This window comes from Columba livia, chromosome 21 (assembly GCF_036013475.1).
Source record: "Columba livia isolate bColLiv1 breed racing homer chromosome 21, bColLiv1.pat.W.v2, whole genome shotgun sequence".
NCBI classification, from domain to species: Eukaryota; Metazoa; Chordata; class Aves; order Columbiformes; family Columbidae; genus Columba; species Columba livia.
Genome location: NC_088622.1, coordinates 8,916,047 through 8,984,042, shown reverse-complemented (window position 1 = coordinate 8,984,042; position 67,996 = coordinate 8,916,047). Strand labels below are relative to the sequence as shown.

At 48.7% G+C, this 67,996-nt stretch overlaps 6 protein-coding genes across 13 annotated transcripts; 3 read left to right on the top strand and 3 right to left on the bottom strand.

Annotated features, from left to right (window-relative positions):
- Positions 1-21,009: 21,009 nt before the first annotated feature.
- On the bottom strand, positions 21,010-30,327 carry LOC135575982 (uncharacterized). 4 transcript variants are annotated; one of them, XM_065038207.1, is made up of 12 exons: positions 29,948-30,327; positions 28,995-29,096; positions 27,474-27,599; positions 27,258-27,337; positions 27,046-27,161; positions 26,633-26,722; positions 26,154-26,258; positions 25,524-25,673; positions 25,172-25,326; positions 23,109-23,250; positions 22,489-22,662; positions 21,010-22,219 (listed from the first exon to the last, which is right to left on the bottom strand). In XM_065038207.1, the coding sequence occupies exons 5-12, from the start codon at positions 27,076-27,078 to the stop codon at positions 21,794-21,796; spliced, it is 1,275 nt and encodes a 424-aa protein (XP_064894279.1). In that variant the 5' UTR covers positions 27,079-27,161; positions 27,258-27,337; positions 27,474-27,599; positions 28,995-29,096; positions 29,948-30,327; the 3' UTR covers positions 21,010-21,793. The 4 variants fall into 4 exon arrangements, with proteins under 4 accessions (XP_064894279.1, XP_064894280.1, XP_064894281.1 ...); XM_065038210.1 differs by having other exon boundaries at positions 21,022-21,597; positions 22,064-22,219; positions 28,995-30,325; XM_065038208.1 differs by lacking the exon at positions 26,633-26,722 and having other exon boundaries at positions 21,012-22,219; positions 28,995-30,327.
- Positions 30,328-31,479: 1,152 nt separating this feature from the next.
- On the bottom strand, positions 31,480-32,842 carry ZNHIT2 (zinc finger HIT-type containing 2). The gene has a single exon (XM_021300939.2). It carries the CDS (start codon positions 32,840-32,842, stop codon positions 31,733-31,735), a length of 1,110 nt encoding a protein of 369 aa, XP_021156614.2. The 3' UTR covers positions 31,480-31,732.
- Positions 32,843-33,750: 908 nt separating this feature from the next.
- On the top strand, positions 33,751-36,880 carry LOC102084803 (TAF6-like RNA polymerase II p300/CBP-associated factor-associated factor 65 kDa subunit 6L). Its single transcript, XM_065038228.1, is given in 11 exon segments — positions 33,751-33,793; positions 33,796-33,890; positions 33,974-34,133; positions 34,726-34,820; positions 34,904-34,978; positions 35,042-35,262; positions 35,337-35,435; positions 35,437-35,449; positions 35,907-36,035; positions 36,157-36,353; positions 36,355-36,880. Coding segments are annotated over 11 exon segments (1,614 nt in total). The 3' UTR covers positions 36,842-36,880.
- A 229-nt stretch (positions 36,881-37,109) lies between these two features.
- TMEM223 (transmembrane protein 223) lies at positions 37,110-37,875 on the bottom strand. Its single transcript, XM_065038216.1, has 2 exons — positions 37,569-37,875; positions 37,110-37,489 (listed from the first exon to the last, which is right to left on the bottom strand). The coding sequence occupies exons 1-2, from the start codon at positions 37,873-37,875 to the stop codon at positions 37,188-37,190; spliced, it is 609 nt and encodes a 202-aa protein (XP_064894288.1). The 3' UTR covers positions 37,110-37,187.
- Positions 37,876-38,065: 190 nt separating this feature from the next.
- LOC135575983 (uncharacterized) lies at positions 38,066-44,543 on the top strand. 5 transcript variants are annotated; one of them, XM_065038215.1, is made up of 8 exons: positions 38,066-38,277; positions 41,708-41,849; positions 42,296-42,472; positions 42,742-42,897; positions 43,364-43,465; positions 43,831-43,933; positions 44,191-44,253; positions 44,341-44,543. In XM_065038215.1, the coding sequence occupies exons 1-8, from the start codon at positions 38,150-38,152 to the stop codon at positions 44,475-44,477; spliced, it is 1,008 nt and encodes a 335-aa protein (XP_064894287.1). In that variant the 5' UTR covers positions 38,066-38,149; the 3' UTR covers positions 44,478-44,543. The 5 variants fall into 5 exon arrangements, 4 of the variants coding, with proteins under 4 accessions (XP_064894287.1, XP_064894286.1, XP_064894284.1 ...); XR_010467512.1 differs by having other exon boundaries at positions 43,831-44,253; XM_065038214.1 differs by having other exon boundaries at positions 43,831-44,543.
- A 13,744-nt stretch (positions 44,544-58,287) lies between these two features.
- On the top strand, positions 58,288-60,122 carry LOC135575959 (olfactory receptor 14A16-like). Its single transcript, XM_065037700.1, has one exon. The coding sequence runs from the start codon at positions 58,969-58,971 to the stop codon at positions 59,992-59,994; it is 1,026 nt and encodes a 341-aa protein (XP_064893772.1). The 5' UTR covers positions 58,288-58,968; the 3' UTR covers positions 59,995-60,122.
- Positions 60,123-67,996: the final 7,874 nt, after the last annotated feature.

The following is a 67,996-nucleotide window of genomic DNA, read 5'->3' as shown; positions in this document are numbered from 1 at the left end:
GAAGTTTAAAGGCATCCTGAGCAGACCCGTAGTTCTAATGAAACTGGACAATTAAACCAAAAATTTGTTGATAGACTTATCCTATGGTAATTAATTGTACGAGACTTCTTAGTAAATTCACCATGCTAGAGACAACGAAAGAAAGGCCGTTTTTTGAGACAAACGGAATGCCAGATTTGGAACAAAGTTTTAATACATGAATTCTTGTATTTGCCCAAAAGTCCTATACCTCTCTTGGGTCAGGATTTGTTAAGTAAATTGTAAGCTCAAATAACGTTTTCTGAGAATTCTGTTTAGTTGCATATCCTACAAGAAGGTGCTTGGATGGTGCAGATCTGCTTGTGCAAGTGAGAAATCTTCAAGGAACTTAGCAGCCAATGTTTTTGATAAAGCAAATACTACACTGAGAAATCTGAAACAGGACTTCAATCCGGTAAGGGAAAACAATATCCAATAAATATGACAGCCAAAATGGAGTTAGAAACTTTGAGGGATGAATTTATGACAACTTTACAGGATGACTGCATTTGATTGGACTTACAGATTTGTCTATGAAACACTTTGTAACTATGACCCAAAACCATGCTAAATCAGAAAGAACCTGCATTAGTTATGGTCAAATCACTAGTTAACGTTCAATGGAAAAGGTCACACCAATTGATAACCTGGGGGAGAGGTTATGCTTATGTTTTTACAGATCAAGAGCTGCAATGGTTGCCAGCACGAAACGTGAAACCTGTGTTATCTTCCTGACAATGATTGTTGCAGCTGCTGTGTTTTGGATGCCTGCACAGACAAAGACTAACATGTGGATTACTTTAGCCAACATGACTGACCATCTATATGCCTAACTACGATGTCTCTGGAAAAAACGTTCCACACATGCTTGGTTGGTGTCTTCCTTGATGACAACAGCAGCATCACACGACTGTTTCAAATAGTGGTTGATGCAGAGGCATTGCAACAAACTGTAATAATACTAACACGGCACTTTGGATTAATTGCCACCTGGAAGCAGACATCAAACCACAGGAACTGGAATTGCTGGCATCTATGCCCATGGATGCTTGTATTCAGCCGGTTTGTGAAAAGTGTCAGAACAGTATACAAGAACATGAATGGACAAAACTACAAAATGTTAATGCTACCCTTGGTGACTACAGAAATGAAACTCGACGGTGTAATGCTTCACAGAAGAATGCAAGGGATGTCATTGATAATGTGGGACAGCGACCCTAAAACCTCCTGTATGGTGTATTCTTGATCTGTGAAGATAGAGCCTGACCAGGAATTCCTTCTAACGCTGTTGGAGGACTGTGTATTTTGGGACTATTAACTCTCTTAACTCCCAACGTATCTATGATAATAGATCACAAAAGAGCAAGACGAGAAAAACACTTTTATGGATTTACAGAATAAGTCGAGATCCATCCACGAGGAGATTAAACAACTTACGGACCATTCACAGAAGATCAGAGAGGATGTGGGCCTCTTTGGCGTAGATGGCCTCATGAACTGGTTTGGACTAGGAGGATGGGTAAAAGGGCTTTTGCAGAGTGCTCTGGCTATCTTAATCATAGTAGTAGTTGCATTAATATGCTTGAGTTGTGCTATATCATGTATTAAGAAGATTTTAGAGCAGACACTTGGGCAGGCTCTGCTCATTAAAAAAAAAAGAAAAAGGGGGAGATGTCGGGGATTGGCTCAAGGAGCACGGACATGAGTCCACCAAGCAACTGTACGAGCAGAGCCCATTTTAGTTGACATAAGTAGGCCTTAGTTAGCTTGTCTATTAGGCCATGGGAAAGGGGGGAACGAAAAAGTACTAACTAAGGCAGGGTCAGGATATTTTTGAAGAGATAAGAGTCAGAAGAATGTGGGATGCGCATAGCTAGCTAAACCCAAGTAGGTGGAGTAAGTAAATGTGCTTAGCCTATGAGATAGAGACAAGTATGCATAATTATGGTATTTGGTATAAATGCACGCTATCTCGGGCAATAAAGTTGAAGTATGCTTTATCACTCATATTGAGTCGGCTGCATTTCTTCCTCCGTCCGCTCGGGTCTGGAACTCTGATAGAATTTCTCTCTGCAGAAGAAAGATGAAGAAAGAAAGAAAGAAGAAAGAAAGAAGAAAGAAGGAAGAAAGAAGAAAGAAAGAAAGAAGAAAGAAATAAGAAGAAAGAAAGAAAGAAAGAAGAAAGAAAAAAGAAACAAGAAAGAAAGAAGAAAGAAGAAAGAAAGAAGTAAGAAAGTAGCAAGAAAGAAGAAAGAAGGAAGACAGAAAGAAGAAAGAACGATAGAAGAAAGAAAGAAGAAAGAAAGAAGGAAGAAAGAAAGAAGAAAGAAAGAAAGAAGAAAGAAAGAAGAAAGAAAGAAAGAAAGAAAGAAAGAAGAAAGAAAGAAGAAAGAGAGAAGAAAGAAAGAAAGAAAGAAGAAAGAAAGAAGAAAGAAAGAAAGAAGAAAGAAATAAGAAAGAAAGAAGAACGAAAGAAGAAAGAAGAAAGAAAGAGAGAAGAAAGGGAGAAGAAAGAAAGAAAGAAGAAAGAAAGAAGTAAGAAAGAAAGAAGAAAGAAAGAAGTAAGAAAGAAGTAAGAAAGAAGTAAGAAAGAAGAAATAATAAAGAATGAAAGAAGAAAGAAAAAAGAAAGCAAAAAGAAAGAAAGAAGAAAGATGAAGAAAGAAAGAAAGAAGAAAGAAAGAAGTAAGAAAGAATAAAGATAGAAGAAAGAAAGAAAGAAGAAAGAAAGATGAAAGAAAGAAAGAAAAATAAAGAAAGAAGAAAGAAAGAAGGAAGAAAGAAAGAAGAAAGAAAAAAGAAAGAAGAAAGAAAGAAGAAAGAAAGAAAGAAGAAAGAAAGATAGAGGAAAGAAAGAAAGAAGTAAGAAAGAAGTAAGAAAGAAAGAAAGAAGGAAGTAAGAAGAAAGAAAGAAAGAAAGAAAGAAAGAAAGAAAGAAAGAAAGAAGAAAGAAAGAAGAAAGAGAGAAGAAAGAAAGAAAGAAAGAAAGAAAGAAGAAAGAAAGAAGAAAGAAAGAAGAAAGAAAGAAGAATGATAGAAGAAAGAAGAAAGAACGAAAGAAGTAAGATGAAAGAAAGAAAGAAAAATAAAGAAAGAAGAAAGAAAGATAGAAGAAAGAAAGAAAGAAGTAAGAAAGAAAGAAGAAAGAAAGAAGAAAGAAAGAAGAAAGAAAGAAGAAAGAAAGTAGAAAGAAAGAAGAAAGAAAGAAAGAAGAGAGAAAGATGGAAGAAAGAAGAAAGAAGAAAGAAAGAAAGAAGAAAGAAGAAAGAAAGAAGAAAGAAGAAAGAAAGAAAGAAGAAAGAAGAAAGAAAGAAGAAAGAAAAAAGAAAGAATAAAGAAAGAAGAAAGAAAGAAAGAAGAAAGAAAGATAGAAGAAAGAAAGAAAGAAGTAAGAAAGAAAGAAGAAAGAAAGAAGAAAGAAAGAAGAAAGAAAGTAGAAAGAAAGAAAGAAAGAAAGAAGAAAGAAAGAGGAAAGAAAGAAAGAAGAAAGAAAGAAGAATGAAAGAAGAAAGAAGAAAGAAAGAGAGAAGAAAGAAAGGGAGAAGAAAGAAAGAAAGAAGAAAGAAAGAAGTAAGAAAGAAGTAAGAAAGAAAGAAGAAAGAAAGAATAAAGAAAGAAAGAAGAAAGAAAGAAAGAAGAAAGAAAGAAGATAGAAAGAAGAAAGAAAGAAAGAAGAAAGAAAGAGGTAAGAAAGAAGTAAGAAAGAAAGAAGAAAGAAAGAAGAAAGAAAGAAAGAAGAAAGGAGAAAGAAAGAAAGAAGTAAGCAAGAAAGAAGAACGAAAGAAGTAAGAAAGAAGAAAGATAGAAGAAAGAAAGAAAGAAGAAAGAAAGAAGTAAGAAAGAAGAAAGAAAGAAGTAAGAAAGAAGTAAGACAGAAAGAAGAAAGAAAGGTGAAAGAAAGAAAGAAGAAATAAAGCAAGAAGAAAGAAAGAAAGAGGAAAGAAATAAAGAAAGAACAAGAAAGAAGGAAAAAAAGAAAGAAAGAAGAAAGAAAGAAGAAATAAAGAAAGAAGAAAGAAGGAAAGAAGAAAGAAAGAAAGAAGAGAGAGAGAAATGAAGAAGAAAGAAAGAAGAAAGAAAGAAGAAAGAAAAAAGAAAGAAAGAAGAAAGAAAGAAGAAAGTAAGAAAAAAGAAAAAAGAAAGAAATAAGTAAGAGAGAAAGAAGTAAGCAAGAAAGAAGAAAGAAAGAAGTAAGGAAGAATAAAGATAGCAGAAAGAAAGAAAGAAGAAAGAAAGATGAAAGAAAGAAAGAAAAATTAAGAAAGAAGAAAGAAAGAAGGAAGAAAGAAGAAAGAAATAAGAAAGAAAAAAGAAGGAAGAAAGAAAGAAAGTAGAAAAAAAGAAAGAAGAAAGAAAGAAAGAAGAATGAAAGAAAGAAGAAGAAAGAAAGAGCAGAAAGAAGAAGGAAAGGAGAAAGAAAGAGGAAAGAAAGAAGAAAGAAAGAAGTAAGAATGAAAGAAGAAAGAAAGAAGTAATAAAGAAGTAAGAAAGAAAGAAGAAAGAAAGAAGAAATAAAGAAGAAAGAAAGAAGAAAGAAAGAAAGAAGAGAGAAAGATGGGAGAAAGAATTAAGAAGAAAGAAAGAAAGAAGAAAGAAGAAAGAAAGAAGAAAGATAGAAGAAAGAACGATAGAAGAAAGAAAGAAGAAAGAAAGAAGGAAGAAAGAAAGAAGAAAGAAAGAAAGAAGAAAGAAAGAAGAAAGAAAGAAAGAAAGAAAGAAGAAAGAAAGAAGAAAGAGAGAAGAAAGAAATAAAGACAGAAGAAAGATAGAAGAAAGAAAGAAAGAAGAAAGAATGAAGAATGATAGAAGAAAAAAGAAAGAAAGAGAGAAGAAAGAAAGGGAGAAGAAAGAAAGAAAGAAGAAAGAAAGAAGTAAGAAAGAAAGAAGAAAGAAGGAAGTAAGAAAGAAGTAAGAAAGAAGTAAGAAAGAAGAAAGAATAAATAAAGAAAGAAGAATGAAATAAGAAAGAAAAAAGAAAGTAAGAAGAAAGATGAATAAAGAAAGAAAGAAGAAAGAAAGAACAAAGAAAGAAGAAAGAAAGAAGAATGAAAGAAGAAAGAAGAAAGAAAGAGAGAAGAAAGAAAGGGAGAAGAAAGAAATAAAGAAGTAAGAAAGAAGTAAGAAAGAAGAAAGAACAAAGAAAGGAAGAAGAATGAAAGAAGAAAGAAAAAATAAAGAAAGAAAAAAGATGAAGAAAGAAAGAAAGAAGAAAGAAAGAAGAAAGAAAGAAGAAAGAAAGAAGAAAGGAAGAAAGAAGAAAGAAAGAAAGAATAAAGAAATAAGAAGAAAGAAAGAGAGAAAGAAGAAAGAAAGAAAGAAGAAAGAAGAAAGAAACAAGAAAGAAAGAAGAAAGAAAGAAGAAAGAAAGAGGAAAAAAAGAAGAGAGAAAGAAGAAAGAAAGAAAGAAGAAAGAAAGGGAGAAGAAAAAAAGAAAGAAGAAAGAAAAATAAAGAAAGAAGAAAGAAAGAAAGAAGAAAGAAAGAAGAAGGAAAGAAGAAAAAAAGAAGAAAGAATGAAGTTATAAAGAATTAAGAAAGAAAGAAGAAAGAAAGAAGGAAGAAAGAAGGAAGAAAGAAAGAAGAAAGAAAGAAGAAAGAAAGAAGAAAGGAAGAAGTAAGAAAGAAAGAAGAAAGAAAGAAGAAAGAAGAAAGAAGGGAGAAAGAAAGAAGAAAGAAAGAAAGAAGAGAGAAAGATGGAAGAAAGAAGAAAGAAGAAAGAAAGAAAGAAGAAAGAAGAAAGAAAAAGAGAGAAAGAAGAAAGAATGATAGAAGAAAGAAAGAAGAAAGAAAGAAAGAAAGAAAGAAAGAAGAAAGAAGAAAGAAAGAGAGAAGAAAGAAAGGGAGAAGAAAGAAAGAAGAACGAAAGAATTAAGAAAGAAAGAAGGAAGAAAGAAATAAGAAAGAAGTAAGAAAGAAGTAAGAAAGAAGAAAGAATAAAGAAAGAAAGAAGAATGAAAGAAGAAAGAAACAAGAAAGAAAGAAGAAAGTAAGAAGAACGAAAGAAGTAAGAAAGAAGAGAGAAAGAAAGAAGAATGAAAGAAGAAAGAAACAAGAAAGAAAGAAGAAAGTAAGAAGAACGAAAGAAGTAAGAAAGAAGAGAGAAAGAAAGAAGAAAGAAAGAAGAAAGAAAGAAAGAAGACAGAAAGAGGAAAGAAAGAAGAAAGAAAGGATAAAGAAGAAAGAAAGGAGAAAGAAAGAAAGAAGAAAGAAGAAAGAAGAAAGAAGAAAGAAAGAAGAAAGAAAGAAGATAGAAATAAGAAAGATAGAAGAAAGAAAGCAGAAAGAAAGAAAGAAGAAAGAAAGAAGTTATAAAGATGTAAGAAAGAAAGAACAAAGAAAGAAAGAAGACAGAAAGAAGAAAGAAAGAAAGAAGTAAGACAGAAGAAAGAAAGAAGAAAGAATGAAGAAAGAAAGAAAGAAAGAATAAAGAAAGAAAGAAGAAAGAAAGAAAGAAGCAAGAAAGAAAGAAGTAAGCAAGAAAAAAGAAAGAATGAAGTAAGAAAGAAGAAAGATAGAAGAAAGAATGAAAGAAGAAAAAAGAAAGAAGAAAGAGGAAAGAAAGAAGAAAGACAGAAGTAAGAAAGAAGTAAGAAAGAAGGAAGAAAGAAAGAAGAAAGAAAGAAGAAAGAAAGAAAGAAAGAAAGAAGAAAGAAAGAAAGAATAAAGAAAGAAAGAAGAAAGAAAGAAGAAAGAAAGAAGTACGAAAGAAGAAAGAAAGAAAGAAGAAAGAAAGAAGTACGAAAGAAGAAAGAAAGAAAGAAGAAAGAAAGGAGAAAGAAAGAAGCAAGAAAGAAAGAAGAAAGAAGAAAGAAAGAACAAAGCAAGAAGAAAGAAAGAAGTTAGAAAGAAAGAAGTAAGCAAGAAAGAAGAACGAAAGAAGTAAGAAAGAAGAAAGATAGAAGAAAGAAAGAAAGAAGAAAGAAAGAAGTAAGAAAGAAGAAAGAAAGAAGTAAGAAAGAAGTAAGAAAGAAAGAACAAAGGTGAAAGAAGAAAGAAGAAAGAAAGAAAGAAGAAAGAAAGATAGAAGAAAGAAATAAGAAATAAAGCAAGAGGAAAGAAAGAAAGAGGAAAGAAAGAAAGAAAGAACAAGAAAGAAGGAAGAAAAAGAAAGAAAGAAGAAAGAATGAAGAAAGAAAGAAAGAAGAAAGAAGGAAAGAAGAAATAAAGAAGAAATAAAGAAATAAAGAAGAAAGAAAGAAGAAAGAAAGAAGAAAGTAAAAGAAAGTAAGAAGAAAGAAAGAAGAAGAATGAAGAAGAAAGAAGAAAGAAGAAAGAAGAAAGAAGAAAGAAGAAAGAAGAAAGAAGAAAGAAGAAAGAAGAAAGAAGGAAAGGAGAAAGAAAGAAAGAAAGAAAGAAGAAATAAAGAAGAAAGAAAGAAGAAAGAAAGGAGAAAGAAAGAAAGAAAGAAGAGAGAAAGAAGAAAGAAAGAAAGAAGAAAGAAAGAAGAAAGAAAGAGGAAAGAAAGAAGAGAGAAAGAAGAAAGAAAGAAAGAAGAAAGAAAGGGAGAAGAAAAAAAGAAAGAAGAAAGAAAGAAGAAAGAAAGAAGAAAGAAAGAAGAAAGAAAGAGGAAAGAAAGAAGAAAGAAAGAAGTTATAAAGAAGTAAGAAAGAAAGAACAAAGAAAGAAAGAAGAAAGAAAGAAGAAAGAAAGAAGAAAGAATGAAGAAAGAAAGAAGAAAGAATGAAGAAAGAAAGAAGTAAGAAAGAAAGAAGAAAGAAAGAAGTAAGAAAGAAGTAAGAAAGAAATAAGAAAGAAAGAAGAAAGAAAGAAGAAAAAAGAAGAAAGAAAGAAGAGAGAAAGAAGAAAGAAAGAAAGAAGAAAGAAAGGGAGAAGAAAAAAAGAAAGAAGAAAGAAAGAAGAAAGAAAGAAGAAAGAAAGAAGAAAGAAAGAAGAAAGAAAGAAGAAAGAAAGAAGTTATAAAGAAGTAAGAAAGAAAGAAGAAAGAAAGACGAAAGAAAGAAGAAAGAATGAAAGAAGAAAGAATGAAGAAAGAAAGAAGAAAGAATGAAGAAAGAAAGAAGTAAGAAAGAAAGAAGAAAGAAAGAAGTAAGAAAGACGTAAGAAAGAAATAAGAAAGAAAGAAGAAAGAAAGAAAGAAGAAAGAAAGAAGCAAGAAAGAAATAAGAAAGAAAGAAAGAAGAAAGAAAGAATAAAGGAAGAAGAAAGAAAGAAGAAAGAAAGAAGAAAGAAAAAAGAGGAAAGAAAGAAGAAAGAAAGAAGAAAGAAAGAAAGAAGAAAGAAAGAAGTAAGAAAGAATAAATAAAGAAAGAAGTAAGAAAGAAAGAAGAAAGAAAGAAGTAAGAATGAAAGAAGAAAGAAAGAAGTAAGAAAGAAGTAAGAAAGAAAGAAGAAAGAAAGAATAAATGAAGAAGAAAGAAAGAAGAAAGAAAGAAAGAAGAAAGAAAGAAAGAAATATGAAAGAAGTAAGAAAGAATAAAGAAAGAAGAAAGAAAGAAGAAGGAACAAATTAAGAAGAAAGAAAGAAGAAAGGAAGAAAGAAGAAAGAAAGAAAGAAAAAAAGAAGAAAGAAAGAAGAAAGAAAGAAGAAAGAAAGAAGAAAGAAAGAAGAATGAAAGAAGAAATAAAGAAAGAAGAAAGAATGATAGATAGAAGAAAGGAAGAAAGAAGAAAGAAAGAAAGAAGCAAGAAAGAAAGAAGTAAGCAAGAAAGAAGAAAGAATGAAGTAAGAAAGAAGAAAGATAGAAGAAAGAAAGAAAGAAGAATGAAAGAAAGAATAAAGAGGTAAGAAAGAAGAAAGACAGAAGTAAGAAAGAAGTAAGAAAGAAAGAAGAAAGAAGAAAGAAGAAAGAAGAAAGAAATAACAAAGAAAAAAGAAAGAAAAAGAAAGAAAGAAGAAAGAAAGAAATAAGAAAGAAAGAAAGAAGAAAGAAAGAAGAAAGAAAGAAGTAAGAAAGAAGTAAGAAAGAATGAAGAAAGAAAGAAGAAAGAATGAAGAAAGAAAGAAGAAAGAATGAAAGAAGAAAGAAAGAAGAAAGAAAGTATAAAGAAAGAAAGAAGAAAGAAAGAAAGAAGAAAGAACGAAGTAAGAAAGAATAAAGAAAGAAAGAAGTAAGAAAGAAAGAAGAAAGAAAGAAGTAAGAATGAAAGAAGAAATAAAGAAATAATAAAGAAGTAAGAAAGAAAGAATAAAGAAAGAAGAAAGAAAGAAGAAAGAAAGAAGAAAGAAAGAATGAAGAAAGAAAGAATGAAGAAAGAAAGAAGAAAGAAAGAAAGAAGAAAAAGGAAAGAAGAAATAAGAAAGAAAGAAGAAAGAAGTAAGAAAGAAGAAAGAAGAAAGAAGAAAGAAATAAGAAAGAAAGATAGAAGAAAGAAAGAAGAAAGACAGAAAGAAGAAAGAAAGAAGAATGAAAGAAAGAAAGAAAAAAAGAAGAAAGATAGAAGAAAGAAAGAAGAAAGAAAGAAGAAAGAAAGAAGAAAGAATGAAGAAAGAAAGAAAGAAGAAAGAATGATAGAAGAAAGAAAGAAAGAAGAAAGAAAGAAAGAAGCAAGAAAGAAAGAAGTAAGAAAGAAGAAAGATAGAAGAATGAAAGAAAGAAGAAAGAAAGAAAGAAGAAAGAGGAAAGAAAGAAGAAAGAAAGAAGTAAGAAAGAAGTAAGAAAGAAAGAAGAAAGAAAGAAGAAAGAAGAAAGAAGAAAGAAAGAAGAAAGAAAAAAGAAAGAAAGAAATAAGAAAGAAAGAAGGAAGAAAGAAAGAAGTAAGAAAGAATGAAGAAAGAATGAAGAAAGAAAGAAGAAAGAATGAAGAAAGAAAGAAGAAAGAATGAAAGAAGAAAGAAAGAAGAACGAAAGAAAGAATAAAGAAGGAAAGAAGAAAGAAAGAAAGAATAAAGAAGGAAAGAAGAAAGAAAGAAAGAAGAAAGAAAGAAGTAAGAAAGAATAAATAAAGAAAGAAGTAAGAAAGAAAGAAGAAAGAAAGAAGTAAGAATGAAAGAAGAAAGAAAGAAGTAAGAAAGAAGTAAGAAAGAAAGAAGAAAGAAAGAAGAAGTGAAGAAGAAAGAAAGAAGAAAGAAAGAATGAAGAAAGAAAGAAGAAAGAAAGAAAGAAGAAAGAAAGAAAGAAGAAAATGAAAGAAGAAAGAAGAAAGAAAGAAGAAAGAAGAAAGAAAGATGAAAGAAGAAAGAAAGAAGAAAGTGTTGGGACATGGCTAATAGAGAAGGGGCATGGCTCTATTGATCCATTGTATCAGGAGAATTCTGTTCTAAGTTAGCATGAGTAGGCCTCAATTAGCATGAGTCTTGTGTAGCATAGTGGAAAAGTACTGAGCGGTTGCTCTCTGGTTCAGCTGAGCGTTTAGATAAACAAGCTGGGGAATTATCTCTAGCAGGGTGAGGAGGTTGCATTCCAGAGAAACCACAAGAAGGTTGAGCTCATTATGTATACTATCCAATCAATAGAAGACGAGTAGGCATAATTATTGTATACTATCCAATTAATAGAAGACGAGTAGGCATAATTACTGTATACTATCCAATTAATAGATGATGAGTATGCATAATTATTGTAAGTCTTATATAAACCAGCTTAGTGCATCAATAAAGTTGAAGTATGCTTTATCACTCATATTGGGTCGGCCGCATTTCTTCCTCCGTCCGCTCGGGTCTGGATCTCTGCTGGGACTTTTCTCTGCAATTCGCGCCCAAACAGGGGACTTGAAGCGGCGGATAGAAGCAAAAGGCGCCGGGAGAGCAGTGACCGGCGGGCAAGAGCGACCGAACACTGTGCTGCGGTGTGTCGACTCCGAAGCCTGAACCGACTGAAGTTCGCCAGTGCTGGGCTACAGGAAACAAGGGCTGCAAGAGGTCTCTTAATTTAGCAAGAGGTACCGTACTATAATGATGAATAACGGAGAAATACATTAAAATGATGAATAACGGAGAAATAGATTAAGGTGATGAATAACAGAGAAATAGATTAAGATGATGAATAACGGAGAAACGGATTAAAATGATGAATAACGGAGAAACGGATTAAAATGATGAATAACAGAGAAATGGATTTAGAAGTAGCCCTAGATTTATTACAAAGCTTTTTAGAAAAGCGAGGGGTTAATCATAGTTGCGTTAAACAGCTAGCTGGTCTACTAGCAACGGGGAAAACTAAGGGGTGTTTTCAGGATCCTGATTTATTGTTTGATGAAGGAGAGTGGAGGAAATTAGGGGATGTGTTGTGGGATATGGTCATAGACGAGGATAAAATAGCTAAGAAACTGATGAAACCGTGGAGGGAAGTAATTAATAATATTAAGCGTCATAAAGTGGAAAAGAATTTAGCCGCGGTAGCTTCACAGAAACTCGATAAAATGGAGCCTTCCGCTCCGCCGATGGAAACAGGCATATCTGCGTTTTCAGGGGCGCCAACGCTGCCACCCTCAGGACAAGACGATTTGTTATTTAGTACATGCAAGGCTCCTGTTTCTCCGTGCTGGCAATCGGTGCATGTAAAAAAGAAAGCAGAGTTGAGTTCTGGTTGGAGTGTAGATCAAGTACGGCAGTCGCAGCAGCAGAAACAAAGTTGTGAGGAGTATAACGATCAGAAAGGTATAAGTGAGTCAGAGATGGAGAAAGTTGTGAAGGATACATCTGAGAGACCAGTCAGGCGTCCGGCACTAGTTAATTGGAAAAAGGTAATGGAGGATGCTGCAGAAAATGGAGATTTTGGACCAGATTCACCTTTTGCGTTCCCTGCGCTATTTGAGAGAGATAGACATGGAGATTTGCATGGGCAGTATAATCCGATTAGTTGGAAATTATTGTCGCAGTTGAGAGCTACAGTTTCGGAATCGGGGTTGCATGGAGAGCCGACTAAACAGCTTTTAAATTATTTGTTCGGGAGTACGTTATTGTGTCCGGAAGATATTAAGGTAATAATGAGAATGATAATGACACAGTCACAGTTGTTGTTGTGGCAGGCACATTGGCAGAGATTTTGTGAGGCTTCTGTGCAGCAAGCGAGAAATCCTAATGATCCTTTAAGCGATGCAACGGTAGAACAGTTAATGGGGTTAGGACCATTCCTTGAGGTTCGAGCTCAATTAGAAATGGGCCCCGAAAAATGTGCTGAGGCTATGAGAACAGCTCGAGAAGCCATTGAGCATGTTAAAACATCACAGCCATCTCCGTCGTACATGAGTATTAAGCAAGAAAGGGATGAATCATTTGCACAATTTATAGACAGGATTACTTCAGCAATAGAACAATCAGATGTACCAGGCTGGATGAGGGCAGCCTTGTTAAGACAGTGTGCATTGCAGAATGCAAATTCAGCAACTAGAGGTATCTTAGTGACGTTACCTGCAGACGCTACCATAGAAACTATGTTAGACAGAATGAGCAGAGTTCCGGTAGGGCCACAAGCCATGATGGTAGAGGCTATGGAGAAGCTAGGGAGAGACCTCCTGCAAGCCCAGCAACAGGCATTTGCTGCATTAGCCCCGTTACGTGCTACTACTGTGGAAGTAGAAAGACGACCACGCCCGAATGAGGGAAGACGGAGTAATAAATGTTTCAGATGTGGAAGAGAAGGTCACTTTCGCCGTGACTGTCGGGCGGCTCGAGTTTGGTGTGAGAACTGTAAATCTAGCAGTCACAATACTGAAGCATGTTTCTCGGGAAACGGGAGAATGAGCACGCCGAGCCGCCGCGCTCCGACAAAAGTGGCAGCTCCAGCAATCGAAACGTCAGAGGATCAACAGAGAGAGCGCCACATGACAGTGACATCTGCTCCACTGGTACGCTCCAACCTGCAACAGCCGGGAGCCTCGGATTGGACTTGGCAACCTCAGTAGATATCAGTTTGATCGATCAGCGGCCACAAAAGATACCATCTACCTTTAAAGGACCTTTAATAATTAATGGACAATCACAAGGGGCATTGTTAATTGGTCGTTCGTCGAGTGGTATGAAAGGCCTTACGGTTATCCCTGGACTTATTGATGCCGATTACAAAGGAATTGTACAAATTATGGTTCAGACACTGTTTCCTCCGATTTTCATTCCGAAGGGTAGTCAAATAGCACAATTGATACCGCTTCCGCAATTAACAAGGGACATGACACCAGCATTATCCTCAGAAAGAGGAGGTGGTGGATTTGGATCGACAGGACCTGCTGTGATGCTAACCATGTCAATGAATTGGCGACCAACTGCGTCAGTTCGAATGGAATCTAGAGGACAATTTATTTTACTTACAATGTTACTGGACACTGGGGCTGATTTGACCATCGTAGATGAGGGCGCCTGGCCTCAGGATTGGCCAACAAAACTTATGGACGGGGGCGTTGAAGGAGTAGGAGGTCATTCATCAGTACGTCAAAGTATTGAACGTATTCTGTTCATCATAGACGGGAGAAAAGCCAATACATTTGTTACAGTAATGACTCTTCCTGCAGGTGTAAATGGACTAATAGGTCGAGATATACTGGATCAGCTAGGAGTCATTTTGACAACTGAAAGGGCTTTTCACTGACGGTCACTGCAAAATGGGCTTTCCCGATCCCTCTTAAATGGACTTCAGATGACCCTGTATGGATCGAGCAGTGGCCGTTGAAAATGGAAAGTCTTGCAGCGGCACATCAGTTGGTACAAGAACAATTTGATCAAGGACATTTGCAACTGTCAACAAGCCCATGGAATACGCCTATTTTTGTGATTAAGAAAAAATCAGGGAAGTTTCGACTGCTTCATGATTTGAGAGCTGTAAATGCACAAATGCAACCGATGGGAGCGTTACAACCTGGTCTTCCGAATCCGGCAATGCTTCCTGAACACTGGAAGCTGTTAATTGTGGATTTGAAGGATTGCTTTTTTACTATTTCGTTGCACCATCTTGATACACAGCGATCTGCCTTCACTTTGCCAGCGATAAATAGGGAAGCTCCTACTCAGCGGTTTGAGTGGACTGTGTTACCCCAAGGAATGAAAAATAGTCCGACATTGTGTCAATTGTTTGTAGACAATGCGTTGCGTCCTATTCGTGATGCCTGGCCTACAGCGATGGTGTATCACTACATGGATGATATTCTTATTGCACAAGAACAAGACTTTACTGAGCAACAATTGCAATTTTTACATTGTCAGTTGTATAAGGAAGGTTTGGTAATTGCTAAAGAAAAAATTCAGCGACAAGAACCATGGTTGTACTTAGGGTGGAAAATTACTGACTCCCAAATTCGACCGCAGAAACCGTATATTACCACTGATATTAGGACACTTCATGATGCTCAGAAGCTTATGGGGGATTTACAATGGTTGAGGCCTGTCGTGGGTATTACCAATGCGCAGTTAGAGGTGTTACGACCATTGTTGCGTGGAACCGATCCCTCCACTCCGGTGAATCTTTCTAAGGAGCAAAAACAAATGATCCAGAATTTAGCTCACTTAATCACATTGGGTTTTACAAGGAGACGTGACCCTGCAATACCTGTAGATTTTTCTGTTTTTCAAACAAATGGTCATTTAATTGGGGCTCTTACACAGCATAAAAAGGGGGAGCGGGAGGAATTTGGGATACTTGAATGGGTATTTCCAAAGCTACAGCCAAGAAAGTCGATACAGCAAAAGGTCGAAACCTTAGCAGATTTAATAAAGAGGGGTAGGAAGCGTGTAATTCAGATCACAGGGCAAGAGTTGCAGACAATATATGTTCCAATGAAAAAAGAAGCAATAGAGTGGTACCTTCAGAATAGCGACGAGTTGTGTGAGTGTTTATTCTCATCAGCTACAACTATATCCTTGTCTCCTGTAAAGGCGGCAATAGTGCAGTTTATTGGTCACAATGAATGGATGCAGAAACCTCTCCGCAGTAAATCACCCCTAGAAGATGCCCAGACAGTATTTACGGATGCAGGAAAAAGGTCCAGAAGAGCTGCAGTTACCTGGATCGCTTGTGGTGAGTGGCACCACCACTTGCTGGAAGCTGTTCCGGGAGATTCCTTGCAGACATTGGAGCTTGCTGCTGTTGTATGGGCCATGGGGAAGTGGAGAGAGGAAACAATTAATATTGTGACCGATTCGCTGTATGTTGCGGGTGTGTTACACAGGATAGAAGATTCTCAGATTAAGGATGTTAAGCAACTGCGCTTGGGAGAACTGTTTAGACAGTTGCGTACATTAGTACAAGGAAGAACAAAACCATATGCAGTGATTCATATCCGTAGTCATATGTGGGATTGTGGCCTTGGAGAAGGGAATGCTAGAGCAGATAGGTTGGTAGCATGTTCTGCCCCTGTTAGTGATTTTGCCAAGGCTAGAGAATCACATAGTGTGTTCCATCAGAACGCGAAAGGATTACATTCACAGTTTAAGATTGCAGAGAAAAGTCCCATCACAGTTCCAGACCCGAGCGGACGGAGGAAGAAATGCAGCCGACTCAATATGACTGATAAAGCATACTTCAACTTTATTGCCCGAGATAGCGTGCATTTATACCAAATACCATAATTATGCATACTTGTCTCTATCTAATAGGCTAAGCACATTTACTTACTCCACCTACTTGGGTTTAGCTAGCTATGCACATCCCACATTCTTCTGACTCTTATCTCTTCAAAAATATCCTAACCCTGCCTTAGTTAGTACTTTTCCGTTCCCCCCTTTCCCACGGCCTAATAGACAAGCTAACTAAGGCCTACTTATGTCAACTAAAATGGGCTCTGCTCGTACAGTTGCTTGGTGAACTCATGTCTGTGCTCCTTGAGCCAATCCCCGACATCTCCCCCTTTTTCTTTTTTTTAATGAGCAGAGCCTGCCCAAGTGTCTGCTCTAAAATCTTCTTAATACATGATATAGCACAACTCAAGCATATTAATGCAACTACTACTATGATTAAGAGACCCAGAGCACTCTGCAAAAGCCCTTTTACCCATCCTCCTAGTCCAAACCAGTTCATGAGGCCGTCTAAGCCAAAGAGGCCCACATCCTCTCTGATCTTCTGTGAATGGTCCGTGAGTTGTTTAATCTCCTCGTGGATGGATCTCGACTTATTCTGTAAATCCATACAGCACATTCCGTCAAATTCCTCACATCCATGGCCATGGGCTAATAACAAAAGTCTCCTGTGACTGTATTCTGCAGTGTAGCATGTCTTACAGAATCTACATCTAACAAAAGTCCACTTAAAGCCTTAGAAGTTCTGTTTGTTTGCTTAACTAGCCAGCATCCTAACTTTTCTAAAGTATTTAAAGCTTTAGTTGTGCCAACACTAGATACAAGAGATCCTAAAACCCTTAACTCTGATCCTCAAAAATCTACATTATCATCACATTTTGACTCATATACACGCAAAAAGTGTTTTTCTCGTCTTGCTCTTCTGTGATCTATTATCATAGATACGTTGGGCGTTAAGAGAGTTAATAGTCCCAAAATACACAGTCCTCCAACAGCGTTAGAAGGAATTCCTGGTCAGGCTCTATCTTCACAGATCAAGAATACACCATACAGGAGGTTTTAGGGTCGCTGTCAATGACATCCCTTGCATTCTTCTGTGAAGCATTACACCGTCGAGTTTCATTTCTGTAGTCACCAAGAGTAGCATTAACATTTTGTAGTTTTGTCCATTCATGTTCTTGTATACTGTTCTGACACTTTTCACAAACCGGCTGGATACAAGTGTCCATGGGCATAGATGCCATCAATTCCAGTTCCTGTGGTTCGATGTCTGCTTCCAGGTGGCAATTAATCCAAAGTGCCGTGTTAGTATTATTACAGTTTGTTGCAATGCCTCTGCATCAACCACTATTTGAAACAGTCGTGTGATGCTGCTGTAGTCATCAAGGAAGACACCAACCAAGCATGTGTGGAACGTTTTTTCCAGAGACATCGTAGTTAGGCATATAGATGGTCAGTCATGTTGGCTAAAGTAATCCACATGTTAGTCTTTGTCTGTGCAGGCATCCAAAACACAGCAGCTGCAACAATCATTGTCAGGAAGATAACACAGGTTTTACGTTTCGTGCTGGCAACCATTGCAGCTCTTGATCTGTAAAAACATAAGCATAACCTCTCCCCCAGGTTATCAATTGGTGTGGCCTTTTCCATTGAACGTTAACTAGTGATTTGACCATAACTAATGCAGGTTCTTTCTGATTTAGCATGGTTTTGGGTCATAGTTACAAAGTGTTTCATAGACAAATCTGTAAGTCCAATCAAATGCAGTCATCCTGTAAAGTTGTCATAAATTCATCCCTCAAAGTTTCTAACTCCATTTTGGCTGTCATATTTATTGGATATTGTTTTCCCTTACCGGATTGAAGTCCTGTTTCAGATTTCTCAGTGTAGTATTTGCTTTATCAAAAACATTGGCTGTTAATACTAGTGGAAATACAGCATTCAAAAGTGCCTTGAAGATTTCTCACTTGCACAAGCAGATCTGCACCATCCAAGCACCTTCTTGTAGGATATGCAACTAAACAGAATTCTCAGAAAACGTTATTTGAGCTTACAATTTACTTAACAAATCCTGACCCAAGAGAGGTATAGAACTTTTGGGCAAATACAAGAATTCATGTATTAAAACTTTGTTCCAAATCTGGCATTCCGTTTGTCTCAAAAAAATGGCCTTTCTTTCGTTGTCTCCCATGCCCTCAAAAACTAGCATGGTGAATTTACTAAGAAGTCTCGTACAATTAATTACCATAGGATAAGTCCATCAACAAATTTTTGGTTTAATTGTCCAGTTTAATTAAAACTATGGGTCTGCTCAGGATGCCTTTAAACTTCACCCTCGGACTGCTCCATTCAGTATTACATCGCTGCAGTGGGGGGAGAGAGAACCCCCCTTTCACTGCTTTAAAAGCGGGCAGCCAGGTTTTTCCAGTTGTTTTTTCTTTCTGTGCAGTTTTAGATATAACCAAGGTCACGCAGCTGGCACACTGGCTGGTACGAAGTAGGAGGCTCTGGGAAACTTCTCAGTTACAATGAGCTGCACACAGGCCTGGGATATTTTGCTCTTTTGTTTTCCCATTTCATTCCAGCCATAATACACTTTATATGCAATTTCAAGTAGCTCAGCAATAGTCACATTCCTTAGCTCCATTTACCTTTTACAATTTAGAGATGTCAAAAAACAGTATAAACCAATATAATAAACATAAATCCATTATTCTATTGTCCTAGATCCAAATCAGTTCACATTCCAGCAACCTTTAAATACAACTTCATAACTTCATACAATACCCCAAGTTCACATCTATCATAGTATTTTAACAATTTAAATGCTTTTCTAACAATATAAGCGATTACTTTAATGTGTAAGGATGCATCCTAAGGGGGAGCAAGATGGAATTTTAACAGTGGAACCGGTTCCCATTTTGTAATTATCTCCCCAAACAAGATTCTTTTGGTACCGAATATGAATATACAAACTAAAATACTGAGCTCAGATACGAAAACCATATACCAAGTTCAAATAAGCAGATGGATCACACTTACACCAATTTAAGACAATATCTCAATTTTTTGCATTGCACCTTGAACCGCTTACTGCTCAGCCAGGTGGAGATACCTCTGGGTCTCCCTGACAAAATGGGTCAGTGCGCACTGGAGGCCCATTTGGCATCCGCCCCCCCCCCGCAGCAAGCTGGACTGGGCAAGACCTTTTAATTTTTTTTTTTTTTTTTTTTTTTTTTTGAGTGTCTCATCTGGTGTGCTACAACTGTTATTCTAAAACCATGATTCTTCACTTGATGTGCATACAAAAAGGCCAAATTTAGTGCACCGAGATGAGAGACAGCCTGTCACAGAGTTGCGCAAGTCTGGATATTGGAATAAAGCTAGTACGCTAGAAAAAAAAAATACAACAGCTACTACACATAAAATCTTAACATCACGTTCACGCAGTAAGGAACTAAATTACTCATGATCTTTTGTACTATCACAAAACACACCTTTTGAATCAACCGATTCTCATGATTTAACAGTCTGTGAACTTACTCTACCATATAACAAAGACCTACCAAAATTGCAACATGCTTAAACAGATACCCACAAAGAAAACAGGCTAATAAGGAAAACATTGTGCAGACTTCGGCAAGTTTACTGTGACCTGTGTGTTATCAGTTAACTCTCTCTCAGCTGTCTGAAATGATTTAATGATCTCTTGTAGGGATTTATTTTGTCTTACTCTTCTCGCCCTAAAAACAACATTAATTGCAATAAGGTGTTATACTTCAAGATTCTATTCCCCGGACACTTTTCCCAATCATTTAACTTATACAGCAGCCACCATTAATTACAATATTTTACAAGATCTTCTTTCCTCATATTTCCAAGTGCTTCCCTATGTTTTGAAACACCTCCCAATACCGATTTTTTATGAACACGACTGAAAACAGTAATTTCTGACCCCACGGAAAAGCACAGGGCTGCTTGCAGCGTGAGTGGGAAAAGTGGAGAGAAAGTTTTACGGTGCACTTATACCACAAAGAAACAATTCTAACAACAACCAGTAAAACAATTAACTCACATTCCTGACAAGCTGCTTGACTTTCAGAGAGGCAATAAACAGCAGCACATAATATGCACTGTGAAACTCACAAATAACATGTTGATAGCAAACTTTAGCATTCTCTACTGCCAATTCCAAAACCAGTGCTTCCTTAACTTCTAAGTTTTATACCCTGAGTCCCCAGAAGCACCCCTTTTCCCGTCACGATTATCATGACCACATTGCCGACTGCCAGATTCACTTGCTGTTAGCTGATCTAATCTGTCACACAGTTCTGTTGTCCAGTTCTATTTTCAGTGACTTCTTCTGTTCTCTTGTGGAAGTTAGAGGGTTAAAATGCAGGAAAAGCAGATTGGTAAAATTGGTAAAAGAACTGATAGTACACGTGTTTACGACTTTAGCATTCTCAGCTTTCACAGGTTCTTTGAGTAAGTTGTCTGACACCAATCCTCTGGACTTGCTGTTCTCACCCAAAGTTCAAGTTTTGAGTCACTAATGCTCGTAACAGTCTTTTCAGGTTTTAATTGCTTCACTGTAGTATTTATCAGTTTCCAAATGGTTACAAGGCCGAGAATATATCTTTCGCGGTGACTAATTGCCTTCCACAACACAGTTCCCATCTTTTTCCAAGTCTCTATTTGAAAAACTCCTGACAGGTCAGCAGGATACCTATTGTCTCTGCACCAAGTTAATAGTCTTTTAAGGTTCTTCGCTGATAACGCAGATATGCCCGTTTCCATCGGCGGAGCGGAAGGCTCCATTTTGCCGAGTTTCTGTGAAGCTACCGCGGCTAAATTCTTTTTCACTTTATGACGCTTAATATTATTAATTACTTCCCTCCACGGTTTCATCAGTTTCTTAGCTGTTTTATCCTCGTCTATGACCATATCCCACAACACGTCCCCTAATTTCCTCCACTCTCCTTCATCAAACAATAAATCAGGATCCTGAAAACACCCCTTAGTTTTCCCCGTTGCTACTAGACCAGCTAGCTGTTTAACGCAACTATGATCAACCCCCCGCTTTTCTAAAAAGCTTTGTAATAAATCTAGGGCTACGTCTAAATCCATTTCTCTGTTATTCACCATTTTAATCCGTTTCTCCGTTATTCATCACTTTTAATCCGTTTCTCTGTTATTTATCACTTTTAATCCGTTTCTCTGTTATTTATCACTTTTAATCCGTTTCTCTGTTATCTATCACTTTTAATCCCTTTCTCTGTTATCTATTTCTCCGTTATTCATCATTTTTAATCTATTTCTCCGTTATTCATCATTATAGTACGGTACCTCTTGCTAAATTAAGAGACCTCTTGCAGCCCTTGTTTCCTGTAGCCCAGCACTGGCGAACTTCAGTCGGTTCAGGCTTCGGAGACGACACACCGCAGCACAGTGTTCGGTCGCTCTTGCCCGCCGGTCGCTGCTCTCCCAGCGCCTTTTGCTTCTATCCGCCGCTTCGGATCGCCGGTTTGGGCGCCAATTGCAGAGAAAAGTCCCATCAGAGTTCCAGACCCGAGCGGACGGAGGAAGAAATGCAGCCGACTCAATATGAGTGATAAAGCATACTTCAACTTTATTGCCCGAGATAGCGTGCATTTATACCAAATACCATAATTATGCATACTTGTCTCTATCTAATAGGCTAAGCACATTTACTTACTCCACCTACTTGGGTTTAGCTAGCTATGCGCATCCCACATTCTTCTGACTCTTATCTCTTCAAAAATATCCTGACCCTGCCTTAGTTAGTACTTTTCCGTTCCCCCCTTTCCCACGGCCTAATAGACAAGCTAACTAAGGCCTACTTATGTCAACTAAAATGGGCTCTGCTCGTACAGTTGCTTGGTGGACTCATGTCCATGCTCCTTGAGCCAATCCCCGACATGGGTTCTGTTCTTGAGGACAGGGAACAAGGGTGCAGCTCGGGGCTGCAGCAGGGCGGGCAAGGCACATCTGCAGAGCCCACAGCACAGATATGTGGGGCAGCCCTCAGTCAGCCTGGGCCTTCGCTGTTCTCACCAAGCTCTCTCCAATCCTCCATGTCTGCTGAGTCCGCACTAGGTGTTTGAGCTGCTTCCATTTCAGGAGCTCTGCTGCACCAAGGAGGGCTTCCCTGGCAGCCTGCGGAACAGCAGAAGATGGGACATGGCACCCACAGTCTGCATAAGGAGACCTGGCGTACCCCCATTCTTGGCTTTGTTTCTGGAGCACCTGCCCTTTGGGGGCAGCGACATGCCCTGGCCCAAACATCTGGGGCTCTCTTGGGCACAGCCCTGGGGGACAGGGACTGAGGCTCAAAGCTCGAGACCCAGCACCTTCAGGGACAGCTGAGGAGCCCGTAGGGATGCGCCTGTTCACGCCTCGGTGGCCACAGGCTGCTGCTGAGCCCTGTGAGACCAGCTATGGCAGGTGGTGGAAATGGCCATGGCAGCTTTTCTACTGCTACTCGTGCTGGGTCTGTAAGGACCCTTCCTATGGGCTGGAGGAGGCTGCCAGTTGCCAGCAGCCCTGTCCCCTGGTGCCCAGGCCACCTGTGTGCTGTCAGCACACCCCTCTCTGCCTCAGTGCTCAGCGTGGAAATCTGTACCTTGGCCACGTTGTTGCTCTGATCGCTCAAACGAAAGAAGAGGGGGAGCAGTGCACGGTGCACGTAGCTCTTAATCCTCTTCTTGTTGTGCACCATCACTGACTGCACCCGCTCTCTGAACAGGCAGATGGAGAGCTCTCGCAGCTGGCTGGACTCCTGGGAGGAAGGAGGAAAGCTGGACTTCAATCCCAGCAGCTCTCTGCCCATGGTGAGCAGGGGCAGTATCGGGGCTGACATGAGGGGAGATGCTCCAGGGTCAGGTTGTGCAGCAGGGTGCTGTGCTGGGCTGTAAAGCCCAGAAGCCATCCCACGAGAGCCCAGGGGAGCAGAGCCTGCTCCCAGTGCTGTCCACGGGGCTGGGCTGAAGGGCAGCTGGCACTGCAGGCTGCCTACCCACAGGGCTCAGTCTCCGTCATCAGCCTTACATCAAAGAGGGGCAGGAGCTTTTCCTCCAGCTGCTCGACAGTGGGTCTAGCCTCTTCCCTCTTCAGGTGTCCCATCACGCTGCAGAAGAATGTCAGGACTTTCCTTTTCATTTCTGTGTTGCTGTAGTCGAGCAACCCCATGACTTGCGGCAGGAGGGACTGTATTTTTCTTGCCTGTATGAAAAACAGTTTCATTTTTGTGAAAGGATCAAAGACCACCCGGGCAAAAAAGCCAGTCACTGAGCACCAGCCTCCTGTCCAGCTTCGTGGCAGGTGGTGGCACAGGAATCTCTGTGGCAGCCTCCTGGCAGGTGGTGGCCGTGGGCACAGCCACGGAGATACAAGAGAGCAGGGCCAGGGCAGGGAGGGTTGAAAAGCAATGACTCCCTGTGGCCTGCTCAGCCATCCCCTTTTCCCACAGGCCCCCATGGGCAGATAGATGTCTTGGAGAGACTCCATGCCTGGAAAGCTCCCCAGGCAGCCATCAGGCCCCAGCACGGCAGGGAGGGCATGTGGAGCTCTCACCCACTGCCTGACCCCCAGCCAAGGCCAAGCCAGCACCTCACCCAATGCCCCAGCCCCACCTGCCAACATGGCTCCCTTGACACCACCCCGCTCACCATGTCAGGACTTTCTGACCCACTGATGACGCCTTTGGGAAACATGGAGTCTATGACCAGGAGTCTTTTGCGCAAGTCTTTTAAGATCTTCTTCAGAGGCCGGGGTGTGGAGATCATCATGTCCCACATGTCCAGGGCAGTCCTGCGAGAGAGCGCTCTGTCAGCAGGGCAGCCTGGGCCACAGCAGCGTGTCCAGGCTCAGCGCTGCAGGACGCTTGGGATGCCCTGGGCAGCAGCAGAGGGCTGAGCTGCTGCTCCCGTGGGGCTGGCAGGAGTGCAGTGGGGGGCTCTGGGCTGTCTTGCTCAGCTGTGGCTGCTGCGGGCCTGGCTGAGCCCCAGCGCTGGCAAATGTGGTGGGATGGAGGGTCCTGCTCCTCAGGGGTGTCCTGCAGGATTCCTTGGCTCTGTGCCCCTCTCCCCACAGTGAACAAGCCCTTATGGCTTTTGGGGCCAGTACCATCCCAATATTTGCCCCCCATCCCATCTTTCCCCCCCATCCTCATTTCTCCCCCTTTTTGCCCCCCATCATTGTCCCCCCATTCCCCCACTCTTTGCTCCCCCATCTTTTCCCCCCATCTTTGCCCCCCATCCCAATATTTGCCCCCCATCCCCATCTCTCCCCTCCTTCCATCTTTCCCCCAGTCTTTGTTTCCCCCATCCCAATATTTGCCCCCTATCCTTGTCGCTCCCCCAAGCCCCATTTTGCCCCCCCATCCCAATATTTCCCCCATCCCCATCTTTCCCCCAAGTCTTTGTCCCCCATCTCCATCTCTCCCCCATCGCAATATTTGCCCCCCATCTCCATCTTTCCCCCATCCCCATCTCTCCCCCCATCCCCTTTTTGCCCCCCATCTTTGTCCACCCCCATCCTTGTCCCCCCATCCCAATATTTTCCCTCCATCCCCATCTCTGCCCCCATCCCAATATTTGCCCCCCCGTCCCCTCCTTTTCCCCACCCCCTTTTTGTCCCCCATCTTTGTCCCTCCATCCCAATATTTGACCCCCCATCCCCATCTCTCCCCCCCATCTTTGCCCCCCCATCCCAATCTCTCCATCTCATCCCCACCTTTACCCACCCAGGCCGGCCACGAGCTGCCCCCGCGCCCCCATCAGCTTTGACGTTGAGGGCCCCACGACACTGCTGCCCTGCAAGGTGGGGACTCCCCCGTTCCCCATACCCCACTCTGTGGGAGGTACCACTCACCTGGGGGGAACAACCACTGTAACCTCAACCCCCCCATTTTATTTGTTTTTTAGGGCAGCTACTTTGTCTCAGACGACCTGAAGGTTTTGGTGCTGCTCTTCTTACACCAGTGAGTGCCAGGGGGGTCTCACCCCGACTCTTTTCACCCCTCCCCCCTCAACTTCATCCCCTCACCCTTTTCTGTGTCCCCCCCCCCAGGTATTACTCCATTTACGACTCCAGCGGACGGCAGGGGCTGCTGGACACGTATCACGACGGTGCCTGCTGCTCCCTCAGCATCCACTTCGCCCCCCAGGCCCCCCCGCCTGGAAACCCGGGAAACCTGGGAAACCTGGGGAGGCTGTGGAGGGGGTGGGAAACAGGACCACCCCCACCAAGGGAAACCTGGGGAGGCTGTGGAGGGGGTGGGAAACAGGACCACCCCCACAACACAGCCCTGACAGCGCGTGCCCCCCCTCCAGGAACAGCCTGAACGAGTATTTCAAGGACCGCAGGAACGTGAAGAAGCTGAAGGATCCCAGCGAGTGTCACCCCAAAACTGGGGGGGACACATTAATTGGGGGGCACATTAATGAAGGAGGGTATATTAATGGAAGGGCAGGTTAATGGGGTGGCGCTTGGGATGCCCTGGGCAGCAGCAGAGGGCTGAGCTGCTGCTCCCATGGGGCTGGCAGGAGTGCAGTGGGGGGCTCTGGGCTGTCTTGCTCAGCTGTGGCTGCTGCGGGCCTGGATGAGCCCCAGCGCTGGCAAATGTGGTGGGATGGAGGGTCCTGCTCATCGGGGGTGTCCTGCAGGATTCCTTGGCTCTGTGCCCCTCTCCCCACAGTGAACAAGCCCTCATGGCTTTTGGGGCCAGTACCTGTCTCCTGGTGGAGCGATCCTCAGCAGCGTTGTGAGCACCTTTCCAGGTCTCCTGTCAGCCATGAGCAGAAGCAGGGACTCCACACTCTGCCGAGCTGGTGCTGTGTTGATGCTGTCCAGGTTTTTGTGGATGCATCTCATGATCTTTGGCAGCTGGAGGAGATACAGTTGAGGATGGCGCTGTCACTGGAGTGCAGCCACTTCCTCAGCTGTCCTTCCCATTCCTCTCTGCCACCTTCATGTGGCTTCAGATTCCTGAGACACCAGGGGTTGGGGGGGAGGGATGGAGGAAGGAAAAAGGCCTGACAGGGCTGAAGCCTGACAGGGCAACCCAGCCACTGGCCACTTACATCCGCCAGCCAGAAGTCAGGGAATTCCATGACCATGTCCAGCAAGTCTGTTGCCCGCTTCTTGTCAAAGATGCTGGTGTCTCTCATCGCCTCAATGAACACAAGGACAACGTCTGTCCTTTCAGAAGTTCTGAGATATCTCGCACAGGACTATGGGAGGAAAGAAAGAAAAGAAGGAAGTGAAGCCAAATCACACCGAGTGCCCTGATGCTGCTGCTTAGCCAGGCAGTGCCAGCAGCCCTGCAGAGACACCCGACAGTGCTGGTGGCAGAGCCCGCAGCAAAGCTGGCAGCAGGGGCGGCAGTGACTGCACGGGGAGGATGAGAACAGAGGCCCTGGAGTGAGGGAGGAGGGTTGGACTCATGGGCACAGGGTGCTGGCCCTGCCGTGAACCAGGGCTTGCTGGTGGCCAGGAGGACTGGGGCTGCTGCTGGGACACTGGTGCCAAAGCCCGGAACCCAAGCGTGTGTCCAGGGCTGGCTCTGTGGGTAGTCAGGGCTTTGCAGACCCATGCCAGCCACAGCTCCCAAAGCAGCTGCCTGGGCAGCAGCCCCGCATGGGGCAGCTGCAGGCTGCTCTGGGGTGCAGGGATGGGGAGACGGCCTGGCTGGAGGGTGCCTGGCTTCTTACCGCCAGTGTGGGATGTCTGAACAGCGCAGAGCTCATCTTCTCAATCCTCCCCACAGCCCTCTCCTGCACACATTCTCTCTCAGAGGTGGCAAAGGTCAAGAGCATCTGGGAAGAGAGAAGCTGCTAGTGAGCCTTGGGAGCAGCCACCGCTCCAGCAGAAGTAGCACTGCTCAACTCCTGGGCTGGACTCTGTTCTCGAGCAAAGCCTGTAGTGGGGTTCTGGCCCTCGGGCCCCTGGCAGGCTTGGAACAAATGCCCTGGGCCCTGTGGCCAGGCAGGGAGGCAGATGTCACCCTCTGTGGCCACTGTGCTGCGGAAGAGCCTGGCGGGCAGCCCCTGGTTCCCTGGGGAGGTGGGCACCCTCCCGGCAGCGCTCTCTCTGCACGGCACCGGGTGGGACTGTCCACTCCAGAGTGGACACCCTGTCCCCCAGGGTGAGGAACAGTCCTTGTGAAGCCCACTCTTTGCACACGCCAGACCTGGAAGATATTCTGGAGCAGCTCGCTGACTCTGGAGGCTGAAGAGCCGAGCACCAATGCCTGTAGCATGTTGTCCATGGCTTCCATGGTCTGCAAGGAGACAACGAGTTTTGGCCGTGTTTCCTGTCATCTGTTTCACACACGGGGGACTGATATGAACTCTCAGTGCCAAGAGGCAACTCCTGTGCTGATTTGCTGTGCCTGGGAGAGACTCAGGGGCAAATAATCTGCTACGGGCAGAGCAGCAGTTGGCACTGGATGTGGCCAGGCCAACTGTCAGCAGATGAAGGCATGAGGGTGTGAATGCAGAGCTGAGACCAACCCTGCCTTGTCTTTCTGGTTATATATCAGCATGGGGTGAACAGGGAGCAGCCAGAGGGACTGTTGGGTCCTGCAGTTCACCAAGCACTTACTTTTAAGAAGAGATAATGGCCCATATCCTGCATTTTCTCTTCTGGAGGAAGCAAGAAGACACTAGAGAAGCAGGCTTGGAGGAGGCTTGCCTCCTTGCCCTCCAGCAACCTCTCCACTGCATTGCAAAGAGAGAGGAGCCAGTCACACTTGGGTATTTGGAGCAGTGCCTCGAGATCTCGTGCAGGAGTCCCCAGGAGGGATGGGCAGGTACCTCAGTTCAGCAATGGCAAGCATGGCGTTCCACCGCACCGCCGTGCGCAGTTTGTTTCTGGGCTCCTCTTCCAGCAGCACCTGCAGAGCACAGCCAGGATGGGACTTGGCAGCTGCCAGCACCCAGTGCCACCAGCCCCTGGCCCTGCCCAACGCTGTCCTCACAGGGTGCCGGGGGCATCGCCCCCTTCCCCAGAGGCGCCACGTCTCCCCTCACCTTGATATTCTCTGCCAGACCATATCTCTGGCAGAAGAGATCTAGGCCCTGTGGAGGGCCATGGCGCCTGCTGTTGTAGCACAGGTCACAAATGTTCTGAAGAAACGGAATCTTCTGGCTCTCCTCCTGGCAGCCAGGGGACAGAGAGACAAACAGGGAGTGTGAGATGGGGACACACAGCCAGCAGCACCACAGTATGGGGGTGCAGTGCCAATTAGCGCCCTGGGAGAAGCAGCTCTGCCCAGCCAGCACCCTCCAGCACCCCGCAGCAGAACCCCTGTCAACAGACACCGGCTCAGCTGTCTTCCAAACGGCCATGGTTACCTTTTCTGGGCTGCTGACAAAGGACACAAAGGGCCCCACTGTGACCCTGCACCTGGGGAGGGAGGCCAGGGTGTGCCCTTGGGAGGCACAGGCCAGCTCAGCCCTGGGCACCTGTCTGTTTCAAATTTCAATCAATTTCTAAAAGTTCCAGCACCCATTGCTCTGAGCATAGTCTTTAACAGTCTGCTGCACCGCTCCATTTTCCCAGCAGCTGGTGCATGGTGGGGATGTCACAGACCTACTCAATGCCACGCTCCTTGCTCCAGGAGCATCCATCTATGAGGATGTTGCGGAAAGGAGTCCCGTTGTCTGGCTCATTTCTCTCTGGGCTGCCATGTGTGGCAGATGCACTCGATCCCCCAATCACCCCCAGCCAAACCCACAGCAGTTTGGTCCAGGCTCCAGAGGAGAGGAGGGCCTGAGCCGTAACCAGGCCAAGAACTCCTTCCAGGAGACCCATAGGGAAGCAGAAGAGCAACTGAATGCCGGTAACTTGTGAGTGCACAAGTCTCAGACACACTTTTCCTACTGTATGCAATTTGACTACAAGTCAATCACTTCATTCCATAAATACGACAGCCTGGATGAGCCCACTGTGAGCTCTCCCTGCTAAATAAGTGAGCTGTATGGCAATGGTTTTACTACTCACAGGTCAGTGGACGAGACCAATTTAAGTTTAATATTAATCCTTTACCTTAAGTAGAAGCACACTAAATATAATCAATTATTTATGCACATAAGGTTGTATGATTTTTAATACACTCTTTGCTTCATGTTACTTGGTAAACTGTATTTGCTGAAATTTTAAGCTGTAAAGTGCTGCTCATATCTACCAAAAGCAACTACAAACTACACTGAACACTTAGAAGATAAGGCCTATATTGCACGTCGCTGAGAGGAAAGGAATTTGCGTTCATGCAAAACAGTACCTGCAAGGTTATGGACCATAACCAATGTCTACAGCTGAACACAACAAAGCCCACGTGGAATCAGAGAAGTTTGCCACTGCAGCTTTAAACATGGACTCCAGAGCAAACGGTTATCAGGAAAGGAATGCCTGAAAGTTTGCTTTTGCAAAAGGATACAGGGCTCCCCTGAAAGTTTGTCTTCAAAGCTTGAAAATACAGACTCTGGAGTGAAGAGTTATCAGGGAGAGAAGAATCCTGACAGTGTGAACTGTGACGGATATGGCCTCACCTGAGAGTTTGTCCTCGGAGCTCCAGGACACAGACTCCAGAGCGAACGGTTATCAGGGAGGCAAGAATCCCGACAGTTTGCTTCGTGAACTGGTACAGGTACCTGGAGAGAAGGCCAGCAGCATTCGGCTTGCCATATTTCCCCCATGCAGTAAATAAAAGAGTGAACCTGCCACTGAATTCTTGAAGTTGCACTTGTCTTGAAGAAATCTAAACGCTGTTCTGCAGCGAGCAGAACCCTAAATTACTCCCCATGGTGTCCCATGTCGCCACAGGACTTGCTTTTCAAGGCCCAGGACAGTGTTGCGGGCAGTGCCGTGAGGCACGGTGCATGTTTCCAGTCATCTGGTGGTGGCTTCCACAGAGCTCTTGCCGTGGTGGGTTTGTGGCACTGTGATATAGTCAATTTGCCAGGCCTCTCCGTATTTACACTTTAGTCATCACCCTCCATGCCACACAGGCTTTGTGATAGAGGGAACTAACTAACGCTTTAAGGGTGCCTAGTTTAGAGCTTTATGTAACCAATTATGTTAAGTAAAAACAGAACCTCATCGAATGCCAAGATAAGAAGTTTTACAGCACCTAGATGTAAACTTGAGGCACCAACTGTAAACTTGAGAAGACGAGATAATGAAGATTTACAGCAAAAGGGGGAAACCAGTCTGGTTTCAACCAACTTGGCAGCTTGGGTTCCAGTCAACTCAACATAATGAGCCAAAGGGAAAGAGTTCACTGTGACGAAGCTGAAGGAGCCTTCATACACAGACCCTCAAAGACCCTCCTCAAGACCACCACATGGCACTGCACAGGTGTAACAAGGAGGGGTCAAGGAGGAGACTATGGAAATAACTACCTGGGACTCATTTTAATAAGAAGCAGCGAAAGGTTATGAATATGTATAGGCGTTCCTGGGGTTATTATGAATATGTAATACCTTACTGTATTTAAACACACCTCATACTGTTAGAAGTTGCCCCATAACCCCCGAACTCCTGGGTGCCTCCCAAACTCCGAGCTCCCTTTCCCGAATTCCTGGGTCCCCTTTTTCTCGAACTCCTGGGTTCCTTTTCTGAACTCCTGGGTCCTCCCGAACTCCTGGGTCCTTCCCAAACTCCTGGGATACCCCCGAACTCCTGGACAAACCCCGTGTCCCCCTCCAATGTCACTGGGACCCCCCAAATAATCAAATATATTATTGGCGCCTCCCCCAATCTCGGGGTCACTGTTGCTTTAAGAGCCAGGAGGTGGCGGAGCCTCGAGGAGGGGCGGGCGGAGCCTCGAGGAGGGGGAGCGGAGCCTCGAGGAAGGGGCGTAGAATCGGGGGGGGGCCTCCAGGAGGGGGGGTGGGCGGAGCCTCCAGGAGGGGGGGCGGAGCCTCCGGGAGGGGGGGCGGAGCCTCCAGGAGGGGGAGGGGCAGAGCCTCGGGGGGGGGAGCCACGGGGGGGGGGGGGGGGGGGGAGCCTCCAGGTGCGGTGGGCGGAGCCTCGAGGAGGGGCGGGCGGAGCCTCGAGGGGGGGCGGAGCCTCGAGGGGGGGCGGAGCCTCGAGGGGGGCCTCCAGGAGGGGGGGTGGGCGGAGCCTCCAGGAGGGGCGGGTGGAGCCTCGAGGAGGGGGGGCGGAGCCTCAAGGGGGGGCGGAGCCGGGGGGGGGGCGGAGCCTCGGGGGGGGCGGAGCCTCGGGGGGGCCCTCCAGGAGGGGGGGCGGAGCCTCCAGGAGAGGCGGGCGGAGCCTCGAGGGAGGCGGAGCGTGGGGGGGCAGAGCCTCGAGGGGGGGAGCCTCGGGGGGGGCGGAGCCTCGGGGGAGGCCCTCCAGGAGGGGCGGGGGGAGCCTCGAGGAGGGGGCGGAGCCTCGGGGGGGTGCTCCAGGAGGGGGGGGGCTCCAGGAGGGGGGGCGGGGGGAGCCTCCGGGGGGGAGGTTGGCAGAGCCTCCAGGAGGGCGGGCGGAGCCTCGAGGGGGCCCTCCAGGAGGGGGGGGTGGGTGGAGCCTCCGGGGGGGGCGGAGCCGCCAGGAGGGGGGGGCGGAGCCGCCAGGAGGGGGGGGCGGAGCCGCCAGGAGGGGGGGGCGGAGCCGCCAGGAGGGGGGGGGCGGAGCCGCCAGGAGGGGGGGGGCGGAGCCGCCAGGAGGGGGGGGCGGAGCCGCCAGGAGGGGGGGGGGGGGGGGGGAAGCCTCCAGAAGGTGGGGGGGGGGGGGGAAGCCTCCAGGAGAACAGCTCAGCCAATTAATGCGAGGGGGCGGAGCCGCGGGCAGGCGAAGCCACACATGGAAGCACTCAGCCAACTAGCGGGAGGGGCAGACCCACACACAAAACTGCTCAGCCAATCAGCAGGAGGGGGCGGAGCCGCACGGCGGCAGAGCCACACACACAGAACCACTCACCCCATCAGTGGGCAGTGGGCGTGACGTCCTTGGAGCATGCCCCAGACAACTGGGTCCCCTCTGGGGGTCAATGGGTTAATTAGCCCCCCCAACAATTAGCATCTCCCACTCTATAGTAATTATGTTTATTCGTTATTACGTTAATCAAATGTTGGCCATTAACAAGCCACCCCCAGTTCCGCGGAGACCTTAATGACCAGACTCCCCCACTCATACCTCAGCCCTTAATAAGCAGCTTTTCTCTGGATGTTTGTTAGTCAGATTCCTTAACGAGCTGCTTCTCCAGATGTTAATTAGTTTGGTTCCTTGATGAGCGACTTCTCTGGATGTTCATTAAATGGTTTCCTTGACGACCTCATTAACCTCAATCAAGCTCCTCAATTAGTCGCCTCCCCCTCCCTTCATTAGCACTAAAGATCTCCCCCTGCCCCATCCCCTCATTAGCGCTAATTAGCTCATTAACAACCTCCCTCGTCTCCCTCGCCAGCTCCACCATCGTCCCCATTGGTGCCTCCTGGCTCCAGCTCATTAGGAAGCGGCACTTCCTCTGCGCGTTAACGAATGTTTGGCGCTCGTTAGCATCCAAATTAAGTTGTCCCCGGCTCAACAACTGCTCCAGGTGTGCCAGAGCCATGATTACGTAATTATTGTTGTAATTAGCGGCATTATTTTGGGTGTAATTCTCGCTATTGTCCCCAGGCCCCTCCAGCAGCTCCGCCACAGCCAGGACGGTCCCAGCATCTCCCAATGGACCCATCGGGTACCCGGCGCCCTTTGCATCATCCCGAGCGGCTCGAAGGGCCTCGGCGGTGGATCTGAACGCCCGGCGCATCCTGAGCGCGGCCGCCACGTCGATGGCGGCGCCCGGCAGCTCCGGCACCAGCGACTCGTCCCCTCCGTGGAGGCTCAAGGCGAAGGCATAGCCAAAGAGGACGTTGGGCAGCTGGAAACGCAGCAATGGGGACGGCGGAGGTGCCGGGAAGGAGCTCAGTGCGGGGATGGATGAGGGGATGGCGGGTGGTGGAGCAATTTGCGGCTCATCCTCATCTTCATCCTCATCTTTATCTCCATATTTATCCTGGTTTTTACCTTTATTTCGGCGCCACCACCACGGTCTCCACGCCGGAATCAGTTTTGCCGCCTCCCCCGTGCGGATCAACCGCTGGAAAGCTGCTCGTTCCGCCGCGCTGAGCGATCCCCACAGCCCGCGGCCTTCGCACCCTGCTGAAGCCTCGGCCTCGCGTAGCTGGCGCGGCCGCCTCAAGGCGGCCCCCAGGCTGGGGAGAGCCGGCGGGGGACCCCGGTCGGAACGGAGGGTTTGCAGAACCTGCTCGCGGTAAAAAGCTTCGGAGCAGCCACCATGGGCGCGGTAGCAGCCGAGAGAGCAGAGGCGGCGGTTGCAGCGCGGGCAGGTGTACGGGGCGGCGGCGGCTCCGCAGAGACCGCACGGGGAATCCGGACCCGGCGCCTCCATCTTCCCGGCTTCCCCGCTGCTTCGGGTGTTTCCGCGGCGGCTTCGGAAGCGCCGTTCGGAAGCGCTCGGGTGTCCCCGCCCGCGCTTCGGCGCCGTTCGGAAGCGCTCGGCTCTCCACTCCTCTTCGTCTCACCCCGGCAACGCTCGGTTGCCGCCCCCGCTCGTTACCTCTTCGGCTATTTCCGTCTTCGCTTCGTCTCTCTTCGCCCTGCGCCTTCGGGTCCTTCCGTCCCCGCTTCGGTTCTTTCCGGCCTTTCGTCTTCGGTTCTTTCTGTCCCCGCTTCGTCTCTCCCCGCCCTGCGACTTCGGCTCCTTCCGTCCTCGCTTCGTTGTCCCCAGGTCCATGGCCAATTCCCTGGCGGAGGGATCTATAGTGTGTCTATGGGGCAGCCTTGGGGGTTTGGGGTGCTAACGTGATGCAGGCGAGCTCTCAGCTGTTTCCTGCAGGGATGGGGATGTTTTTTGTCCTCATGCAGAGGCTTGGCCGAGCGCCGGATCTCAAGAGCTGGGGTGCGGGAACCCCAGGGCTCAGACAGCCTGTGCTTAGACTCGCAAATCAAAAATGTAATTAATATCTGAGTGTTGCCGCAGACATGTCTCCCTTTCCGTCCGTCTCCCTTTCCGTCCGTCTCCCTTTCCGTCCGTCTCCCTTTCCGTCCGTCTCCCTTTCCGTCCGTCTCCCTTTCCGTCCGTCTCCCTTTCCGTCCGTCTCCCTTTCCGTCCGTCTCCCTTTCCGTCCGTCTCCCTTTCCGTCCGTCTCCCTTTCCGTGTTTCAATAGGGTGCTGTACTGACTCCCGAGGTGGGCTGGGCCAGGAGGAGTGGGCGGGGCCTGTGGCAGACACGGTGTAGCGGGAGGAGCTGCGGGTTGGGCGTGGCCGGGGCGGTTTGGGCGGGGCCTCTGGTGGCCATGGCGAAGCGGGAGGAGCGGCCCCCCGTACAGCTGCCGCGGGAATCCTGGTGGCGGAACGCACCGGGCTGGCGCTCAGCGACGAAGTGGCGGCGTTGTTGGTTGAGCACGTTTGCTACCGGCTGCGGGAGGCCACGCAGGTACGGCCGGCGGGGCGGGGCGGGGTCGGGCCCGCTCACAGCGCCGCTGACAGAGCCGGTTCTGTGTGTCCGTCGCCCCCCAGAACAGCTCCCAGTTCAGGAAACACACGCGGCGGCGGAGACTCACGGTGGAGGATTTTAACCAGGCGCTGCGCTGGAGCAACGTGGAGGTGAGCGGCCCGGATTGGCAGGGTCGGGGACATGGGGACATTGGTGGGGACACCAGTGGCGTTGGGGACACCGGTGAGGACATGGGGACACCGGTAGGGTTGGGAATGGGGGGACATTGGTGGGGCATGGGGACATTGAGACACCAGTGGGGCTGGGGACATGGGGACACCGCTGGGGACATGGGGATACCGGTGGGGCTGGGGACATGGGGACACTGGTGAGGATAGGGACATGGGTGTCATCCTAGGGAGTGGTCGGTGGCTTTGAGGGGGTGTCCCCTATTGCCCCCATTGCCTCTATTGCCCTATTGTTCCCCATCATCCCCATATCATCCCCATTGTCCCCATATTTTAGTGACATTTTGACCCAGAGGTGATTTTAGTGACATTTTAACATTGAAGGTGATTTTAGTGACATTTTTACCCTGACGTGATTCTGGCACAATTTTGACCCCATTTTCACCATTTTGAGCCAACTTGGCACCCCATTTTGAGCCCATTTGTCGCCACCATTTTGAGCTCATTTCCTGCCATTTTGAACCCATTTTCCACCATTTTTGCCCTGAGGTGATTTTGGCGCCGTTTTGCCCATTTCTCGAACGCAACCCCTGACATTATCTCTGATTTTATGCCCCATTTTGGGGTGACACCCCCAATTCCTGCAGTCCCCAGCGCAGTGTCCACGCTGAGCGACAACCTCCTCAGGTACTACCACCACGTCACCTGTGCCGTGCTGGGCGACGATGCACAGCTCATGAAGGTCGGTGCAATATGGACACCCCCAAACCCCCTACAATTCCCAGCGCCTCCACTGGGTGTGCCCATCCCCCGGTCGCCCTGCAGGACCAGCAGAACAACGCCAAGATCACCGCCTTCCTGCCGTGTTTCGTCTATGCAGCCAAGCAGGGTGAGTGCGGGGCAAGTGATGAGGTACAACCGAACTCCTGTGTCTCCTTGAACTCCTGGGTCCCCCCCTCACAGGTCAAATCCATCAGCCATGACCTCCCTCAGCTTCACCTCGTCCTCCATGTGGCCCACGGCCTCCTCCACAACCCCTTCCTGTTCCTGGGCCCCTACGTGCGCAGCCTGAGCTCCAGTGTCCTTTACTGCGTGCTGGAGCCGCTGGCTGCCTCCATCAACCCGCTCAACGACCACTGGCCACTGCGCAGCTACTCTGCCATGCTGCTCGGCCGTATCTTCTGGTGCGCATCCCTCCTTTTTTTGGCAAAACCCACCCAAACCCGCAGGATTTCGGCGTTTTTTCCACCCCGCACAGGACACACGGCGAGGCAGTGAGCGGCCTGTGCCAGTACATCCTGCTGGCGCTGCACAAGGCGCTGGCCGACCCCGTGTGCCCGCTCTGCTCGCACTGCGGCGCTGGGCTGGAAGGTGAACGCCAAACACCCAACGTGTCCCCACGGGGGTTCTTATCTCACCATGGGTTAGCTCTTTAAGGGCTAGTTTGTTCACCGAGGGTTAGCTCTTTAACGGTTAGTTTGTTCACCGAGGGTTAGCTCTTTAAGGGTTAGTTTGTTCACCGAGGGTTAGCTCTTTAAGGGCTAGGTCCTCCCGCTGCCGCTTTACCGGCCCAACTGCGGGCGGAAGTGGTCCGTAGCGCCTTCCTTCCCTCGGTACTTCCGCCAGCAGTTCACTCACATCACAGCGGAAGCGAAACCCGACACAACTGTTCCGCCCGGAGTTCCCCCACCCATCCCCCACCTCCCCCGGCGCTGGTTTTTGGGTCCCGTTGATACAGGGAACTAATTAGTTAACCCTTAAAGAGAACACTTAAAGACCTAACGGCAATCCCCACAATTTGTCCATCTGTCTGCCCATCTGTCCGCAGGCGGTTGAGCGCGTGCTCTACCCGCACCTCCCTGCCTACTGGGCCAACCTACAGGCTGTGCTGGACGACTGCTCGGTGTCCAATGCGCAGGCCAAGGCTGACAGGCACAAGGTGTACGGCGCTGTCCTGGTGAGTGCTGCCGCGCCAGGGGGACCCCAGTTTGGCTGTTTGGGGATCCCCAGTTGGGCTGTTGGGGGGAATCCCCCATTTGGCTGCGCAACCCCCAGTCCCACCACCATTCGCCTTGTAGGTGGCGGTAGACCGGCTGCTGAAGATGAAGGCGCAACTCGGCATCCACCCCGACGGCACCAACACCGACGCGCCGCCCGAGGGTCCCACACTGTCCCTGCACTGCATGTATGCCGAGCTCGACTGCTTTGGCCAGAGCTTGGCCACGCGCTTCGGCACCGGCACCCCCGCCGTGCCACCCCCCGATTGCAACCGCGGCACCGCCCCCCGGGGCCGCGTGCAAGATGCCGCAGCTGACGGTCAGTTCCACAGGGAGCCTGCGCAATGATGACGCCGTGACCGCACAGCTACCGCACAGACCCCGCGAGGCGCTGCAGCTCCACTTGCCGGACGTGTTCCCCAAGTACCGGTTGCTGTGCTTCAGCTTCGTGCTGGCGGGGCGGCAGGCCGGGTGGTGCTGCCAGGGCCGGCGCTTCCAGACCAGCTTCCCGCAGCACCACGGGCTGGGCCGCGGCTGCCACTACACGCAGAAGCTGCTGGCGATCGGGCACATGGCGGTGGCCAAGGGCCGAGTACTTGCTGCTGCTGCCGCTCGGATCGCCAGCATCACCAGATCATCAGCATCCCTCGCTGAGATCCCACCGAACGCTGTAGCGGATCCACTGGTCAATAAATCCAGTCCGCCAATGGCACCGAGGGCTCGTCACTGTGTCCGTCCCGTGACGTCAAGACGTGGTTGCCCATGAGCAGATTGTGGTTGCCCCAATAAATCTCGCTGTTTCCTATCTCTGTGTCCAAAGTTTTTTGGGGTGCTGAGATTTGTTGGTCAAGATTGAGCAGAGGACCCGGACACCTGCGTCCCTCACCTTCATCAGGTGGGGCTACTACTGAGGCTGGGGAAGGGGCCACAGGAGCCCCAAACCCACCAGCACCATCTGCAGCTCCACGGTGGCCCCAACAAGGGGCAATTGCAGTGGGCCTCCCCCTGTTCTCCCCACTGGACAGACGGACGCGTGAGCAGCTCAGGGTTTATTTGGGGGTGATAAGGGGTGAACAACGAGCAATCCCGGTCCCTCCCGCAATTAACCCGCCCTAGAGGTTGCGATAAGCGCCCACGGTGATGTCGAAGAGCCGGGGGTGGCAGAGCTTCCCCCCGCGCTTGTCCAGCAGGAAGAAGAACGGGCGCCCCCGCACCTTGATGGGGACGGCGGCCGCGGCCTCGGAGCGGTGAGCGTGGCACGAGACGTGGCGGAGCGGGACGGTGAACGTGGCGCCGCGGCCCAGCCCCAGCGGCCCGTGGGTGCTGATGGTCACGGCCGCGCCGCCGCGGAGCAGCGTCACCCGGCGAACGGAGCGCAGCGGGAACAAACAACCGGCCGCCACGATCACGGACCCTGCGGGGGGAACGGGAGCGGGGGAGAATGCAGCGAGGGGTCAGCGCGGCGCGGCCCCCGCTCCCCACCGCGCCGGTACCGAGGGTGAGGCAGGAAGCGCTGAACCCCAAGCGCCATTTGTGATCGCGGGGCCGCAGCGGGTCGGCGGGCCCGGGACCGGCGGCGGGGCGGAGCGCCGTGAAGGCGAAATGAGCCAGGTAGGTCCAGAACAGCCCCTGCCCGGCGCAGAACAGCCCGGCCAGGCGGAAGAAGCGGTCGCGGTCGTGGCTGAACAGAACGACGTCCCGCGGAACCGCCGCGTCCAGCGCTGCCGCCGCCGCACGGACCCGCGGCGCCGCCATGGCCGCCGTCTCTTCCGGGACACCCGCCGTACTTCCGGCCGCCATCGTTATGTCGGGCGTGGAGCCAAGCTGCCCTTACCCCCCCCCCCCTTCAAGACGCAGCGCACCCCAAACTGAAACGCATCGCTTTACTGATATCTCGATTTATTTACAAAACGCTGGGGAATAAAACGCCGGGGGAAGGAAAAGGAGCAGGCGCCGCTCACTTGAGAAACGCCACCTCTGGGATCTTGCCTTCCATCTGCAAGAGAAGTGGGGGGGCGGCTCAGCCCAGTGTCCCCATGTCCCCACCCATGTCCCCAACCCCCCTGGTGCCCCCATGTCCCTACCAATGCCCCCATGTCCCCACCAGTGTCCCCATGTCCCCCAAAATGAGGGGACCCCCCCCAAACCCACCTTGAGCTGTGTGAAGACCTGCCCGTCGTTGTCCTGCAGGCACCTGGGAGGGTAAGAGGGTGAGTTTGGGGGGTCCTAATTTGGGAAAAGGGGGGATGGATTTGGGGGTCCCCGTGTTCCCCCAGGACTGACTTCTGGGACCCCTCGAGGTTCATGCCGGACTGCATGGAGAAGGCGGCCGGCGTGGACAAGGGGGTGGGCACCTTGCGCATCTCCTCGCTGGTGGCGGGGCGGACAAACAGCTCGTTGTTCACCATGCACAGCCTTGAAACGAGAGGGAAGCGGGGGGGAATATGGGGGGGGAACAGGGGAACGGGGGAAAAGGGGGGGGACGGTGGGGGTGGGTGTGCTGCCATCCAGCGGGACCTGGACAGGCTGGAGAGTTGGGCGGGGAATAACCTAGTGAAATTTAACAAGGGAAAGTGTAGAGTCCTGCATCTGGGCAGGAACAACCCCAGGTTCCAGTATAGGTTGGGAAATTACATATTAGAGAACAGTGTAGGGGAAAGGGACCTGGGGGTCCTGGTGGACAACAGGATGACCATGAGCCAGCACTGTGCCCTTGTGGCCAGGAAGGCCAATGGCATCCTGGGGTGTATTAGAAGGGGGGTGGTTAGTAGATCGAGAGAGGTTCTCCTTCCCCTCTACTCCGCCCCGGTGAGACCCCATCTGGAATATTGTGTCCAGTTCTGGGCCCCTCAGTTCCAGAAGGACAGGGAACTGCTGGAGAGGGTCCAGCGTAGGGCAACGAAGATGATTAAGGGAGTGGAGCATCTCCCTTATGAAGAAAGGCTGAGGGAGCTGGGGCTCTTTAGTTTGGAGAAGAGGAGACTAAGGGGTGATCTTACTAATGTTTATAAATATATAAAGAGTGAGTGCCACGAGGATGGAGCCAGGCTCTTCTCAGTGGCAAACAATGATAGGACAAGGGGTAATGGGATCAAGCTGGAACACAAGAGGTTCCGCTTAAATTTGAGAAAAAACTTCTTCTCAGTGAGGGTGACAGAGCGCTGAACAGGCTGCCCAGGGGGGTTGTGGAGTCTCCTTCTCTGGAGACATTCAAACCCGCCTGGACATGTTCCTGTGCGACCTCACCTGGGTGTTCCTGCTCCAGCAGGGGGATTGGACTGGATGATCTTTTGAGGTCCCTTCCAATCCCAAACATACTGTGATACTGTGAAAACAGAGGAACGGGGGGAAATCGGAGGGGAACCGGGGGGGAAAATGGGGGAGAAATGGGGGGAAAAATTTCTTTCTTAGATCTAAGAACTTTAGGTCTAAACCTCTCTCAAAACACATTGAAAAATTTCTTCCTTAGTTCCAAGAACCTTTTCTTTAGTTCTAGTCTAAATCTCGCCATTTAAACCCATTTCCCCCTCGCCCCAGCTAAAAACCCCGTCCCTGTTTTTCTTATCGCCGCCAAAAACCCGCGGGAGGGTCTGAGGAGCTTGAAGTGCATGGCTGGGGGGGGAAGGCTGAGAGTCCCCCATTATTTTGCCCCCCATTAACATATCCCCTCATTAACATGTCCCCAATTAATGTACTCCACCACTAATGTGCCCTCCCATTAATGTACCCTCCCATTAACAAGCCCCCCATTAACGATTACCCCATTAATGACCCCCTGCATTAACGTGCCCCCCATTAACGTGCTCCCCCATTAACATGTCACCCCATTAACGAGTCCCCCATTAATGAGCCCCCTGCATTAACATAGCCCCCAATGAGTCCCCCGCATTAACGAGCCCACCCATTAACAAGCCCCATCATTAACATACCCCCCATCAACATAGCCCCCTCCATTAACATACCTCCTTATCAACGTGCCCCCACTTAATGTGCTCCCCCATTAACATGCCACCCCATTAACCTGCCCTTCCATTAATATACCCTCCTTCATTAATGTGCCCCCCAATTAATGTGTCCCCCCCAGTTTTGGGGTGACACTCGCTGGGATCCTTCAGCTTCTTCACGTTCCTGCGGTCCTTGAAATACTCGTTCAGGCTGTTCCTGGAGGGGGGGCACGCGCTGTCAGGGCTGTGTTGTGGGGGTGGTCCTGTTTCCCACCCCCTCCACAGCCTCCCCAGGTTTCCCAGGTTTCCCGGGTTTCCAGGCGGGGGGGCCTGGGGGGCGAAGTGGATGCTGAGGGAGCAGCAGGCACCGTCGTGATACGTGTCCAGCAGCCCCTGCCGTCCGCTGGAGTCGTAAATGGAGTAATACCTGGGGGGGGGACACAGAAAAGGGTGAGGGGATGAAGTTGAGGGGGGAGGGGTGAAAAGAGTCGGGGTGAGACCCCCCTGGCACTCACTGGTGTAAGAACAGCAGCACCAAAACCTTCAGGTCGTCTGAGACAAAGTAGCTGCCCTAAAAAACAAATAAAATGGGGGGGTTGAGGTTACAGTGGTTGTTCCCCCCAGGTGAGTGGTACCTCCCACAGAGTGGGGTATGGGGAACGGGGGAGTCCCCACCTTGCAGGGCAGCAGTGTCGTGGGGCCCTCAACGTCAAAGCTGATGGGGGCGCGGGGGCAGCTCGTGGCCGGCCTGGGTGGGTAAAGGTGGGGATGAGATGGAGAGATTGGGATGGGGGGGCAAAGATGGGGGGGAGAGATGGGGATGGGGGGGGAGAGATGGGGATGGGGGGGCAAATATTGGGATGGAGGGACAAAGATGGGGGACAAAAAGGGGGTGGGGAAAAGGAGGGGAAGGGGGGGCAAATATTGGGATGGGGGCAGAGATGGGGATGGAGGGAAAATATTGGGATGGGGGGACAAGGATGGGGGTGGACAAAGATGGGGGGCAAAAAGGGGATGGGGGGAGAGATGGGGATGGGGGAAAGATGGAGATGGGGGGCAAATATTGCGATGGGGGAGAGATGGAGATGGGGGACAAAGACTTGGGGGAAATATTGGGATGGGGGGGCAAAATGGGGCTTGGGGGAGCGACAAGGATGGGGGGCAAATATTGGGATGGGGGAAACAAAGACTGGGGGAAAGATGGAAGGAGGGGAGAGATGGGGATGGGGGGCAAATATTGGGATGGGGGGCAAAGATGGGGGAAAAGATGGGGGAGCAAAGAGTGGGGGAATGGGGGGACAATGATGGGGGGCAAAAAGGGGGAGAAATGAGGATGGGGGGGAAAGATGGGATGGGGGGCAAATATTGGGATGGTACTGGCCCCAAAAGCCATAAGGGCTTGTTCACTGTGGGGAGAGGGGCACAGAGCCAAGGAATCCTGCAGGACACCCCTGAGGAGCAGGACCCTCCATCCCACCACATTTTCCAGCGCTGGGGCTCAGCCAGGCCCGCAGCAGCCACAGCTGAGCAAGACAGCCCAGAGCCCCCCACTGCACTCCTGCCAGCCCCACGGGAGCAGCAGCTCAGCCCTCTGCTGCTGCCCAGGGCATCCCAAGCGTCCTGCAGCGCTGAGCCTGGACACGCTGCTGTGGCCCAGGCTGCCCTGCTGACAGAGCGCTCTCTCGCAGGACTGCCCTGGACATGTGGGACATGATGATCTCCACACCCCGGCCTCTGAAGAAGATCTTAAAAGACTTGCGCAAAAGACTCCTGGTCATAGACTCCATGTTTCCCAAAGGCGTCATCAGTGGGTCAGAAAGTCCTGACATGGTGAGCGGGGTGGTGTCAAGGGAGCCATGTTGGCAGGTGGGGCTGGGGCATTGGGTGAGTTGGTGGCTTGGCCTTGGCTGGGGGTCAGGCAGTGGGTGAGAGCTCCACATGCCCTCCCTGCCGTGCTGGGGCCTGATGGCTGCCTGGGGAGCTTTCCAGGCATGGAGTCTCTCCAAGACATCTATCTGCCCATGGGGGCCTGTGGGAAAAGGGGATGGCTGAGCAGGCCACAGGGAGTCATTGCTTTTCAACCCTCCCTGCCCTGGCCCTGCTCTCTTGTATCTCCGTGGCTGTGCCCATGGCCACCACCTGCCAGGAGGCTGCCACAGAGATTCCTGTGCCACCACCTGCCACGAAGCTGGACAGGAGGCTGGTGCTCAGTGACTGGCTTTTTTGCCCGGGTGGTCTTTGATCCTTTCACAAAAATGAAACTGTTTTTCATACAGGCAAGAAAAATACAGTCCCTCCTGCCGCAAGTCATGGGGTTGCTCGACTACAGCAACACAGAAATGAAAAGGAAAGTCCTGACATTCTTCTGCAGCGTGATGGGACACCTGAAGAGGGAAGAGGCTAGACCCACTGTCGAGCAGCTGGAGGAAAAGCTCCTGCCCCTCTTTGATGATGTAAGGCTGATGACGGAGACTGAGCCCTGTGGGTAGGCAGCCTGCAGTGCCAGCTGCCCTTCAGCCCAGCCCCGTGGACAGCACTGGGAGCAGGCTCTGCTCCCCTGGGCTCTCGTGGGATGGCTTCTGGGCTTTACAGCCCAGCACAGCTCCCTGCTGCACAACCTGACCCTGGAGCATCTCCCCTCATGTCAGCCCCGATACTGCCCCTGCTCACCATGGGCAGAGAGCTGCTGGGATTGAAGTCCAGCTTTCCTCCTTCCTCCCAGGAGTCCAGCCAGCTGCGAGAGCTCTCCATCTGCCTGTTCAGAGAGCGGGTGCAGTCAGTGATGGTGCACAACAAGAAGAGGATTAAGAGCTACGTGCACCGTGCACTGCTCCCCCTCTTCTTTCGTTTGAGCGATCAGAGCAACAACGTGGCCAAGGTACAGATTTCCACGCTGAGCACTGAGGCAGAGAGGGGTGTGCTGACAGCACACAGGTGGCCTGGGCACCAGGGGACAGGGCTGCTGGCAACTGGCAGCCTCCTCCAGCCCATAGGAAGGGTCCTTACAGACCCAGCACGAGTAGCGGTAGAAAAGCTGCCATGGCCATTTCCACCACCTGCCATAGCTGGTCTCACAGGGCTCAGCAGCAGCCTGTGGCCACCGAGGCGTGAACAGGCGCATCCCTACGGGCTCCTCAGCTGTCCCTGCAGGTGCTGGGTCTCGAGCTTTGAGCCTCAGTCCCTGTCCCCCAGGGCTGTGCCCAAGAGAGCCCCAGCTGTTTGGGCCAGGGCATGTCGCTGCCCCCAAAGGGCAGGTGCTCCAGAAACAAAGCCAAGAATGGGGGTACGCCAGGTCTCCTTATGCAGACTGTGGGTGCCATGTCCCATCTTCTGCTGTTCCGCAGGCCGCCAGGGAAGCCCTCCTTGGTGCAGCAGAGCTCCTGAAATGGAAGCAGCTCAAACACCTAGTGCGGACTCAGCAGACATGGAGGATTGGAGAGAGCTTGGTGAGAACAGTGAAGGCCCAGGCTGACTGAGGGCTGCCCCACATATCTGTGCTGTGGGCTCTGCAGATGTGCCTTGCCCGCCCTGCTGCAGCCCCGAGCTGCACCCTTGTTCCCTGTCCTCAAGAACAGAACCCCCAAGGGCTCTTCCCTCTGCCCCACTCGCGGCGGGAAGGAGGACTCTCAGCACCCCTGGGACCACTCTGCCTGTGTCTGTCTCTCAGCCTCAGCCCAACAGGTCTACTGGCTGGGGGCAGGAGTGGCCTGCGGGGAAAGGGAAACCTGGGTTACTGGGAGGTGGGACTGGTCCAGCCAGCTCAGGGTGGGGTGCAGACAGTGACATGCTCACACCCTTGTGCTCTCTCTAGCTGGAGCAGAACAGGAGCAGGGCTCAAGAGTTCTTGAGTCAGAGCCTGCCATACCTGAGGGATGCTCAGGCCAGCTTGCGAGAGGTGGCCGTGAGGTTCATCGGTGAGTCACAGCCCCAGGGTCCCTCTCTTGGCAGCCTGGCCACAGTCCCCACTGCTGCCCTGGCACAAGGAGCAGCCCTGTGGCTTCAGAGCCCCAGCTGCCCTGTGCAGGGCCTTGGCCTCCCCTCCCAGCCCTGCCCACACAGGTGGGCTTGGTGGCTGCCTTGCTCAGTCCCGCTATGTCAGCTCTGGGGTATCCCCTGGGGCCAGCTCTGATGAGGGGGAGGGAACAGGAGTCTGATGGAACTCTGTGCCCAGGGCTGGCTGCGCGGCCCCTGAGGGACCGAAGGGAGGAGGAGAAGCTGGCTGAGATCTGCAGTGGTGAGTAGGGAGCTTGGTCGGGAGGGGATGCCTGGGTGTCTCTGCAGACGTGGGAGATCATCTGGGCTCTGCTGCTTTCTGTTGCAGCCCTTCGGCCCTTGGAGAAGGACAGTAAATCCTTCGTCCGCTCCCTCGCTGCTCAGACCATTGTCATCCTGAGCAGTCCAAGGGAGCAGCCACGATCGCAATGGGCCCTGCAAGCCCTGTGCTGCTGGCATCACTGACCCCGGTGGAGGAGCAGCTCTGCTTGCGGAAAAATGGCTGGATTTTAATAAAGAGCCCTTCTTGAACTTGGGTTGGATGTCTGGCTTTTCCAAGGACCCCAGAACCTCTCTGATTGCTGTGGCACTTTTGAGAGCACAGCCCGGCATCATGGGCAAGGGTGACGTAGCAGACAGGAGCACTTGCAATGAGGTTGTCCAGGGCAGCTGAGATGAATCTCACTGGGCCAGTGGGGTGTGTTCCTGGAGTCACACACAGAAATGTCAGGGTCTGTCAGGCATCCACATCTAAGCTGGCATCCTGGACTCCTTCTGCACCCAGGGATGTTCAGAGACAGAGTCTGTCCCTTTTACACACAGAGGCAGGAGTCACAGTGTCTGTCTGGCCTTCTGTTGCCACTTCCAAGGGATGGGAGGCACCTCAGCCCTGTGGTGTGTCACCCTGCTCTGCACTCATCTGAGATGTCCCACGCCATGAGGAATGGACATGGGAGGAACCACAACCCAGTGCTGATTTTAGGCAGTTTGCATGGAATGTTACTCCCAACTTATCAGACTTTCTTAGCTAACATAGTAATAAATCTAAACATGAGCTTCTTCAGCATTCCTTTGGTCTCTTATCAGCACCGAGTACAGCATCCTAGGAAAAATATGCAGGCTAAAACTCAGAAAAGTACAGCCACCTAGAAGAACATAGATGAAAGAAAAATCACTCAAAGAGAACTGGTCTTGCTTTTAACAAAACCAGGACAGTTTCTAAGCCCTGCAGAAACTCAGAAAGTTGAAAGCTGTAGTAGGAACTTGCAGCACAGAGACATTGGCTGTGTCCCTTCCTGCTTTAGAAAGAACAGACTGCTTCACCACCCTCACCATGAAGAATTTTTTCCTAATATCCAATCTTAACCTCCCCTGGCGCAATGTGAGGCCATTTCCTCTTGTCCTGTCTCTTGCTACTTGGGGAAAAGTTCTTTACCTGCTGAAGAATACACCCATGCAGGCCAGGAGCTGCCAGCTTCTCCAGGAGGATGCTGTGGGATAGGGTGTCAAAGGCTTTACTGAAGTCTAATTACACAACATCCACAGCCTTTCCCTCATCTCCTAGGTGGGTCACGTTGTTGTAAGAGGACGTCAGGTTGGTGAAGCGAGACCTGCCTTTTATAAACCCATGTTGAGTGGTCCTGATCACGTGGTTTTCTTGTATGTGCTGTGTGATATCACTCAGGATGTTCTGCTTCATGACCTTCCCTGGCACCGAGACCAGACTGACAGGTCTGTAGTTCCCTGAATCCTCCTTCTAGCTCTGTGTTCCGCTGTGTTTCCACCCGTACCCCTCAGGGGATGGAGATTCCCCTTAGCCCTTCTTTTGTTGCTCATATATTTATGGAAACATTTCTTGTTACCTTTTGCAGTGGTGTCCAGGCTCAGCTCTAGTTGGTCTTTGGCCTTTCTAATTTTCTCCCTGACTAAATCTGCGGCATTCTTGTATTCCTCTTGAGCCACCTCTCCCTCCTTACAAAGTTTATAAATTATCCCTTTATTCCCAAGTTCCAGCCACAGCTCTCTATTCAGCCAGGCTGGAACTTCTTCCCTGCCGTCTCATCTTTAGACAGATGGGGGCAGCCTGCTTCTGTGCCTCTAAGATTTCCTTCTTGAAGAGAGACCAGATTTCCTGGTCTGCTTTGTCTTTCAGGACTGCTTCCCAAGGGACTCTGCCAACCAGCCTCCTGAACAGGTCAAAGTCTGCCCTTGGGAAGTGCAAGGTGGAAGTTCTGCTGAGCACCCTACTAACTTCTCCAAGAACAGAAAACTCCATCATTTCATGGTCACTATGCCCAAGGTGACCTCCCTGTTGCCCACGAGTCCTTCTGTATTTCTTCTGATGATATCAAGGCAGGTCTTGGTCATGTAAGAGCTCACTTGTTGCTGGTGGCAGCTTTGCTGTTGGGGACACCGCTTTCCAGCAGCCCATGAACCAACCCCACTGGTGCCCAGTGCCATGAGCTCTGCAAGGGGGAGCCCTCTGTGCACAAGGACCCCCTGTCCCCATGGTGGCCATGCCAGCACCCCCAGCCACCTCCAGCCCCAGGAACCCCGGGCGAGCGGAAACCACAACTCGGCCAATACCAGAAAAAGACAAAGAGCACAGGTCTGAAAAAACATGAATAAATATCTTTACAGAAAAAAATAGAAAAGTAAACCTATTTACAGAAAGAAACGCAAACTACAACAAATGTAATACAATCAACATACTACTTGATACATACAACATAAATATACACTACACTATCAATAAATACACACTACAAATCAATACACTATGTAAATACACACAACAAACTACTAACTCCTTCTTCTGTCTCTCTCACCCCACCAAACCCATCATCAACATATAATCTACCCATCCACTTCCATTTCCTCTAACATGTCACTATCCACTTCCATTTCTTCCTCCGCATCCTCATCCACTTCCATGTCTTCATCCGTCTCCACCTCCAGGTCTTCTTCAATGTTTTCATCCACCTGCATCTCCTCTACCTGCTCATTGCCCATGCAGCAACTGGCTCTCCAGCCCCCAGCACAGTGTGGTGTAACCTAAGGCAAAAGCCAAGCAGAAAAGTGCATTGGTCCTGCCCTGGGCAGCTCAGCAGAGCTGTGGGACGGGAGTCTCAGCACCCCTGACCCCTCTTGCTGCCCAGGGAGAGCTGTGGGTTGATGGGTCCTCTGGGCTCTTCACCAGCAAGAGCTGCCTGGGGTTTGGGCAGCTCCTGGGCCACCAGCACCCACGGGCCAGCACCTACATCCAGAGCATCTCGTGCTTTGTGCGCTTCAGCATCTTGTGGAGCAGCTCTGTGGGAGTGGAGAGGGCAGGGGTGAGCAGCCATGTCCCTGCCCCTCAGGACATCACAAGCACAGACTCCGGCCCCACACCTCCCTTGGTGCCCAGAAGCCCCTTACCTTGCGCAGGTGTTTTCTTGGCTCCGTGCTGCTCCACAGGCAGGGCTGGGCTGCCCTGGCTCCAGCCTGGAAAGGGGCAGAGAAGGCACGGGCTCAGGCTCCAGGCAGCACCAGCTGCTCCCACTGAGCATCCCTCCAGCATGAGCCCAGGGTGCCCTGGACTCCCACGGGGACGTGTCCCCCCAGGCAGGGATGCTCGATTTCAGCAGGGGACGAGCAGCCCAGCAGGGCTTCTCCCAGCCCATGACCTTGCAGGGGTGGGTTGAGCGGACGAGCTGAGCTCCTGGTCCCCAAGCTCCTCAGCGTGGGGTCCCCACTCCACGCCATCCCAGCAGTGCCTGCTCCAGCCTGCCCGGGCAGTGGAGGTGCCCAAAGCCATGGAGCAGGACTGTACCTCCAGCAACACAAGTCTCCTCTTGCTCCGGAGCTTCACAACAAAAGACGGGTGAGCCGAAAAAAGCAACTGAGGCATTGGGTGTAAGTGATTGGTTGGGTTAAGTGGTTGAGGCGCTGGGAACAGGAGAGAAGGTCTGGACTGGGACCAGGGTAAGTGGGAAGAAAGAAAGAGGAGCAGACAAGGGCAGTGCTGAGAGCTGGAGGGGGTCGCTGTGTTGTGGTTGTTGCTGGGCACCGGCGCTGCAGATGGAACATGGGCTGTGACATCACATCTCGGTTGTCAAGTGCTCAATGTGCAGTTGGCGTCACTCAGCAGCAGAGCTGGGTGTGCGGGGCTGGCGGCTCCAGCACCTGCAGCTCAGGCCCCTGGAAGTCACAGGTGGGACTGCACAGCAAACCGGAAACTGGTTGCAGGATGCAGGGCCTGAGGCCTGTAGATCACAGGCAGACAGACAGGGTTCTCTCCAGATGCCGGCCATGGTCGAAGAGAGAGTGACCCTCGTGATCACCCTCTTATGTATTGGGTATGACAGTTATGGGATGGAATACTTCCGTTGGTCAGTTCTAGTAACCTGTTCCATCCACCCCTCCCCAAACACGCCCCTCTCACAACAGAATGTGGGAAAACTTACCAGTCTTTCTTGGCTACCATAGTAATAAATCTAAACATGACCTTCTTCAGCATTCTGTTGGTCTCTTATCAGCACTGAGTACAGCATCCTAGGAAAAAAATATGCAGCTTAAAACTCAGAAAAGTACAGCCACCTAGAAGAACATAGATGAAAGAAAAATCACTAAAAGAGAACCAGTCCTGTTTTTACAAAGCCAGTACATTCTACCCCTTATTCCATACCATTTGAGTCATACCCAAATCACTACTGCTTTCTGCCTGTCTTCAAATGTATATACACACACACAAAAGTATGTATATCACTAGTGCATGAGTGCACGTCTCTCTATCACAGCAGTCTCTCTCTAGGCAGGAGAGGTGATGTGCAATCTGATGCAGTTTGTGTCCAGAAACTGTAAGTCAGAGGTGTCATTCTCAGGCAAGTTACTGGATACCACTCAATGAGGTTAGCTCGGGGTTCATCACCACCACTGCATCAACCTGAAAGATACTTATGGAACACTGTTAGTGTCATGCAGTAATTTCTCTCCTAGTTTGAAACTGAGTATTCTCACCCAGATTCTCAAACCTCCTTGAGGTACACATTGCACTTCACCACCCTTCAGCATCACCCACCAAGTACATCCAGGTCCTTGAGAAAAAACAATCCCACGAATGGGTTTTCCTTTGCCCAAAGTGGGAATAACCCAGACAGCTTTTTCTATCATGTTCCTTCCACGCACCACAGGGACTTTATCCCCTTTCACTGTATGTAAAAGCTCTGACTGAGCAGGGCCAGCTCACTTGAATGATTCCCTGGTGTTAACTAACCATGTGGCTTGTCCCAAATTCTTCTCCCAATTTTTAAAAGTTCCACCTCTCATTGCCTTCAGAGTAGTTTTTAACAAACCGTTATATCGCTCAATCTTCCCGGAAGCTGGCGCATGATGGGGGATATGACATATCCATTCAATACCACGTTCTTTGGCCCAGTTGGTTACGAGACTATTTTTAAAATGAGTCCCATTGTCTGACTCAGTTCTTTGTGGAGTACCATGTCGCCACAGGACTTGCTTTTCAAGGCCCAGAATAGTGTTCCGGGCAGTGGCATGAGACACAGGCTATGTTTCTAGCCATCCCGTGGTTGCTTCCACCATTGTAAGCACATAGCACTTGCCTTGGCGTGTTCTAGGGAGTATAATATAATCAATCTGCCAAGCCTCCCCATATTTATATTCCAAACACCGCCCCCCATACCACACAGGCTTTAACCTTTTGGCCTGCTTGATTGCAGCACATGTTTCACAATCATAGATAACATGTGGAATAATGTCCATGGTTAAGTCCACCCCTTGGTCCCAAGCCCATTTATATGTTGCATCCCGTCCTTGATGCCCTGAAGCATCATGGGCCCACCGAACTAGAAGAAATTCACCTTTATGTTGCCAGTCCAAATCCACCTCATCTACTTTAATCTTAGCAGCTTGATCTGCTTGCTGGTTGTTTTGATGTTCCTCGGTGGCTCGACTTTTAGGCATCCACATGCTGTGCTTTTACAGTCAGGTTCTCTAGTCGAGCAGCAATGTCCTGCCACAATTGCAGGTGCTCTGGAGGTTTACCTTGTTCCAGTGCAGTCTGGATCAGTCCATGGCAGATAGTAGGGCTGTGTTCCCACCCCTTGCGCAGTCGATTCCATGTGTACTGGATGCCCCTCCAGGTAAAGGCAAACTGTGGCCTGCACTCTGCTGCTAAAGGAATCAAGAAAAATACATTAGCAATGTCAATTGTGGCATACCACTTGGCTGTCTTTGACTCCAGTTCATGTTGCAGTTCTAACACGTCCGGCACAGCAGCATTTAATGGTGACGTAACTTCGTTTAAGCCACGATAGTCTACAGTCAGTCTCCATTCTCCATTAGGCTTTGGAAAAAGCCATACAGGACTATTGAAAAATGAGTGAGTCTTACTGATGACTCCTTGACTGTCTAGTTGTTTGATCAGTTTATGAATGGGGATCAGGGAACCTCGGTGGGTGCGATACTGTTGTCTGTGCACTGTCGTGGTAGCAATCGGCACCTGTTGCTCTTTGACCTTAAGCAGTCCTACAACAGAAGGGTCATCAGCAAGACCAGGAAAATTAGACAGCTCTTTAATGTTCTCAGTCTCTACAGCTGCTATACCAAAGGCCCATCGATACCCTTTTGAGCCTTTAAAATACCCGCTCCTTAGGTAGTCTAAATCAAGGATGCACGGAGCATCTGGACCAGTCAAAACAGGGTGCCTTTCCCACTCCTTTCCTGTTAGGCTCACTTCAGCCTCTAATACAGTCAATTCCTTAGATCCCCCAGTCACTCCTTCAATACTGACAGATACTGACCCTTTATGATTCGATGGCATCATTGTACACTGATCACCAGTGTCTACCAGGGCTTTATACTCACGTGGTTCTGACATACCAGGCCACCGAATCCACACAGTCCAATAAACTCTGTTGTCATTGTCCCTCTCCTCCACCCGGCTGGAGGCAGGGCCCCACTAATTGGTACTTTGCACAGTTTCTGGTAGGGAGCCACGAGAATCCTTCCTACTCTGTCTGGAAAGCCTCCCACTGGAAACTGGAGCAGCTTTTCTCTTGGGAGCTTTCTTTTTCAACTCACGTACTCTTGCCTCTAGGTCAGCAGTGGGCTTGCCATGCCAGTTACTCATATATTCTCCCTGGTCGCGCAGAAAAAAAACATAATTCAACTCATGACATATCGCATTGTTCTTGGGTTTATGCTACAGAAGGGCATCTCTTCCCAATAGCTGTGGCTTGGGCCCGTGTATGCGATGAGTAGGATCTGTCCTCCCTCTTGGACAGTTTGTCACACAGTTTCTCCACAGCTGCGACACAGGCTTGTAGGGGAGAAGAAAGAATGTCTTCATACTGCTGCAACATGTCTGCTACTTCACCCACAGGTGACAGACCATCTTCTGAAAGGGTGAGCAATCCTAAGGTGTGGGCATGAGACGGTGGTGTGCTCTGCACAAACTTCCGCATTATACCTGGGGTACATGGCACTCCATCAGGACCTATAATTGTCACTGTACAGTGACAGTTATGGGGTGGAATACTTCCGTTGGTCAGTTCTAGTAACCTGTTCCTTCCACCCCTCCCCAAACATGTCCCTCTCACATTGGAACGTGGGAAAACTTACCAGTCTTTCTTGGCTACCATAGTAATAAATCTAAACATGACCTTCTTCAGCATTCCGTTGGTCTCTTATCAGCACCGTGTACAGCATCCTAGGAAAAATATGCAGGCTAAAACTCAGAAAAATACGGACACTGAGAAGAACTGAGCTGAAAGAAAAATCACTAAGAGAGAATCGGTCTGGTTTTTAACAAAACCAGGACACTCATATTCAACTTGCCGTCGATCAGAACCCTGCGCTTTCTATCTGCAGAGCTGCTCTCCAGCATCTTGTCCCCCAGTCCGTCTGTACAGCCAGGGTTGCCGTGTCCCATGTGCAAAATCTGGCACTTGCTCTTGTTGAACTTCATGTGGTTGGTGATTGCCCAGTTCTCCAGTTTGTCCAGACCCCTCTGCAGGGCCTCTCTGCCCTCCAGAGTGTGAACAGCTCACCCCAATTTTGTGTCATCAGCAAACTTACTAAGCAATCCCTCAAGTCCTGTGTCCAAGTCATTTATTAAGACATTGAAGAGCACTGGCCCTAAGATGGAACCCTGTGGAACCCGCTAGTGACTGGTCGCCAACTTGACATGTCCCCATTTACTAGAACCCTTTGAGCCCAGCCCGTCAGTCAGTTGCTCACCCACTGTAGTGTGTGTTTGCCCAGCTGTGTGCTGGACATCTTGTCCAGAAGGATCCTGTGAGAGACACTATCAAAGCTTTACTGTAATCCAAAAAGATCACATTGATTTTCTTCCCTTGGTCACCTAGGTGGGTAACCTTGTCATACAATGAAATAAAGTTGGTCAGGCAAGAGATTCCCCTCATGAACCTGCGCTGGCTGTGACCAATGACTGTGTTGTCATTCAGATGTTTTTCATCTGAACGGGTTACCCAGAGTTACCCCCGTGGCTGTGTCTTTCTGGCAAGGAGTCTTGCAGGAGAGGAACGGAGGTTACACAAGAAGGCGTCCAGGTGGGTTTGACTCCACAGCCTCTCTGGGCAGCCTGTTCCAGTCTCTGGCACCCTCACTGTGAAGAATTTCCTTCTTATATTTAAGTGGAACCTCCCGTGTTACAATTTGTACCCGTTGCCCCTTGTCCTATCATTGGTTGTCACCGAGAAGAGCCTGGCTCCATCCTCGTGACACTCACCCTTTACGTATTTATATATATTAATAAGGTCACCCCTCAGTCTCCTCTTCTCCAAGCTAAAGACCCCCAGCTCCCTCAGCCTTTCCTCCAATCCCTTCATCATCCTCATGGCTCTGCGCTGGACACTCTCAAGCTGTTCCCTGTCCTATAATATAAATAATAATATTTAAATAGAAATAAATATAATAGAAATATATTTATTATATAATAAATATGATCTAATTTAAAATATTATATAATGCCACAGCACAAGTTTCTGTGAGCTGCACAAACCCCATAACTCACCTCACACACACAAGGCACAAGTTATTTTCCTTCCAGCCCTTGCAGGAAAAGAACAGACTCCAACAACTCTATGAGAGTTATAAACTGAAGCCGTTTAATGCAAAGTTTGATCAGGCTATATACTCTTAAACTGCTGATTTTGTAGTTACGTTATTTATACTTGAATTATTATAGTTAGATTACGTGCTGCTTACATTTCTCTAGCTAATACATGATTAGTTTCTGTCGTAGACACTCATCACCTCCCGTGTCTTGCCACAAACTACTTTAATTCCTCATTCTTCTCTTGCTTCATCAACTTTCTTCCCAATTCTGTGTGGTCAAGGACTTTTCAATGACCCTTCACTTGTGGCCTAAATCAGCTTGATGCAGTCTTGCTCACTGCACAGATGCCCATTTGTTTCCAGAAATGATCCCACAGAGTCTGTCCTGAGAAGGGGATCCAGCCTCTGCCACTCTCTGGAGAGACAAACCCTGTGTCCATGGCACCGAGGGACACAAAGGGTGCAAGACCACCTGTCATCTGAACCAAGGTATGTACTTGCGGATGGGGTATCAAGGCTTTTAATGTAAATGTCCATATAATTGGCACTGCCCAGAATGGCTACTGCAGACGCTGACTGCTGTGTTGCAGAGCTTTATATTTAGGCAGATTAACCTTTTGTTTCCTTTTGATTTTTATTTTAAAAATTATATTATTAATATTAGAGAAATTACACAAACACTTGGAGGATTATTGATGCATTTTACCATGATTATCCACAGAAGGCCCACCAGCTTTCCATCTCAAGAAACCGGAGGCCAAAGCCCAAGGGAAGGATGGGTCGGGCACTGTCCCGGCATGTGGGAAACTGAAGTGTGCCCCCACCTCCCAACACCTGCCCTACTCAGTGAAGGGTGTGAGAAACTCTGCCAACCAGCCTGCAGCCAATGTTGTCCTGCCAGCTCAGGACTGGAGCTTCCATCCCTGGAGGTATTTAAAACATGTGCAGATGTGGTGCTTTGGTATACGGTTTAGTGTTGGGCTTGACAGTGTTAGATTTACAGTTGGATTCAATGATCTTCAGGGTCTTTTCCAACTTAAATTATTCTCAAATTCTATTATTTCAGTCAAAAACATTTCAATTCCCATCACTTCCACCTTCCCTCAAGAGTGGCTGTTGTGTGGCACAACTGTCTTGGCTTTCCAGGCGGGTTGGGCACTGGTTTGATGCCTGCATTGGGAGTTTTCCCCTTCCTGGGGTAAAAGACTTGCAATGACAGACAGTTGTAGAGATTTGGGTGGCAGAGGTTTGAAGGCGTCCTTTCAAAATCTGATCAGGCTGAGCTTTGGAGCTGAGGGACAACAGAGATGGTCTCAAGGATGTTTTTCAATAGTGGCACTATCACTAATAACAGTCACAGGGAACTCCTTATTCTCAATGATGATGGTGAACTAAAGCTTTTGAATTTCTTTCCTAACAGTTATTCTTTCTTCTCCAAAGAGCTGCTATGTTTCAGCAGCTGATCTCTTGCATTAAGTTCTTAGACCAGTACTTTTTCTCTTTCTACTACATATTTTATCATTGAAAAAGTACAACTCTTATACAGAATTGTCCCCAAATCCTCCTTATTCCATACCTATTCTCCTTTTTTTCTGGTGAGAGGGGGAGGTAGCATAAGAGAGTTGTTTCTTTTTTAGCCAAAGAATGCCAAGAAACAGATGCTGTGTTGGTGCAAAGGTACAAAGGAAGCCAGAATGTTAATGTGGTGTCCATTGACATGCACCATCACCTACATTTCCAGTCTCTCAAGTCCCAGCTGTACAGCAGACACTGGAGTTCAGAGCTGCCTTAATCTACCCTGTGTGACACATGTAAAATGAAACTACTCCAGTCTAAAAGTCGGTTTTGATTCTCTTCACAGCCTGAAGCACCACGTGGTTCAGGAGACAAGCCAGGATACCCAACAAGGACTCACATGCTTTTCAATTCAAGTTCAGGTGTTCCCGGGAATCTCAGGTGACAAGGCGTGCTGATTGCTGGGTGCAAGGAGCTGGTCAAGAGCCTCGTCTCCATTTCTGTAATGGTGGCTTTGCTGCCTGGCTGAAGTGCAGACTCTGTACATGGATGCTGACACCTGTTGAGCAACCTGCTCTGAAAGGATTAAAAAGGCAGGCATGAGGATAGAACCTGGGTGGGGGCAAATGAAAAGGGATGCACAAGATGTGGTCAGGGCTGTTTGGGGGCAATTGTAAAGCAGCCCTGCACCTCAGGTGGATTATTCCTGCGGTCAGGGAGAACCTGAGAGTTCTCCCTAAATTTAAAACATGAAGGAGATTAAGGGACAGCATCATTCAAGCTGAATGGAGCCCCAGAAGGAGTCTTGACCAACCTCCTTCTCAAAGCAGGGTCAGACCAGATTACTCTGGGCTTTATCCAAACATATTTTGGATGTATTCTGGGGTAGAGTGAATGCGCACTCCTGGGAAACAGCTTCCAGTGCTTGACTGTCCTCATGATGGGAAAGTTTCTCCCTTTATAGCACCTTTCCAAACCCAACCATCCAAATTGGTGTTTACCCATCTACTGACAAAGACTGTGATATCTTTCCTTTGACACAAGAATATTGTGGGGTATGATGCTGAATGCCTTGCTGACTTCCAGGTAACAGACCACCACTGCTCTGCCCATGTCCAGCAACCCTGTCCTTTCCTCGCAGAAAGCAAAGAGGATGGACAGACACAACATATCCTGGGTAAACCCCGTCATCTTCTCTTCCAGACACCCAGAAACGGGGTCCCAGTGGACATGTTCTGAGGCACAGCCCTTGGTTCCCCTGCTCACCCATTGGCCATTTTTGAGAAGTGCACACACTGTGTGAGAGCTGCCAGTGGTCAGGGAGTCCCCCCAGTCTCCATGAGCTTTCCAAGATGGTGGAGAGTGGCCTCACTGTGACATCGTCCTGCTGTCTCAGCTCCTGGGGTGCTGCCCCTCCTGTCCCATAGACTGGAAAGGATTGTGTTAGTTCCAGTGATCCCTGACTTAATCCCCATCCACTGCTGCTTGTTCTCCTCCAGATTCCCGTCTCATGTCACAGAGGCCTGGGAGAACTTGCTGGTGAAGATGGAGGAAAAGAGGGCAAAGAAATTCTCACTACTTTCCCTTACTAAATTCAGCAGTGGCCACGTGGTGTCTTTGTTTCTCCTTTAACTGTTCCTGCAGTAGTAACAGCTCATTATAGGAACTTGAATTGCCTTACAGGTCTAGACTGAGTTCTGATCTGGACTGCTGCTGTGCTTGGAGGCTGCTGTCATTGAGCACCAGATGAACTCACTCCTGCCACCCTGCCTGGCAGTTTATTCCATCCGTGTCACAGCTCTGTCTGCAGCACTGACAGCTCCAGCCCACCCCGTCAGGTCCCTGGCTGAGGACATTGCCTCACATCTGGGCTGAACCACCCCAGCTGTGGCACCAGCCCAGCTCTGACCTGCCACAGGAAACCTGGTACCAAGTGTCCAAGACCGCATGTGTGCAAAGGCTTTGCCTCAGAGCACAGACATGACATGGCCACAGATTGTTGAATGTCTCTCTACACCTAGGAGTATAAAACCAGAATAAAAGGCCTAAATTCATTCAACTGAAGATACTCCTTCCCCTAGCTTGGAGGAATTAGATCCTTTGCTGTAACCTTCCTGGTGTCCTGTCTAATGATGGGGCAAAAAATATGATTGTCATATCAATTCATTTTTTTTTAATACAAAGAACACAATGCTGGCAAGAAGTGTCTCTGCAGAGGAGAGAGAATCAACCTCACTGATTACTTCAGGTTGTTTCAAAGGATGTGCCCCTGGAGGCCCAGGGACACCTGGAGGGAGCCCAGAGGGCACAGAGAAAGGGACCTCACGGGCTGCTGCTGTGCTGCTGAGCTGGGCTGGGCTCCTGGGATACAGGGAGCTCATGGCAGCAGCAGCTCTGCAGAGAGACAGCTCTGCCCAGGAGCAGCTCCTTTGCAAAGCGCAGCAGGGCTGAGGGCTCTGCCTGCAGCACTGAGGGCAGAGGAGACGGGCAGAGGGAGGGAAACATAGCCTGGGGTGGGAGGATGCTGAGAGCTCACTGGGAGAAAAGACTTCACAGATATTAAGCCTGTGGCTGTGGGGCATTGCATCTGCAAATCATGGCAGAATCTCAGAAAGCTGTCACTTTCCAGAGCCTACAAGAGACGTAAGTACAACTGTCAGAGATTCTCTGATGCAGAGGAGAGAATGTGCTGCAGAGCAGGGATTGCCTTCTGTGCTGTCAGAGTGACAAGACATGAATATTGCGTTCTCCCAAGGATGGCAGTGGGGTATAAATGTAAATGTGCAGGCAGGGGTGCCCAGGGCTGTCCTGCAGAGCAGGGTCCCTGCACCCCAGGGCTGTGCCGGGGCAGGGACTCTGCCGCCTGCCAGGGTCAGTGCTCAGCCTGCCCGTGGAGATCCCAACAACACTGAGGGGAGAAGATGTGGGTGGGCGAAGCAACCTCCAGCAGGCCAGGCTCCTTCTGCTGCTGGGTTCTCCATGGGTCAGGGCTGCTTACAGCTTCAGCTCACTGCAGACTGCTTCCAATTGGAGCTTTCAAGGACAAGATCTATACAGGTATTACTTTAAAGATAAGGAGCTTTCCCGAGTCTGTCTTTTCAGTTTTGTACTCCAAGACTAAAGGGGTGGGAGGGGCGTGCGGGAAAGGTTAAATATAAAATAGAGCTCTTAAGTTTTAACAAGTCACTGAGACGCCTGAACTGCAACTCTGAGTGATCAGTACATCTGCCAGAACCCTGGGAACATCCCTTCAGTCGCTCTTTTGCCTATGGAGAGCAGCAGCATCACATCTACTGAACCCGTCAGCCTTACTCTGACCTGTCCTGTTTTCCAACCTGCAAACAGGAAGATGCCCCCAGGCAGTGCCCTGTGAACAGGCAGGATCTGTAGGGCCAGGGGGAGGGCACAGAGGGTGGGATGGTCTGTGTGTGCTGACAGGGAAGAGACATGGACAGGGAAACACCGTCCAGGAGGAGAATCTCCAGGCAGCTGGGAAATGATCAGAAATGAGAGGAAACTGAACCCAGAATTGTTATGGGAGGGAGAACAGAGAAAAGTCCCTGTGATCCCCTGCAGTGCAGATCCCTCCTGTGAGCAGCCCCCTGGCCGACTCTCCCACCCAGCAAAACCTCTGTCCTCAGGGCCGGGGGCTCCAAGGCCCTGGCCTCTCTCACACCCACCCTCACTGCATTTTCCTTCTTGCTCCACTGCTCTGGGTCACTGTTGTTTTTGATCTTGTTCTTGCTGTCAGGCTCTCTGGGGATGGCAGTTTCAGCTGCAGAGTTACAGCCTGATCTTGTGGGTCCTTTCCTGCAGGTGTGTCCATGGGAACATGTGTCCCAGCTTTGCTCTGACCTGTGGGGCTGTGGGCAATGCAGTCTGTGGGGCTGGGGAATGAGCTGAGTCTCCCTTAGTCAAATGCCATCATTAGAACACTTCACTATATCCTTGAGGTTTCCTTCCAAGCTGTGAGCTTCCCTCCAGGATGCAAACCTGCCCTCCAGCATCTGTGTGTTATCTGAATGCCCTGAGGAGAAGTGCAGAGATGCTGCGATAGAGAAAATGCTGTTGGGTTTGTGAAACGAGCCGTGTGTGTCGTGGTCCAAACACAGGGTACTGAGACCTTAGGAAAGGGTGAGACATGTCATGGTTTCATCTGACAAAACTGAACCCCAGGTCTGTCCCCTGCCCCCCATTCCCATGACCCCATGCTGCAGAGCAGGGCTGACTCCTCTGCAGCCAGTGGGCACAGGCCCTGCTCCTCACGGCACATCCAACCAACACCTCCCAGGGCTCAGCCACGGAGCTGAAGGAAGGTCTGGAAAAGGACAATGGGAGTGGATTAGGGCAGGGTGTATGAGAAATGGCTTTGATTTTGCTCAGAGAAATGTCCCGTAACTTGTTACTGTCTTTTCTTGGTCTGCCAGTGCCCCAGGCTCATTGGCAACAAATGTCCAACAGCAGCTCCATCACCCAGTTCCTCCTCCTGGCGTTCACAGACACTGAGGAGCTGCGGCTCTTGCACTTCTGGCTCTTCCTGGGCATCTACCTGGCTGCCCTCCTGGGCAACGGCCTCATCATCACCACCATAGCTTGGGACCAGCACCTCCACACCCCCATGTACTTCTTCCTGCTCAACCTCTCCCTCCTCGACCTGGGCTCAATCTCCACCATTCTCCCCAAGTCCTTGGACAATTCCCTCTGGGACACAAGGGCTATCTCATTTTTGGCATGTGCTGTACAAGTCTTTATCTTTCTCTTGTTTATTGCAGCAGAGTATTTTCTTCTCACAGTCATGTCCTATGACCGCTACGTTGCCATCTGCAAACCCCTGCACTACAGAACCCTCCTGGGCAGCAGAGCTTGTGTCCACATGGCAGCAGCTGCCTGGGCCACTGGGTTTCTCATTGCTCTGCTGCACACGGTCAGTACATTTTCACTGCCACTGTGCAAGGGCAATGCCCTGGACCAGTTCTTCTGTGAAATCCCCCAGATCCTCAAGCTCTCTTCCTCACACTCTTACTTTAGGGAAGCTGGGCTTATTGTGGTTAGTGTCTGTTTAGGATTTGGATGTTTTGTGTTCATTGTGCTGTCCTATGTGCAGATCTTCAGGGCCGTGCTGAGGATCCCCTCTGAGCAGGGACGGCACAAAGCCTTTTCCACCTGTCTCCCTCACCTGGCTGTGGTCTCCCTGTTTATTTGCACTGGCATGTTTGCCCACCTGAAGCCCCCCTCCATCTCCTCCCCATCCCTGGACCTGCTGATGTCCGTTCTGTACTCGGTGGTGCCTCCAGTTGTGAACCCCCTCATCTACAGCATGAGGAACCAGGAGCTCAAGGATGCCCTGAGGAAACTGATGACTGGATTATTTTCTAAATCAATAATCTGACCATCATCTTCTGCATTACAGTTATAGTGTACATTGTTGCAGGCCCAGCCTGTCTTCTGTATTTTTTGTTGCTGCTTGTGGTTTTTCACATGTGATAATATTGTCATCCCCTTTCAAATTCACTGTCATCTCTGCTTTCTGAGGGGCTGTGTAAATGAGGAGCTGTGCTCTATGTGTGTTTAAACAAATTAAAAGGCCTTGCAGCATCTATTTTTTCCTGAGATCCCTTCATCAAGGCCTGTTTGGAGCTGCAGGGACAGTTCCTGTGTGCATGGGAGGAGGGGAAAAGAGTCCAGCATGGCAGCACTGCCAGGGAGCAGCAGAGCTTCATCTTCCAGAGCTGTTCTCATTCCACCCCGACACTCTCCTTCTGATCCCTCACCTCCATCCCTGGGAAAGTGATGGAACAACTTATCCTTGGTGCCATCTCAAGGCATATCAAGGATAAGAGGGTCATTAGGGCAGTCAACATGGTTTCGCCAAAGGGAAGTTGTGCTTGACCAACCTCATCACCATTTATGAGGACATAACGAGGTGGATAGATGATGGCAGAGTGGTGGATGTGGTCTACCTTGACTTCAGTAAAGCATTTGACACAGTCTCCCACAGCATCCTCACGGCTAAACTGAGGGTGGGTGGTCTGGATGACCGGGTAGGGAGGTGGACTGTGAACTGGCTGAAGGGAAGAAGCCAGAGAGTCGTGGTCAATGGGGCAGGGTCCAGTTGGAGGCCTTTATCTAGTGGAGCGCCTCAGGGGTCCGTACTGGGGCGAGTATTATTCAATATATTAATCAATGATTTGGATGAGGGAACAGAGTGACTGTCAGCAAGTCTGCTGGTGACACCAAGCTGGGAGGAGTGGCTGACACTGGAAGCTGTGCTGCCATCCAGAGACCTGGACAGGCTGGAGAGCTGGGTGGGGAAAAATTTAAAGAAATATAACAAGGGCAAATGCAGAGTCTTGCATCTGAGTAGGAACAACCCCATTTTCCAGTATAAGTTGGGGAATGACCTATTAGAGAGCAGTGTAAAGGAAAGGGACCTGGGGGTCCTGGGGACAGCAGGATAACCAGAGCCAGCACTGAGCCCTTGTGGCCAGGAAGGCCAATGGTACCTGGGGTGGATTAGAAGGGGGTGGTCAGTAGGTCAGAGAGGTTCTTCTGCCCCTCTACTCTGCCCTGGGGAGACCACACCTGGAATATTGTGTCCAGTTGTGGCCCCTCAGTTCCAGCAGGACAGGGAACTGCTGGAGAGAGACCAGCACAGCCACAAAGATGATGAAGGAGCATCTCCCATGTGAGGAAAGGCTGAGGGAGCTGGGGCTCTTTAGTTTGGAGAAGAGGAGACTGAAGGGTGACCTTATTAATGTTGACAAATATATAAAGGGTGAGTGCCATGAGGATGGAGCCAGGCTCTTCTCAGTGACAACCAGTGATAGGACAAGGGGTAATGGGTTCAAACTGGAACACAGGAGGTTCCACTTAAATTTGAGAAGAAACTTCTTCTCAGTGAGGGTAACAGAGCACTGGAACAGGCTGCCCAGGGGGCTGTGGAGTCTCCTACTCTGCAGACATTCAAACCCGCCTGGACACCTTCCTGTGTAACCTCATCTGGGTGTTCCTGCTCCGGCGGGGGGATTGCACTGGATAAGCTTTCCAGGTCCCTTCCAATCCCCAATATTCTGTGATTCTGTGATTCTGTGATCTCAGATGAGTGCAGAGCAGGTGACACACCGCAGAGCTGAGGTGTCTCCCGTCCTTTGGGAGTGGCAACAGGAGGCCAGAGGGACACTGTGACTCCTGCCTCTGTGAGTAAAAGGGACTTACTGTCTCTGAACAGCCCTGGGTGCATAAGGAGTCCATGAGGACAGCTCAGATGTGGACACCTAATGGAACTCTGATATTTCTGTGTGTGACACCAGGAATAAACCTCACTGGATCAGTGAGATTCATCTCAGCTGCCTTGGGACAGGCTCATTGTAAGTGCTCCAGTCTGCTACATCACCCTTGTCCGTGATTCCAGATTGTGCTCTCAAAAGTGCCATAGAAACCAGAATGGTTCTGCAGTCCTTAAAAAATGCAGAAACCCGTCTTCAAGAAGAGGACAGACAGGAACTGGGAGAATTACAGGCTTGCCACTCTACCTCCCATCCGGGGAAGGGGATGGGACACGTCCTCCTGCAGCCATTACCAGGAATGTGAAGGACAAGGAAGTGATTGCTGAACCCAAATGGACAGAGGAAAGAAAGACATGTTGTGTAAGGGCATTTGCAAGGCCCCAGACATGGTCTCCTTCTGGCCAGAGTGGTGCTGATGGGGCTCAAGAAGCAGATGCTGGGTGGGAAGCTGGCCGAACCATCAAGCCCAAATATCATCAGCGGTACAAAGTCCTCCGTGCAGCCAGTTACTGGTGTCATCTCTCAGTGACCAGCACTTGGACAACACTGTTGAACATCTTTGTTCTCCCCTTCTAAGATGTAACAGACTGCACTTTCAGCACCTTTGAGGATGATGCAAACCTGGGAGGAGGCCTTGAGCAACCTCCCCTGGTTCACCCTGCCCTGAGCAGGAGAGTGAGATGAGTGAGACAAGGGCACTCTGTAAACCTGAGTTATTCTGCGATTTACCTTATAGAGGTTTCTGGAGAGAGAATAGGTAGAAGAACAGTGAAAAAAAAAAAAAGGCAGAAGAGGAGATAAAGAAGCTGTTAACATTAATACAGCAGTTTCAGTGAGGAGTACTTTTCACTCTCATTGTTAGTATGAAGTATATTTGAGAAATTTGAACAAGGCAAGGAAGTGAGATGGATGTCTACAGCCTCCAAGAAAGAGGGGCAGGTGTAGGATGATGTAGAACATGCTTCAGTCTTGATCAGGTCCTGGGTGCTAAAGAGAAGGACGGATGGGTGTGGTGTTATGTGGTCAGTTGTGTCTCAGACACTCATAATCCAGTCAGAAGCGTGTGGCTGTGAAGGGCACAGTGAGGTCAGTTCTGCCTCTGGAGGTGATGGGACAGCAGCAGGGACATGGCTGGGAAAGAACCTCTGCCAACGTGCCCACAGGCCATATACAGGAAAAGGCCTTGGAGATGGGTTGTCGTGTCCATTCCACCTGAGTACATGACAGGACAGCAGCAGGGACATGGTCGTGTCTGTCAGAGAAGCTGAAAGGCCAGCAGCAGTCATGGGATTTAGAAGATCATGGTGAGGTAACATCTTTCCAGTCAGGTAAAAAAACACAAGAAGCCTGACAGTGGGATTCCCTGCATGAAGAGAAGTTTCTGAGGTGGCTGAGATTTCCTTGGTAGAAGGAAGAAGCAGGAAAGACAAAAAAATGTCAGAATGTACAGTTTGGAAGGTGAGGACTGGATATCAGGAGGAAGAAATGTCACTGGAAGGGCAGTGCTATGGGGCAACAGGTCACCCAGAGGGAGCCGGATCAGCCCATGGTTTGTGTTCCAAAGAACAGCCAGTGAGGATGCAGACACATCAGTGAAGGTGCAGAAATGGTGTGAGAGCAGGTGGGGAAGCGAGATGGGTGTCTGCCGCCTGCAGGGAAAGAGGGGCAGGGGTAGGACTGTGTAGAACAGCCTGTGATGGAGATGGCAAAGGGCGCTATAAGGTTGGAAGGGACCAACAGAACCCAGGTCTCTGTCCCCTTGGTCATGGCAGCTGTCTCTGCCACTGAGGCATATGGGAAGACATGTTGTCCTCATGGCACTGGGGCCTCGTTGCCTCCTTGCAGCTCCATGGGGAAGTTGGAAGTTGTTGTACCAGCGCTGTCCTTTCCTCGGCCTTACACACCCACATCCCACAGTCCCAGGAAGAGCCCTGAGCCGTGTGTGAGGGACAGGATCCCCCTTCCCATTGCCTGGAGGACACGGCTTCTCCTTTCTGCTTCAGAAAGCAAACCAAGCAAACTCCCCCTGTGAGTTACATCACTTTTCTTTACATCAGATTCTCCACTGAAGTTTACGCCTGGTTCTTACAGCTTTTCTGCAGTTGGCAAATGTGATGCCCATCTACAGGAATGGCCAGAAGGAGGATCTGGGGAACTACTGTCAGTCTAACTTCTGTGCTGGGCAAGGTCATGGAGCAGATGATCTTGAGTAACATCACATTGCACTGACAAGAGAACTATGTGATTGGGCCCAGTCAACATGGGTTTATGAAAGACAGGTGCCATCTGACCAGCCTGATCTTCTTCTATGGCAAGGTGACTCCCCTAGTAGATGAAGGAACGGCTGTGGATGTTGTGTACTTCAGACTTCAGTAAAGCCTTTGACACCGTATGCCATAGCATCTCCTGGAGAAGCTGCAGCTCATGGCCTGGATGGTGTATCTGCGATGATAGAGAACTGGCTGAAGGGCTGGGCCCGAAGAGTTGTGGTGAACGGAGCCAAATCCAGTTGGCAGCTGGTCACAAGTGGTGTCCCCAGGGCTCAGTATTGGGGCCAGTTCTGTTTAATCTCTCTATCAATGATCTGGATGAGGTGGTCAAGTGCACTCTTAGTAAGTTTGCAGATGACACCAAGTTGGGTGAGAGTGTTGATCTGCTGGAGGGTGTGAAGGCCATGCAGAGGAATCTGGACCAGCTGGATCATTGGGCTGAGGCCAGTTGTCTGAGTTTTAACCAGAATGAGTGCCAGGTCCTGCACTTGTGTCATAGCAACCCCAGGCAGCACTACAGGCTCAGGAAAGAGTGGCTGGAAAATTTTCTGGTGGAGAAGGATATGGGGGTGTTGATCGACAGCAGCTGAACAGGAGCCAGTGTGTGCCCAGGTGGTCAAAAAGGCCACCAATAGTATTCTGGCTTGTATCAGGAATAATGTGGCCAGTGGGACTAGAGAAGTGATTGTGCCACTGTACTTGGAACTGGTGTGGCTGCACCTTGAATCCGGTGTTCAATGTCCATCATAAGAAGGACGATGAAGTACTAGAGAGAGTGCAGAGGAGGGAACGGAGCTGGTGAGGGGCTGGATCAGAAGTGTGACGGGGAGCGGTTGAGGGAGCTGGGGCTCTTCAGCCTGGAGAACAGGGGGCTGAAGGGATACCTTATTGCTGTCTACAAGTGCCTGAAAGGAGGCTGGAACATGGAAGGTGTTGGTCTCTTCTCCCAAGTACGAAGTGATAGGACAAGAGGAAAAGGCCTCAAGTTGCACCAGGGAAGGTTAAGATTGGATATTAGGAAAAAATTCTTCCTGGAAAGGTTTGTCAGGCATAGGGACAGGTTGCCCAGGGAAATGGTGGAGTCGCCATCCCTGCAGGAGTTTAAAAGGAGTTTAGATGAGATTTTTAAGGGAGATGGTTTAGTGCTCGAGTCAGGTTACGGTTTGACTCGATGATCCCGAGGGTCTCTTTCACCTGAAACGATTCTATGATTCTGTGATACACACTGCATACGTCTTCTGTCACTTCTTCTAAGTGCTCTTTACATACCTGCCTCTTTACCTACAGTCCTGAAACTTTTCTAATTAAGCACAAAAGTCTTGAACACTAGATATAAATGATGGAAGTGACATGTCTTTATCAGTCTTGTCTGATGCCTGCCAGTTCCAGGCAAACACCTTAGGTACCCAGGGGCTTCTCGAGGTTTGCACTGGGTGCTTATAGTGAGACCATGGAGCTCCGCCCGAAAACCTGAGAATTCCCCTCAAAACTGAAAACCAAACCAAATGAAACCAAACCAAAGCAACAACAACAAGAAGAACTAAAAAACCCACACTTTTTTATCAGATTAAATAATTCAGTATTTCCAATAAAATGTCTGTGGAATTTCTATTCTGCCAAAATAAATTTTTGGAATGTGTGTGTACTGTGAGAGAAGAAACGTTGACCTTTCCTTGTGCTTGCATTGCCAGAATTCTGTCTATCACGATGTGTATTTAAATCCCCTGAACATCCAGGTGTTTCCACCTGTCCTTATTCAGCTCACCATGTCTGAACTCATCTCTTCAGAAGCCTGTCTGGACATTTGCACTTTCCATTGCTCATTCAGAGCCTCTCAGCTCTCTCCCTGCTTTGAGTTTCAGGCAGGTAAAGTCTTTCAGCAGTTGCTTTCATACTCGCTATAGGCAACTCTTCAATTATGGCAATGGACCTCACTGGAAACTACTTAATTTAACCATAGAGCTGATAAACATCATTAAGTTCTATTGTGTTTTTTTTTTTCTCCTTTTTTTGTTTCCTCTAATTAAAAATTCCCCCAGTGCCTGTTTACATCCAGTTCTCTAAGGAAACATGAAGCAATTCCTGCAAAGAAGCTGTAACGATCAGGTGCAAACTTCAGTGCAGAATCTTTGTACCACTGGTGACATTTGGGCTTCATCATCCAGCCAACTTCCCACCCAGCATCTACTTCTTTAGCCCAGAGAGAACCAATCACATTATAAGGACATCACAGGAAACCATGTCTGACACCTTGCAAAATTCCATGTGCACAACATGCTTTTCTTTCCCTGCCCATTTGGGTTCAGCAATCCCTTCCTTGTTTTCCCAGTGCCTGGACATGGCTTCATGAAGACTTGTCCCATCCCCTTCCCATGGAAGGACACAGGCTGACAAGCTCAGAATTCTCACAGTTCTTGTTCATGCCCATCTTGAAGACAGGTTTGACAACTGCCCTTTCCAAGGACCTCAGAACCTCTCTGATTGTTCTGGCACAATTCAGAATCACAGTGTAAGAGTCGGTCCAAAGAACAGTATTTGTCTGAACATCAACATCAGGGACTTGAAGAACAGATGCCCTGATAGAGAGAATTGTACAAGGACTTGGAGAAGGGCCTGAGGAAAATAATTGTGTTATACAGGTCTCTCCAACCTGGGGCAATAGCTGCTGTCCAGAAAGTGGATTTCATCAGCCAACCTTGCCCCCACCTCCTCCCTGTTACAAAGGCCAATGAAGAGCAGCATGCGCAGAGACATGCAGAGGGTCTTGAGGCCACCCAGTGGACCAGTAAGAGACCCCTGAATGCAGGGTGACGCAGGCACAGATGGGTTCCGACAAGCAAAGCGGGGATTCTTCAGGCCTGCACAGTTAAACCTGGATTGCAAAACAAAGGCAGAGATTGGCCTCAATCCATGAGAGTGACAGGGGGTGAAGAAGCATAAAAGATGATTCCCGACTGGACGTCACTGAGATTCCCCCCACCAAAGGATCTCAGATCACAACAGAGGACTGGCAGGACTCTTCTTACAGGACCTGGGATCAGAGGGAGACTTGTTTGGTGGTAGCCAATTCTTTTTCCCCCTTTTTCTTTTGCCTGCCTTTTTCTCCACTTACTCTATCATGTGCTGCTTTACAGGCAAAATAATAAAGTAACACTGTTTGATCGAATTATAACCACTTGGGATTTTGGTTGCCTTAAATTTGCACTTCAAGATCAAGGTAAACGAACCATCATGAGTCCATCACCAAATGGACTGTGACACCTCCCCAGGACACCGGCCTTGCCAGTTGCAGACACCAGGACACACGAGCGCCCCATTGGGGCTGCAGCCCCATTCCAGATACTGGTACAGACAACCCCAGTCACACACATGCGCACACACACCCTTATGTCCAGTGATTCTGGTCTCTCAGTTGCTGGCACCAATGTCATACAGGCTGCCTGACCCCCTGGTCTGGCTCTGGTTGCTACGCTCACACGTTCACGCAGAGAAGAAATCTGCTCACATAGCAAAGACTTAGAAATTAAGTTTAATGAGAAGACAGGACAGACTGCACTGGTTGGGGTCCTTCCCCAAACTTCCTATGGTAAATCCTGTGTAATCCAAAAGTGCTATTCCCCTGCATCCCCTAATGTGACCTGCAGCCCTAGGCAACAATCTCGTTAATCTAAGTGGTGATCCAGAGAGCTGCTCTCAGTGACTCCTCTTGATGGGCTTCACACCTGGACAATGAGGCTGATGGCTCTCCCAGGGTAGCCTTGAGACAAGATGTTCATTCTTCAGAGCCTGTAATTAGGGTTCCCACTTGCCAATGAGCCTCTGTGCTCTTCTTGGT

Coding starts and splice junctions, on each gene's coding strand:
- LOC135575982 (XM_065038207.1), bottom strand. CDS start 27,078: ATGCAGGATATGGGCCATTATCTCTTCTTAAAA. Junction 25,327..25,523: donor CTGACTTCTGGCTGGCGGAT/GTAAGTGGCCAG, acceptor TATCTCCTCCAG/CTGCCAAAGATCATGAGATG. Junction 23,251..25,171: donor ATCGCTCCACCAGGAGACAG/GTACTGGCCCCA, acceptor GCTCTCTCGCAG/GACTGCCCTGGACATGTGGG.
- ZNHIT2 (XM_021300939.2), bottom strand. CDS start 32,842: ATGGAGGCGCCGGGTCCGGATTCCCCGTGCGGTCTCTGCGGAGCCGCC.
- TMEM223 (XM_065038216.1), bottom strand. CDS start 37,875: ATGGCGGCCGGAAGTACGGCGGGTGTCCCGGAAGAGACGGCGGCCATG. Junction 37,490..37,568: donor CGCTTCCTGCCTCACCCTCG/GTACCGGCGCGG, acceptor TTCCCCCCGCAG/GGTCCGTGATCGTGGCGGCC.
- LOC135575983 (XM_065038212.1), top strand. CDS start 38,150: ATGTCCCTACCAATGCCCCCATGTCCCCACCAGTGTCCCCATGTCCCC. Junction 38,278..41,707: donor TCCTGCAGGCACCTGGGAGG/GTAAGAGGGTGA, acceptor GCTCTCTCGCAG/GACTGCCCTGGACATGTGGG. Junction 41,850..42,295: donor GGTCAGAAAGTCCTGACATG/GTGAGCGGGGTG, acceptor TTTTTCATACAG/GCAAGAAAAATACAGTCCCT.
- LOC135575959 (XM_065037700.1), top strand. CDS start 58,969: ATGGCTTTGATTTTGCTCAGAGAAATGTCCCGTAACTTGTTACTGTCT.